We start from the raw sequence: 71618 nt of genomic DNA on the forward strand, positions 1-71618 counted from the left end.
AAATAAGAGGCGATGGTCCACGTTTGATTTTTAAATTTATAAAATTTTGTGTTAAGTCCTTGAATATCTTTAAATTAGTTTTGAAATTATAGAATATGTAGTTGACAAGAAAGAAAACTTCATACCTTAAGTTTTAGGTTTGAGTTTTATTATGCAAAATTGCAATGTGTGAGTTTTCATCTCACTTTGTACATTTGTCATCTATGGATTTTGGTCGATTATTTTCAATTTGATTTGGTTGTTTTCGACTCTCCGTCTACTGTGTTTTGCACTTGTATTACATTGTAATTATTACCAGTGGCGAGTCTAAAAATATGACTTAGAGAGGGTAAACTTATATTAGCATTGTCAACTACATATTTTTTTACTATTAATTTCATGTGTAATTATTCAATAATTAAAATATACATGTATATTTATGATTTGAAATATGAATAAAATTAAAGTTTAACCTTTTAATCTTGATAATTGCATTGTGCTTCCAATTTCTAATAAGTAATACCAACATATCAAAATCCAAAAACTAGTATAATCTTCTACCTTATGCAAACAAAAAAAAAAAACCAAAACCAAAATTAATATATATATATTTAAACTTTTTTTTGGGGTTTGGGGTAGAATTTAAAATTTTGAAGGATTTAATGTAATAAAGTTTATCTTAAAGGGAGTGCTATGTAAATTTCTAAAAAGTTAGGGAACAGTGATCCTTGAACTCATACTTTTATATAATTTTCATATGATTGAAATTTAATTGGATAATATTCATTCTTTAAATCCACTAACTAAAAGGTATTTATTGTCTCAGAGGGGAATCTAGGGGGGCTGGCAATGGCCCCGACTCCCCCTAAAATAGAAAATTACTATTTAAGCTCTTTAAAAAATTTAAAATTTAAAATTAGTAAAGGTAAAATTACACTTTGCCCCACTAAAATTATAAAAATTTGATTTAATCCTTTTAAAAATTATAAAGATATAGACTATAAAAAATTAAAATTTCATTCGGCCCCTCCTAAAAAATTGTTCTAACTTCTCCCCTGTATCGGGTTCCATAAAGCATAAATTCCACTAAGAAGTGGATTAAAACTAATATTTCTCCCCAAAAATTTGATCACCATGCACTTTCTCCATTAAAAATGACAATTAATAATTCCAAGTCTTAGTGTCCACTATTGTTGTTTAACCTAAACTTACAATCTATTATTGTTGTTTCTTTCTAATTGAGAAATTTAGAAGTGGTGTAAGTAGAGGTGATCATGGGTTGGGCGGCCTGGTCCGGCCTGACGGCCCGTCCGAAATATGAGAGGGTTCGGGTAAAAATATAGGCCCGAAATATGAGTTTGGGTAAAAAACGAGGCCCGTTTAAAAAACGGGCCTGGCCTCAGGTAAAATTTTTTGGCCCGGGCCCAGCCCGACCCGGATATAATTAATATATATTTTTTATTTTTAAAATTTATTATTACATTAATACATTTCCCATTTCCCTTCCCCTCCCCATTTCCCATTTCCCCGACCCCGTGCATCTGATAAATCCCTAACCCCTTCCCTCCTTTTTTTCCCCCAAATCGAAAATCCATCTCCACCTCCGCCGATCCACCATTTCACCTCCGGTCCTCCACGACTCCACCTCTGCTCTAACAGTGCTTCTAGCCTTGTACGTCTTCTACCTTTGAATTTCAAAGGTGAGTTTGCTGTTAACCCTATTTCCTGTTAACCCAATTCGAATTAGTTTTTTGCTTTTTGATTTTGATTGTGATTTTGATTTTTGCTGTTATCGGTTTTCTGATTTTGATTTTGAGACACTGAATCTTCGAGGGGGATTTAATTTCTGCTATTTGACTACTACCTTGGTAGTCAAAGCAATGGTTGAAAGATAAACTTCTTAGGCAATTAGTCACTTGCTTCTTTAAGCTATGCCCTTAGCACAAAGACTACTGGCCCTTCCTGCAAGAGCAGAAAGATCCATTATTTACCCCTCCTTCAAGGACAAGAGATGGGGATGAACGCTCGCTTATTCGATTCGTTCTCTATCTAAGTTCATTTGTGATGAAATCTTTTCCTACCTAGAGGTCAGTCTTAAGCTTATTCCCGTCAATTCCCTCACTCTCTTTCAATGGCATCTGCTTTCAATTCATTAAGAATGAGATTGCCTGTTGGATCAGGAAAAAAGAAAAAAAAAGTAGTTTTAGCATATAGGAAATCACTCAGAAAAGAGGAAAAAAATACTTTGCCTCTTTAGCTCTATGTTCTTGGCTGCACTATAGATAGACATCTTCAGTAAAATATTTTAACCTGCCCTGCTGCATATTTATTCTGTTTATAATTCACAAATTATATTTTACAATCTTCATATTCTTTAAATATTATTTTTGCATAATGGAAGAGTTATATGCTCATATCGTACTAGTGTCGAAAGTTTGATACATTTTGACAAACTATACTTCAACACATTCGGTATGGTGTATACATATTATTCTTTGCAACAAAAAGAGTGATTGAGTCCGACTAAAGCGAGTGAGTGAAAGGCATGGTAAGAGAGCGAGTTCGACTCGCGAACGATCAGCAAGTGAAGGACCAATCCTTTAACGTCAGTACTGTTGTGAGACTGTTACTTGGTGGCTCACAAGCAATATATAGACTAAGGTTGCCCATCACTCACTCACTCTTTTTTGAAGGCTCTTTCTATTCTCTTTCTAGTATGGTTCCCCCATAAGAACACTGAACGCCCAGTTTCGCAGAGCAGCTCCCTCTCCAGCCCACAGCATATAGTGTGGAATCTGGATCGTTTCATCGAGCACCATTCCTTTTAGATAGAAAGGTGTTCTGACTCTATTGGATCAAGTCATAACCTACGGCTTCTACTAGTATAGTATTCTTTGCAACATTTTTATTTACTTAAAAACTATACCATTAAGGTTCAATCAAGCTAAAAAATATTGTTCTGTATCTTGATAGAATAATGTATGATCAATTAGGTTGGAAATCCTCATGTTGCTTTTAACCTTTGCAGCTCATCAGATGGTAATGTTCAGTGCTACATGGCCTGCAGCGGTTCATCGGTTAGCTCAGGAGTACATGGACCCTAATCCTGTTAAGGTAATTATCTGGATGCTTGATGGTGTTGTCATAGTTTCCTTTATATTTGAGAAAGTAATAAATTTGTTTTCAGGTTGTGATTGGCTCAGAAGATTTAGCTGCCAACCATGATGTTATGCAGATAGTTGAGGTCTGATTTTATTTAACCGGTTAAACTGTCTTTCATATTAACTTATTTTGTATATATATAAATGCTTTTATTAACAGTTTGTTTTCTTATATAGGTTTTAGATGATCGTGCACATTATGAGCGATTGACTGCATTTAAAATTTCTCTTCATTGGCTAAATAGAATGGGCAGCATTTAAAATTTGTACTCTGTATGTGTGTGTTCTCTAACATTTTAATTGAGCTTCATTTAAATAAATAAGTTTGCAGATCCTTTCATTCCTTAAATTTAAAATGGTTCTTGAATTTTGATGCTATTATAAGTTTCTCTTAGTTGTTGACTTTGAATTAAGCACATGAGCTATTTAAAACATGCGATAATGCTAATCAATCTAATTTGATGATGTTAGTTTAACATGGCATTGAGATGGTCACTTGATATTCATGTTATTGAGAGTTATGCAACTAAATATATCATCTAGAATTGCTTGATGGCTCAAGTTGTTTGAGTTTAAAAGTTCAAAATCAGTTGTGGATACTTAATTGCATTAGAATTTAAGTACTTTTTATTGGTTCAATTTTGAGCTTTTTTTTATGTTCTTTCTTTCATTTAATTTCAGGAGTCAAAACTGTTGTTTAATTGAGTTGATTTTGTTTTGCATGAGTTAATTTACTAAAAAAATGGGCCGAGTCGAGCCGGGCTCAGGCTTAGGGATTTTTTCCCGGGCTGGGCCTGCACAAAATTTTAGGTCCAAATTTCGGGCTGGGTTGGACTCGGGTCTAGGAAGTGGGCTGAAAATTTTCTTGGGCCTGGCCCATGATCACCTCTAGGTGTAAGGGACCACTTTGGAATTTTATTATTTTTAAAAGAGAAAACAAAGAATCAAAATTAAGGCTGTTGGAGTATTTTAAAATGGTTTTAATTAATAGAAAGTAGAAACGGACAAAGGGCATCTAGACATTTCCTTTTTGACTTTTAGGTCCCTTGCTTAGAATATATGCTTAGTTCTTGCATTCTCCAATAACCAATTACTCGTTATTTTATTTTTCTTGTTTTTCATGTTTTTAAGTTTTTCTTTTTCCTGTTTGTTGTCTTATTATGAAGCTGTCTCCTTGTAAATTAGCTTTTTATGTCTGAAAACAAAGTCTAGTCATCGTCAACATTTTGTCTTTTTTCTAGGTTTCATTAGTAAATTTTCACTCATAAATTATTTTTCTATTTTAAATTGGTTTTTAGTTTTTTCCTAGAAGTGATTTATAAACTATTAACGTGCCATGTTCATATTAGTTAATTTCTTAGGGGGCAGACTAGGACAAACTTCAAGGATCAATGTGAAAATTAAGGAATAGTTTAAGGGTAAATTTACTAAAAAAGTATTTTTAAATATTAATAATTATTAGAGACAACATCTTTAATAATGATTAGGGACAGAATCCCTTTAATTAAGATATTGTTTATGTTTTTCTACTTTGATGCTTTTCATGTCTATTTTGTGATTTATGTTTTAAGTTTATGGTTGTCATTCTTAATAATGTCATCTTTAATGTTTAAAATTATGTTCTTTAGGAGAATAATGTGGCTTATTACGGACCCAACACTTGTTAATTAATTGTTGTAAATTTTGTGACAAAAAAATGATTGAATAGTTCTAAAATTTGCATAATAACAAACTTAGTTTTTAACGTTTATATATTATGTCGATTTGTTCATAATTTTAAAAATTAAATTTTAATATTTACACATTATCTCAATTTAATCTTAATATTTTTAAATATTGGGACTTTAAAAAATCTTCAAAAAAAACATTAAATTTATAAATCAAACATTAAAAAACACAAACAATGGAGTAGGGATGTCAATTGGGCGGGGTGGGTGCAGGGGGTGCTCTTACCACACTCATCCACGCCAAGAATTTTCATCCCCATCCCCGCTCTGTGACCCGCTACGGGTACAAAATCCAAAACCATCCTCGCCCCACGACCCGTAAGACTAAAACCATCCCCACCTCACCACCCACATAGGTCCCCAAACCCACCTAATCCCCGCTATACCTGCCCCGCAATCCACTTCATATAATATATTTATAAGTATCAATTAAATAAATATAAACCAAAATTTTTATGAAAAAAGTATGAAATACTTATCCTCCGGACTCCCACAACATATGTGACATTATTCGAGCCGTTACCATTTAAAAAAAAAAGTCATCGCGACCCTTTAATTGGTAAATAAAATATAACTTCAATACGAGTTTAAAAATTCAGAAAATAAAATCCTTACATAATATCCAAATACAAACAATGTCTCAAATACATCATAAATATCTTCAAATGCAACACAAGTGCAATAATTAAATATTATTAAATTAATAAAATACTAAAAGATAATTATTAAATTAAATTTTTATAAATTTTTATTTTTTAAATATGCTTATTATATTATGCAGGGCGGGCGAGGATGGGGATGGGTAGGGTGGGGTGGGGTGGGGCGGGTACAAGGTCATACCCACGCCTATCCCACCACCCACGGTGAGTCTAATTTTTTCCCCATCCCACCCAATTGTATGCGAAGTGGAGCGGGACCCAGCGAAACCCGCCCCACTGACATCCCTACAATGGAGCTTTGAAAATTTTTATTTTTGTTTTTTATTTTGTTAAAAAAACTCATTTTAGTTTAAAAATTGGTTTGCACATTTGACATGATAATAACTTCCCATCTTTTCCGGTGAAAAACTTTGACAAGGGCGGCGAGACCTAAAAAGAGAAATCATCCTTTAAATTTTTTCTATTAACAAAACCATCCAAAATCCAAAACAAATAATATTAATAATTTATTTTAAAAATTAAATTAAATATTAAAATATTAACACTATCATCTTTAAATATCAAAATATATAACTTTTGTCAAAATATAAGTATCAGATTAGACCAAAAAATAACACATGTACTATATTAGAAAAAATCTCAAATTCTGATACTAAATGATACAAATGCAACTTAAGAATTAAAATTAAGAAAATACCCCAAATATAATAGCAACTGGGTTAGTGTACACTTTAGCCCTTGAACTTAGCAACTTGTACCTACTTGGTACTTAAGCTTTTTTTGGACCTAACTGGTATATAAACTTGAAAACCGTAAACCAAAGTGGCACTTTTTTTAAGTACCTAAACTTTTTTTTAGACCTAATTGGTACTTGAACTTGAAAACCTAAATTAAAGAGGTACTTTTTTTTAGATCCAGTCAATGGGTGGTGTCAGATCCATTAGCTTCATGGAGCAAAGAATGGGTGGTGGGCCTTACATCCCATGCAACTTTGCCAAATAAAACGGCTACGTTTGTAGTGACCTCACCGGTGTTAATGGGTTTAAGCATATAGGCCCATTTAAGTTTGCTTATAATTTTAATATCTAATTCAATCGTCAAAAAATCATTATTGTATCAATTAAGAGTATTAGTTAATATAGTCGTTAATTTGAATATTTATAAAATCTTAATTGAGTTGATGTACGAGTTAATAAAAGATCACCTCAATTTGGAAATAACTAAAATATCGTTATTTGTATTATTTTAAAACTATTTTTATCTTTTCTTTTATGTAAAAAATTTGGAAAATGCACATATATAAAGGATTTAAACTCCAAACATTATATTTTCAACATTTCTATTTTACCATTTCAATTAAAGCTCATTGTTGAACGTTTGCTTTTTTCACCTACATTATGGGTGTAGTGTAATCTAGTTAAAAAGTTTAATTCAATTATGACGAACTTATATTGATTACACCAACTTATATCTAACGTGTTGATAAAGCAAATAATATTTATGACACATTATATTTTCAAGGGAAAATATAAATTCGAACCTTAGAATTATTAAGAGTAATAATCACGAACCCCAAATATAGAATGTAAAATAATTATAAAAAATAAAAAAGTTTCTTTTTTAATTCCAATTAACATTAAACAAAGTGAGATAGGTGAAATAGTACATACTATGATTTTATGATAATCAAGAACATAATAAACCACAAAAATAAAAAAGTAAAAATTACAACTTACATTTTCTAATTTATCAACAAATTTTCTTTGAAAAGAAAAAAAAAATCAACAAATTCGTTTTGAACCTAAAACATATTCAACAAATTTTCTTATAAAATAAATAAACGAATAAAAAAATCCAGTAAAATAAATAAAAAAAATTTCCCATTATTTTTATCTTCCTAAAGTACCCGGCACTAGCACTTAAGAAATTACCAATCTACCCTTTCCATTCGTTACAGAGGGAAGTAGGCCTAGTCTTCTGTGTTTCAAACTTCAAAGGGCAGGGCGTCTGTACGGGCGGCACCATGCAGTTATACTGTATACACAGCGAAGTGCTTTGAGGGATCTCAGCCGTTGGATTAATCCCGATCCCGGTCAAAAAATTATGCTGCAAATAAAGTGTTTGTAAGCTGGCCGATAATAAACGGTCCACTAAGCTGTCCGGTACCTGACCCGTGAACCGGTTATGATTCAAGTAAAGATTCTGCACGGTCGAGAACATCGGTGAAATTCGACCCGAAAGCATGTTATGGCTCAGATCAACGGTCGAGATCTTCACTTGATCGCCTGGTTGGACTGGACCGTAAAACGAGTTTCTTTGCAAGTGAAGGTTTGTGAGAGGAAATGAGAAAATCCGGTCGGGGATTGGACCGGTAAAACGGTTAAAACTCAAGTCTAGGAAACTTAACTGGTCGAGCCGGGATAGGACACTGTCCACCGGTCCACTCAGTTGGTTCCATGAGAGAGAGAGGAACTGGAGGGAAGGAGAGAAGGAGTTGGGGAGTGAACTGGTGAGAGCGTTCCGTTTTAGGTCCAACCGGGTTAAGGCTTGGGAGAGAAACGGAGGGACCGAACCGGAGAGGTTATTGTGGCAGAGAAGAACATTGGTAAGCTCCGGTAAGGTCCCGATAGAACGAGGGATTTTACCGGTGAGTCGATTGTAACTGAGATCAAGCGTTTTAAGCCTTCTCAGTCGACCGAGACTCGCCGGTATATCCCCGGAGATAAAATTCCGGGTTATCGCAAGAACCCGAAGGTTCTCTAATCGCGAGATCGACATCGGCAACGACCCGAAGACCCGACCCGGAACCAGAGAGAACTCTGTAAGTGCTGAGAGTTTACCAATAGCCGTGTCTAACCTTCCGGTTAAACCCGGAAAACCAGCACGCGGGTCACCTAGATTAAGAGCTATTACCTTATCGGACTCACAGTAAACTCCGGTGAAGTTACAAGGATCGGAGGTGAAATCCCAGGAAGCAAAAAAACTAGACCCCGGTAAATCATTCATCGACTTCCTAATCAACTGTAAAGCTAAAAAATCAAGTGGGTCTAAAATTGCAAAAGCCAAGAATCTACATTGAAACAGAGCAGCTAAAAACAGAGCATAAGAAACCAATCTCTTTCTTCCTTGTTTCCCCATTGAAAGAGCCGATGGGCTTTTTTGGGTCCACGAAGGTTAGCTTTCTTATTGACAGAATACTATCAACTCAAAGGTGAAAGCTTTTTTAATGGCTTGAAAGAGAATGAAGAAGAAGAAGAAGAAGAAGAAGAAGACTGGAGATTGGGTTGTAAGAGGAAATGCAGAGTATTGATGGCTTATAGATGCTGATTACTGAAAAGGGAGTGAATCAGTGAACGTATATTTTTTGGTTTAGTTTATTATTATTTTTTGGTTTTTGATTTTGTTTCATTATTGGGATAGGTTCGGGAATAAACGGTTGTCCGAACCTGTTCGTAAGGTAGAAATTTAGGTTCGGAGAGTGCGGAAGCTGTATTAGTGCAATTATGTTCTCTTATAGAAAGTAGTGTATAGAAAGTAATGTTACGACAAAAGCAATTATATTTCTCCGGATCGAGGTTTAGGGTTGTGAATTCCATCGCTTGATGTTTTATATACAAGTATCAAACAAGTCTAGTATTCCATTTCGATTTTTTTTATTAAAAAAATGAGTAAATTAATTTTTTTATATTTCTCACCATGTGAATTAGAGTATTTTTTAAAAAATAAATTCATGAATCATACAATTTAGAGAAAAAAATAGCAAACACTCGTCGTAGATGGTGAAAGACAAGCTCCATCAATACAACAAAGGCTTTAGCCTCAGCACCAATAGAACATTATGACACGTTGATAATTGACTTTGTCACAACTCAAGCACGACGTATCTGGAGTGATTGCAAGCACTTAATACGATAAGGAAATTAGCCCCGGATGATCCAAAACGGCGAGCAAAAGTCGACAAAAGAATCGAGCATTCACCAAACTAGAGAGGACGTCAACAAAACCATCCTTAATATCATATGTAAAACTAAGTTTACATGCATAAACAAGACTAAAAAACGTGCTACAAGAGCATACAATACTTATTAAACAATGGAAAAACAAACAAAAAATATATAAAACTTAAGACAACATTGGTCCAGATCGACACGTGAAATCATTTATTATTTTAAAATACTCTCAAAGCATAAACAAATTAAGAAGTTGACGAAGAGCCACCCATTTTTCAAGAAAAACTACTGGTAGTCGATGGAGTTTTAGCGAACGACAAGCACCGTGGAGACAATAAATAGACCCACAAAATAGATTTGCAAACTGAAAAGAGATAAGACATGTGTAGTGAATCAGAAGAAGAAAGAAATAAATGATTAATGGGAGAGGAAAAAGGCGAGTGATAGCTAGCTCAAAAGTTGACACCGCTGTTGAGGAAAACAAAAAATAAAAAACAAATAGCTTGGGGAGAAAAACATTAAAAGTTTTTAGGGTTTTTTAGTTATTAATCTCTGCATTTAAGGAGGATTTTAAAATTATAGGAAAATCACTAAACCCGTATAGAAACCCGACCCATCTTATGCCCGATTGACCCGAGAAAACCCATTCTCGACTGACCCGACACATCACTAATCTAAACAGACAATTAGTAAGGATATTTATCAAATTTTCTTAAGAATATTGACAAAACAAATACCCTACTTTTCACTACATTAATCATGCATTTATTATAAAAAAAAATCATATTACCAATGTAAATGATTACTTTTGTTTCCTTATTAATATTTTCTCTAAACTAAAATAAATCATATAAAATGATCATGGGAATTTTTTATTTAATTATATGATTATATATGTACCTATTATTCGAAAGGGTAATTACACTCACGGTCACTTTTGTTTATCTTAAGTTACATTTTAGTTATTTATCTTATCGTGTTGTAATCTTTTAGTCACTGAACCGTTAATTGCTACTAACGTGACATGTTAAACATCCATATTTTTTTTGTTTTGAGCAATTTAATTTTTATTTTATGTTCTTTAAACTTTCCAATTTTTTCTTTATTTTCTATTTTCTTCTGTTTTAATTAAAACTTAAGTGACTTATTCGAATTTAAAAAGAAAAAACCCAAAAAAAAACCAACTTATTTTTAATTCTTAATAACCAAAATTTATTGTCGACTTACAATTGAATTCTCAAAATTTTAATATTATATCAATTAGGTACATTCATCAATCTATTGCCGACTTAAACACTAAATACCAACTCGTATCTAACCCATAAAATATGTAAGACAAATAAATATCAAGTGGTTGGAGACGATGCTAGTTCCAAAGTGTAGACTGAACCACGACAGAGAGGGCAAACCTCATCCTTAACCAACCATTTATCTATACAAAGTTGATGGTACATATGTTTGCAGTTAGGAAGAACCCTACAAGTATCCCCATCTTTAAACACTTCCAAGCATATAACGCAATCTGCGTGACATGATTCGATTTCTCCCTCAATCTTGTACTTAACAACGGTCCCGACCGTAATCGGCCTCGGAACTTCATCCAGCAACGTTGATCGGCTTCGCATGGCGTGATCAACTGCCGCTACATATCTCGGCAACCTGTTTTCGATGTCCTCGTCGATATCCCGGCAAAAACAATGGAGCAGCATCAAGATAAACACGACCGTGAAGTATAAACAAGACCAGACAAGAAATACCATGAAAATAAGGATTATGATAATAATGGGGATAGCAAGCATGACCCCTACGGGTATTGCAATTATCATGCTGATCGGTGGTTCCATTATTTTGAGAGATTCAAAGAGATTTTTTTTGGTATATTAATCAACTTAAAGGCAAATTCGATTAAGGGCTATATAAAGATAAGATAATAGACTTTTATGATAAGTAGGATTTAACTATAAAAATTAAAATATAATAATAAATCTATTCTAAAACCTTAAATCCCCTAAATATTACTTATAAATTAAAAAAATTCCTAAATTTCAAAAAAAAAATGGTTGCTCTAAGCCCAATCGTAAAATCTTTTAATGACGAAGCTATGAGTTTTGTTAAGATAATTACCATCACCAGTCCAAAACCCAAATGGATTTGGGTTGGGTTGCAATAAGCTCGTAGGATTGGCTTGCAGCTGATCACAGGACAGGTTCGCATAAGATCCTATGGACACGTGTTTAGTCTAGAAGAGGATATATGTCTATATACATGTATATATTGCATTCTAATTGAATATTCAAAATATCACTATCATATCAATCAGTTCATTCTATAATTAGTTTAGGCATTAAATAGTATCTCAAATTTGAGAAAGATCATATATATATTGCATGAAAGGAGTGAATCTAGGGTGTTAAAAATAAATAGATAAATAGTTATCTAGATTTTAATGATATTGTCTATTTTTTCAATATATCAGATTCAAGCTCTTTATATGGTGAATACACATGTATTTACAATTTTGTGCTATAAAATGCTACATGTCTAATTTGAATTGTATTTAACAACTAAATTGATAGAAGAACATGATAATGCAATGTTGATGCTTTGATCATTTATTTAAAACATGCTAAGTTTTAGGGACTAATTTGCAATTTAGACGTCAGTTTTAAAATGTTTTTGTATTATCCCTTGAATTGACTTCATTTTCACCTTACTGAGGTTCTGGAAACAGTCGGAAAATGTTTGCCCTTAGCAAAACATGTGGGAAATTCATTTTCCTAGATGGAAACAAAGCATGCCTCACTATAATAACACGAGTTGTTGAAATTTCAACTAACACCAATATACTTTTTATTTACAAGTGGAAATTTATTTAGTCATCCACTAAAAGGAAAAATAAAAGTCAATATGCTCAATGCAAAATAGTGTAATAAGATGGTTGGATTTTTTAAAATAATATTCCGAGTTTAAGTCCTATTAACATGGGATTGTAGCGTTTGTTACCCTTTTTTTGATAGGCGAAGAGGTTTTAGCGATTAAATATGATCGGAGTTCAATTCTCCATCCATCGAGTGAATTGTCACAAACTGTTACAATCTTAACATTATTCTATCAACAAGTCTCTTGAATGAAAAAAATAATATAAGAATTTTTTTATAGAAATTTAATTTGATTTAGCTTTGGATTTAATCAAAATGTCAATAGAGAGTAAAAGTACCATAAAAGTCTTTGTATTAAAAGTCGGAATGCATTTTGTTCCTTCTACTAAAAAATTGAGTAAATTAGTCCATTAACTTTAGATGAAAGAGCAAAATGGTCATTTTGTTAAAACTTCGTCCATTTTTATTGTTAAAAACTGGACTTTATACATTAATATTGTATACAAATAACACGTTATGTGTCACTGTTTGATTATGTCAATTTTTAACTCTACTTTAAATAAAAAAATCTTTAATTTAATATATAAGAATTAATTGTAACATGAATCATCCATTTGCATCATCTATTACCAATAAAGAAGAACACTGCAATAAGTAAGAATGTGTTTGGTTCCTAAGAAAAAAATGACACCATTTTGAAACCTGGGGAAAAGACGAAAGGTTTTTAGGAACCCAAATTGGACCCGAAACGAAGAAAAACGAAAAACCAATCACATCATCGATAAATAAAAGTAAAAACCACAAAACCAACCTTCCACGAATTTTCCAACTCCGTTTCTCCACCGCCATCTCCGCCGTCTCCGAATCTTTTTCACCCGTAACTGTCTCTAATCTTTCAAAAACATAAAACCCAGAGACGAAACTTAATAATTAATCCCATAATCACCACCACCAATGAATTATTATCTTCCATAATCAAATTTCCACCCAAATGTCCTTTAATTATCTTCTCTTCTTGTTCTTCATCTTAAACCTTTTCCCATTTTGCTTTGCTCAAAACGACACCGTATCATGTCCCTTAAACTTCACCATCCTACGGCCGGCTCTTCCCAACAGACCCCAACACAACACCACCAGCGAGTGCCATTACCTCCTCCAAGGCCTCCGCCTTGTCCTCTCCGACTACCTTAAACGCACCGGTTTGTTCTTCCCTCCTTTAAACACCTCGGAGTCCTGTTGGGAATCTTACCAGTCCCTCCTCCCAAGCTTCAACATCCGTTCTTCATGTGGTCTCGAGACCGACTGGATCTCCCAAGGCTGCAATAACTTAACCACGAAAGCCGAATTCGAAGCTTCGACCCCAAACGCCACTTTAAACGACGTGGTTTTGAATTGTAACCAGTCGTTACATGGTTCAGCTTGTGCTTCATGTGTTCGAAGCTTGGCTAATTTACAAGCTTTACACTCGGTGAACAGTTCGATAGCAAACGTGTCTGATTGTACGGCTTACCCCTTTATTTACGCAGCAGCTGAAGCTAATTACTTGGGACCAACTGATGAAGATACAGCTTCTTGTTTGTTTTCAATTGATTTCAGTAATGGTGAAGGTAAGAAAAAAAATGTGAATTTGGGTGTAATAATCGGTGTTGCGATTGGTTTAGCTGTTTTCATTGTTGGGTTTTGGTTTGTTTATAGAAAACTTAAGGATTCAAAGAAGAAAAGAAGGGATCAAATTGGGAATCTTGAGAACAATTCTGGGTTGGATTCAATTAGTGAAAGTACTAATTTGGTTAAGTTTACATTCAATGAGATTAAGATGGCTACTAGGAATTTCTCAATAGATAACATTATAGGAAGAGGAGGGTATGGAAATGTGTACAAAGGGTACTTACTTGATGGTTCTGAGGTAGCTTTTAAGAGGTTCAAGAACTGTTCCGCCGCCGGCAATGCCAATTTCGTGCACGAAGTCGAGGTTATTGCTAGTGTTAGGCATGTGAATCTTGTTGCTTTGAGGGGATATTGTACAGCTACGACGCCATCGGAGGGTCACCAGAGGATCATAGTGTGTGATTTAATGAAGAATGGGAGTTTGCATGATCATCTCTTTGGTTCCACTAAAAGGAGACTTACTTGGCCTATACGTCAAAAGATTGCCTTAGGGACAGCAAGGGGATTAGCTTACTTGCATTACGGGGCACAATCGACAATCATTCATAGGGATATCAAAGCGAGTAATATACTTTTGAATGATATGTTCGAGGCCAAAGTAGCTGATTTCGGACTTGCTAAGTTCGCGCCGGAAGGGATGACGCATTTGAGCACTAGGGTAACCGGAACAATGGGGTATGTTGCCCCTGAATACGCTTTATATGGCCAATTGACCGATAGGAGCGACGTGTATAGTTTTGGAGTAGTGCTTCTTGAGTTGCTGAGCGGAAAGAAGGCACTCGATATGGGTGATGAGAACCAACCTTTAGTGGCTGATTGGGCATGGTCATTGGTGAAGAACGAGAAAGCTTTAGACGTTATCGAAGATGGCATGCCGGAGTTGGGGTCGCCGGACGTTATGGAGAAATACGTGTTGATAGCGGTTCTTTGTTCTCACCCGGAATTACAATGCAGACCATCTATGGATCAGGTTGTGAAAATGTTGGAAACAGACATTTCAGTTCCTTCGATCCCTGATAGGCCAATTCCTATCGTAGCTCGTATTGATGAGATTGAGAGATCTATAAGAAGTAATGGCTCAGGTCAGTTCATCAGTTCTGGTGGTCATCAGATGTTTGGTTATGAAAACAGTCATCATTCTGATTATAAGATGGGAGGGACAAGTTCAGGGTCTTCAATAGAAGTTCCTCATAAACACAACTCAACATAATAAAGGACCATTGAGTTCTCCAATGGTGTTATAAGGATACAATAGATTTACAATCAAGTAACGTTCATATAAAGTCAATAGATATAAGGCATACAGTGGTCATTTCAATTTATAAGTACTTAAAGGTGTACATATAGCAATTTTTTTTCTCTATCCAACATCAATTGATTTGTTCAAGAAATGGTGTATTGTGTTCTTTTTTTTTTTCTTGGTGTGTGTATGGAAATTCTTCTCTTCTTGGTCCAACTCTTCTATTGAGCCTCAAAGCTGATTTTCTTCATAGAAAGGGGAAGGAAAATTTGATCTTCAAAATAAAATAAAATAAAAGTTATTATATTTATAGCTCTAAATTTAGTCATCGCATGTAATTAATTATTCTAGTTGACGTTGAACTTAAAAATTGTTAATAAATTGTTACGTGTCGTGAAAATTTTTAATTTCTCAATAAATCTTCGAAATATTGATCGTAGATGACGAACAAATTCCTCTTAAAAGGTCTCTTATTGGACTTTATCTTCCTCATCTGTCAAGACTTGTGTCAGGTTCATAAAGAAGAAACACCTTTTATCTATTCAACTTTTATCTATTCAACTCTTATATAGAATAAGAAATGAATTCAATTCCCATCAATTGCAAAATTGTGAATTTGCATGGTGGATGGAGGTGTTCTTCCTTATGAACATGGCGCTATTCACGAAGAAGGTAAGAGACAAAGTTCAAAATTTATTGAAGGGGTTTGTTGGCCCTCAACCAATGACACCTTTCTGTTAAAGAAATTTCTTATCACTTGAAAAAAAGGCTTTGAAGTATGGTTCAACAATGATTGATGGACTCCTCTTATAAAAGGTAAGGTGTTGAGCTTAGGTTCCATACTCAATATCAGCCATGGATTTTGTATTTCGCCTTTACCAAGAGCTGCATCTGGTTCATGAAGGGAAATGCCTTCCATCCTGCAAACAAAGTCACAAATTACATTGGTGGGGATTTAACCCATATTCTATGACATATAGGAGTAGCATAGGTAAAAATGGGGTTGAAAAAAAAAATCACTAAATACTTTTTTAGTTTAGCAGCAATGTTGTAATCATAAAAACTTAAATTCCATCCTAGATTTCTCTTTCCAAATATAAAAGTTGAAAAAAAGTAATAAAATATATTTAAAATATACAACACGTTATCTAATTGGTTTTTTAATATACATGGAACGAGAAGCGAGAAGCTTGTAAGTGAAAGCAAATTTAGGGTTCGTTTGTTTATATGTAAAAGATTTTACGTAAAATATTTTTGCATTTTCCTGTGTTTATTTTACAGAAAACAATTTAATCAACAGAAAATGATTTATAGGTCAATGTAAAATAAGCTCTTTTTTTTCCCTGTTAAATGAAAAAAAAAACTACTCTATAGATAATTTTATTTTTATATAAAAATTAACTTAAATGAAGTCTAATATTATTATATTGATAATAATTTTTATTTTTATTTTTTTAAAATATTTAAAATATTAATATAAAATATTATATTTTTTAATATTATTAAACATACATATTTAATTATTTATATTTAGTCCTATAATAAATTATTAATATAATTTATTATTTTAATAAATTATTTAATATTGCAATTTTATTTTAATAATAAATTTTAAAAATAATAATTTCAAATAATATTATTCACAGGAAAATATCAATATTAATATTTTAATAATAAATATTTATTACAATTATAAATATATTAATAATAAATGTTTTGTAATATAAAGGTTAAAATATGCCATAAGTCTATTTACTTTTCACAAATTTGTAATTTAATCTCTGTACTTTTATTTTTAAAATTTTAGTTCTTTTACTTTTTAGATTTGAAAATCAAGTTTAATTGTTGACATTGATTTTTTTTGTCAATTTTGTGAATGTCACATTTTTAAATAACAAATACTCATTTGGTAGCCATGTAATTAAATATTTTTAACAAAATATTTTTAATATATGTAAAAACAATGTAAAATATAAAATTATAGATATAAAATAAACTCAATTAAACAATAAAAAAATAAAAAATCTCAAATGTATACTTGTTTAATTAAAAATAACTTTTATAAAATAATTTAAAGAAATCTATCAAATAAAATAAAATATTTTACACAAATTCATTCATACATTAAAAAATATTACTTTTTATATAAAAATAAATTATTTTCCAGAAATTATTTGTAGAAAACAATTTTACTATAAACTAAGTAGAAATTGCAGCCTAAAATATGCATTAATTCTATAAAAAACATAAAATAAAAGGAACCAACTTTGAAGGAAATTGCCCAGTGTGTTTCTCCGCCGTTTCTTGCTCTGCGCTATCCCGCTATTGCACATCATCTCATCTTCCAAACTTTTTCTTTTTCCAGTTTCCTTTAAAACTCTCAACGAAACTTCAAAAGTTAAAATCATAATCGCCTCTATGAATTGCTATCTCTCATAATCAAGTTCCACCCCTATGTCCTTTCACTACTGTCTTCTCTTCTTCATAATCTCAACTTTCTTCCCAGTTGGCCTTGCTCAAAATGGCAGCTTACCATGTCCCTTGACCTTCGCCATTCTCCAACCCATCCTTCCCACCACCTGGTCCCAACTCAACAGCACTTTGAGTTGCATGGTCGTCCGCCAAGGTCTCCGCTTCGTTCTCTCCGACTTCTAAGACGCACTGGTTCATTTGTCCCTCCCTTAAACTCCTCCGAATCATGCTGGCAATCTTACCAATCGCTCATCCCAAACTTCAACACCCGTTCCTCGTGTGGTTTCGAAACCGCTTGGATCTCTCAAGGCTGTATGGATTTAACCACGAAGGCTGATTTCGAAGCTTTAATCCCAAACGCTACCTTAACCGACGTGGTTTCCAACTGTAACCAGTCTTTGCGTAGTACCGCTTGTGCTTCGTGTACTAGCAGCTTGGCCAATTTGCTAGCTTTGTACTTGACCAACAGTTCGATTGCAAGCATCTCTGACTGCGTGGCATACCCGTCTATTTATGCAGGAGCTTCTGCTATTTACTTCGGAGCAACTGACACGGCCATTTGTTTATTTTCACTAGATATTCCTGTCCCTGATACCAGCAATGGTGAGGGTGAGAAACAAGGTGTTAGTTTGGGTGTATTAATCAGTGTTGGTGTTGTTGGTCTAGCTGTTTTCATTGGTGGGCCTTGGTTTGTTTATAGAAAATATAGGGATTCAAGGAAGAAAAGGAGGGATCGAATTGGGAATCTTGAGAACCATTCTGGGTTAGATTCCATTAATGAAACTATCGATTTTGTTAGGTTTACATTCGATGAGATTAAGAAATCTACTTAGAATTTCTCTACAGATAGCATTATAGGAAAAGGACGCTATGGCAATGTGTACAAAGGGTACCTACCTGATGGTTCTGAGGTGGCTTTGAAGAGGTTCAAGAGCTGTTCTGCTGCCGGCGATGCTGAATTTGCTCACGAAGTCAAGGTTATTGCTAGTATTAGGCATGTCAACCTTGTTGCTTTGAGGGGGTATTGTACAGCCACGATACCATTAGAGGGTCATCAGAGGATAATTGTATGTGATTTGATGAAGAATGGGAGTTTGCATGATCATTTCTTTGGTTCCACTAAAGGGAGACTTACTTGCCCTGTACGTCAAAAGATTGCACTAGGGACAGCAAGGGGACTGGCTTACTTGCATTACGGGGCACAACCAGCAATCATTCATAGGGATATTAAAGCGAGTAATATACTTTTGGATGACATGTTTGAGGCTAGAGTAGCTGATTTCGGACTTGCCAAGTTTGCACTTGAAGGGATGACACATTTGAGCACTAGGGTTGCCGGAACAATGGGGTACATTGCCCCTGAGTATGCATTGTATGGCCAATTGACCGATAGGAGTGATGTGTATAGCTTTGGGGTAGTGCTTCACGAGTTGTTGAGCAGAAAGAAGGCATTCACTATGAGTGATGAGAACCAACCTTCTGTATTGGCTGATTGGGTGTGGTCGTTGGTGAAGAATGAAAAAGCTTTGGACATTATTGAAGGTGGCATGCCAGAGTTGGGGTCGCCGGAAGTTATGGAGAAATACGTGTTGATAGCGGTTCTTTGTTCTCACCCAGAGTTACAATGCAGGCCATCTATGGATCAGGTTGTGAAAATGTTGGAAACAGATATTTCAGTTCCCTCGATTCCTGATCGGTCAATTCCAACTGTGGCCATTGATGAGATTGACAGATCTATAAGGAATCTTGATTCTGGTTGTCAGAAAGGAAGGACAAGTTCAGGCTCTAAATTAGAAGTTCCTCATAAGCTCAACTCAAAATAATAGGATCATTGAGCTCTCCAATGGTGTTCCCTGTTTGGTTTAGACTTTTGCTTCGTGAGCTCAGAGTTAAATCTGATGGCATAAAGATACAATAGATTTACAATCAAGTTAGGTTAAGTTGAATTCAATGAATATATAGGGCATACAGTAGTCACTTCAATTTGTAATAGCGTCTTGTTTTTTTTCTCTGCTGCATGAATTGATATCTTGAAGAAATGGTGTTTTTTTTCTTTTTGGAAATTTGCTATCAGCCTTGGCATAGGATCTAGTCACAGATCAAGATGAGCAAGAATTCTTGCTTTGACCTATGGTTACTCAAAGAGGTAGATTTTTGCTATGAGCCTCGTGCGTGAGTATAAGATATGGATATGTGTATAATGAGTGCATGCTCAATTATTTTTGCATATATTTAGAGAGTTCTTGAACGGTCATATCTCTATACCCATATCTTGGATACATGGACACAATAACTTCAAGAGATACAAAGATCCAGATCAACATATCAATAAATACATGGAACAAGAGAAAGAAGACACAAATGAAGCAACTATCGCTCTGTTTAGATTATAAATATGATAGTAGTTTACATATGATTCCAGTTATAGCTTGTATGGCATTTCAATGCTCACAAGTATTTAGGAACTGATAAAATAAGACAAATTCTGTTTCTCAAAGCACATTGATAAGTCCATTGAAGACCAACCTTCAATTATTCCTGTAAGTATCAAAGGGCTGCAAGCCATTAAGTATATAGAGATTCTTAAGCTAAGCTTATATAGTCACAATAACATTTTCTTCCAAAACATCAACAATGCTAGGGTTTCTTATAATCTTAGGTGGCTTATATTGACTAGCTGGTGTTCCATTCTCTATTGCTAGTTTTAGTAACCTATCAAAGCTACCACATTTCAAAACTGATAGTGATAAAGGGCTTATCTCACCTTTGTTCCTCTGCACCTTATAAATACTTCCTAAACTGTCTTCGAGATCTGAACAACATTTTCTAAGGTTTGATTCCTGCAACTTGTCCTGCAAAATCATATCACAGTCTTTAACTTCAATAAAGATCTTCAGTCTCTTAGGACTTGAACCGAAGTCAACGGAACTTGTAAACTCCACAATCTCTATTGCCATACCCATAGTATTTCTCAGTACAAGTTGAAAATTTTCCATGGCAGCCATCAGATCTCCCTCAGTCACTATCTCATATGAAGTTTTAGGAGCTCGCATCACAAACTCCAGCAAGGGAGATGAGTTGTAGAAACCAACAACTCTTACAATGTCACCTAGGCGATATCTATAAAACCCTCTATAAGTAGTCACAACTACTTCATACATCTTCCCTACTTCAACACCACAAACATCCACAGTTTCTTCACCAACAACATTGTTCTCAGCTAAATCAAATGGAAGGAACTCAAAATATGCAGCGGTTGGAAGCATAACAAATCTAGTCAAATCAGGTGGTTGCTTGATATCCAAGTTAATGGCCACGCAACACTCTGATGCAAAGTAATCCCCACCTACCAGAGGTACCTCCCCTGCATAGTACTTAAGCTTGGAATGGTACTGCTTCATACTCCCGGTCGTGACACTTCTAATATATCGAACATTTGGCCATAATTTATTCAAAATCCCACCCCAATCCTTCTTTTCAAAAATCAATCTAATTCTATTTGACAAATCTGGTTGTGGTCCACCAAGAACCTCAACAACAGAATCCCTCATTCGAACATCATTAATCACCGAACACAGGAACCCTTTTTCGATATCATCACATAGTTGCTTCCACTTGGATTCTAAGACCCTCATAGCTTTAATCAAACCTATGGCATATGGGACATGAATAGCATCTATAGAATCAGAATTTCTAAGACCACAGAGAAGGTGACAGTACATTTGGTGCTCAACATTTGATCCAAGAATCACTTCCATGGGGCTGCTGAGAGACATAAACAGAGAGCGATTCGGATTACTACTACTATGCAAAGGGAATGAAGAAGCTGCCATTACCTTGAAACCCCCTTTCGTGGTTGTAATGCTATCGGCATATATAAATACTAGCCTCTTATTCACTTCAGGCCTTGGAGGAAAAAACCTAAAAATTGAAAAAAAAAATCATCGAATTAACAAATGTCTTTGAATTGAAACGAAGATCAAATCATAGTTCACTTATTTAAATTTGGAAAAGAAAATTACTTTCGAAGAACAGCGGCGCTTCCTTGATGAGCTATATGCGACGCCCCTTTTGAAAGCGTTGAATCAAAGTAAGGTATCAATTTAGGCTTCATTGAACTCGTTCCAGAACTACTCAAAAACAAAGAAGATTAAAAAGTCAAACATATTGAAATTTTTGTTGACTTCGAAAAGAAATAAGTAGAGTAGAGTAGATCAGTTACCTGTAAAAGAAGCAAACGAGAGGGTCAACGGACAAGAGGTGGCGAGGATCGTGATCATCGTCACTGGTGCACTTGTCTCCGTCGGCTAATTGATTGATGTAATCAACGTAGTCATCGTAGCAAGATAACGGCACGGAGCGTCTAAAAGTGGCGGCGTCGATCGGGAGGTTGTGATCTCCGGCATCGGGGAGGTGGCGTTGGAGATAACGCACGCCGCGTTGGTGTTGGAGGATGGAGCGTAGAGTCTCGGCCTGATGACGAGAGAAATCCTTCGTTGATTCCTCTAGTTGCTTCAACAACGCGTCGTCTGTCATCTTAAAGTGAGGCTAGTGGTACAGTTGATAACCGGGTTCACTTACTGGACAACTTGGTGGTGGATGTGGCGATGGTAGCGGAAGACGATGGCGGTAGAGACAGGCGGGTCGTTTAAAAAAATAAAAAAAAAAAAGAGAGAGGGATTTTCACACGTGTTATGACTTTTGAAATTTTGGTACGAAGAAAATGAAAGAAAGATGCATTTGGATTTTTTCAATTTTGGACAGCTAGATTTTAGCTTTAGTCAAAATGGATTCGGGTATTAAAATAATTAAAAAATACTGTAGAGGAATAAAAAATTATTTTAAGATATTTAATTAATATAATTAAAACATAATCAGATATTTTAAAATTTATCTAAATATATTATTAAAAATAAATTATTTTTCAATTAAACTTTCCATACCTTTAATTTTTTTTTAAATAATAAAATTAATAAACATTTTAAAATAATTAATTTATAATTTAAAAATAATTTTAAATACTGTACTAGATTAATAAAATTAAATAAAATTAAACCTTTACAATTTTAATTATATATTAAAACAAGATATTTTAAATATATATATTACTATAGCAAGTTTTTAAGCAATTATGGTAATTCTCCTAAAAAAAAGTTTAAATTGTTTAAAGATAGAATTCAATCCTTCAAAAAATAGAAAACTATTTTTAATTATTTATTTTAAATACTGTTTACAAAATTGATTTTTCTAACATAATAAAAAATATATTAGATAGATGGCTTTAAGAATATACTGTTTTAAATGAAAAAAATGATTTAATTTCTTTACCATATTATATTTATAATATAAATAAATCGATTTAATATATTTTAATTAATACATATAATTAACATATATAGCATTTTAGACTATTATGATAAAGATACTAGGTCGGTTAGAAAATTTACATATATAATAAGTACAATTATATCGATAAATTCAACGGTTGAATTGTTAAAATATTAATCGTACAAAAAGATGCAAAATATTGTAAGTGAATCCCTTCTCTTATTTTAAATATAACATTATTTTTCAATATTTAACTGACTTCACTGATCAAAAGTCGATTAACATCAAAGTCCATCAATCGATTTTTGAAAAAAAATGGTTAATTAAATTAAATGAAAAGTTAACTTAATCAAGCGAAAAATTTGATTGCAATTAGACCTGATCACAGGCTAGGCCATGCCGATGTCAAATTTTAGACTCGAGCCCAACCTGACCCAAAAAATGGACCTAAAACTTTGCCCAAGTTCGACCTAGATAAAAAATGTTAAATCTAAGCCTAACCTAACATGCATTAAAATTTTTTATATAAAATAAAATTTAAAAATATAATATATCAAATACACTAAAAACATTAAAATAAATATTTCTCAATAAATTGAAAATACATTTAAACAATTTTATAGTTAAATAACACTAAAATAGTTGCAACTTATCAAACAAATGCCTCTAAAATAGTAGCAAAATTAACAATAAAATAAGAGTTATACAATATCCAAATAATAATAATAATATAGTAACAATATAATAGTAAAATGATAGCAAAACAGCAAAAAAATGGCAACAAACAGCAACAGAAAAAATTTAGGCCAATTAAGGTTGGACCGAGCTCGGACCAAAAATATTATCGAGGCCCAGCCCATTTAAAAAACGAGTCTTATTTTTTGTCCAAACTCATTTTTTAAGCTTATAGTTTTGTTCAAGCCCTCTCACTTTTTGAGCAGGCCTTCGGGTCTAGACAAGTGACCCAACCTATGATTATATCTAATTGCAATGACAAAAATATATATTATTAAAATTTAAATTGTTTTCCTTTAAAGAACTATGTACATTACATATAAATCCCAAACCAAATATAACCCGGTAAAAATATCATGGGAGCTCCTGTACTGATAGTCAAATTGCATTTTGTCCCCTTTACTTAAAAAAAAGACAAATTAATCACTATACATATCAAATAGCAAATTGATCATTTCAATTAAAAATTCTATCAATTTTTGCTGTAAAAAACTGGTCTTTGTACATTAGCATGAGGTACACATGACATGTCACATGTCACAGTGTAGTTATTTTGTCAACCAGACCAATTTTTAATAATACAAATTGATGATATTTAACAGAAAGGACCAATTTGCTCTTTAATATAATGTACAGGGATTAGTTTGCCTATTTTCTAAATAGAATGGACAAAATGCAATCTGATTCCTAGTAAAAGAACCTACATGATAGTTTTACCAATATAACCCTATAGTTTCTATTTCAAAATTATTTAAAGCAAAGTATAAATCTCCCGTCATGTATGTGTTTTCCATATGCTTTTTGATGGAGAACTGTCTGCTGTAATCTTCACGACTCTCTGTTTCGGTTGTTGCCGTCGCTTCCGGCTGCCATTTTCTATGAAATTTTCATCTGTTTTTACTACGTCGACTTTCACTATGTGATGATCTGAAGTCCCTTTTGAAGACAATACCGAATACGAACCCGGAACGAATTTGTACGACGAATTCGGAGATGCTAGTATGTAATCAACCCGAGTACCGTACTTGCATGTCCCTTGCACACCTGCAAGCATAGAAAAAAATAAAACCATGCTCGCATGACATTCAGTGAGAATTTTAATCAAACAGTTGGTGGGGTTATTTTTTACTTTGTCCTTTGGCAATCACGACGACGGGCTCACATTCCCCTGAGAAATCCTTGGCATCAGTGTACTGTTTATTCTTCAGGTATTTCATTACTTCAACCTTTGGTGTTGGTTTACCAATTTCTTCATAGTACTGTAAAATATAATGTACATTTATCGATACGTTGCTTTCGGAATTGGGAATTAAAATAGGTAAATTGCACTAGTAGTCACTTAACTATGAAAATTTAACAATATAGCCATCCAATTATGAAAAGTTACAAAAGTTTTAACCAACTATTCAATTTTATCTTTTTTGGTCACCAACGGTGCTAGCTTTTAAATTTGGCATAATAGCAACTTTAACCCTCAACATTCACAAATTATGTCAATTTAGTCATGAATCTAAAATATTTAATCCTCAACATTTACACATTGTGCAATTTGTTATTTTTGTTGCAATTTTGCTTTTCTTTGTGAAATTGAAGTTTAATTTTAAAAGAATTGAGAAAAAAATCAAAATTATTATCTTGGATTTTCGAGTATTTTCATTTTTTTTTATATTTTCAATCAAATTTAGTTGATAAATTTGTTTTTTTAGCTTATTAGGTGAAAGAGAGAAAAAGAAGAAGAAGCAAAACTACAAAAAAGACTGAATTATAAAATGTGTAAATGTTGAGGGTTAGATTTTTTTTAAAATTAAGATTAAATCGACACAATGTATAAACATTGAGGGTTAAAATGGTTATTATATCAATTTTAAAAGCTACCATCAACCGACGATAAAAAAAAGACAGAATTGTAGTGAAGTGATAAAAAAAAATTTCTAATATTTAGGTGACTACTAGTATGGTGTACAGATTAAAGTATAACGGGGCTCCATGAATATTTACCTTAACAATATCAGTCCATCTCTCTGTGGAGTAATCTGTTTCCTCCAAGGAATTGAGGCCTCCAGCTAAAATGTGTGGACCATCGTCGGATTGAATTATTGCGTTTATCTGTTTCATGCGCCAGTTCTCGTCGAGATGATCGAGCTGAGTGCAGTGGAAGTCGATTTCACCTGTTTGGGGCACATCAATGGTTGCTTTTAGGACATTCCTGTCGTCAATTATTCCAAGGGAATCATTAGCACAAGTTTTTAGTTCCTTCACTAATAGATACATCAAGATCCAAACTAGAAACTCATTTGAATCTCCCCAACTAGAAATGATTCAAAAATAATTTGAATTGAGTGTTAAACTTAAATAACTAAATTTGAGATGATCTGAGTGTCAAACTTGAATGATAAAACCAAAATTACTTAGATTCAAAAAATTTGACTGACAAAACCAAATTATCTAAACAAAAAAAAAGTTAAAACCCAAAATAACCAAACTGAAATGTTATGAACTCGAAATTACTCAAAATTTTTAAAATCCAAAATGATTATCCAAATTGACACGATCTAAAACCACTCTATTTCGTTCAATTGACATGTCTAGTTTAATGTCATGCTTTGATATTCTTCCCCAATAATTAGAAAAAGCTGGCCACCCATTAGGTAATAAGTTAATGTAATTTTTGGCCGTTGAATCCGACAAGTAAATCCATACATGGGTCAAAGTTGGATAAATTTTTTTGCACCTAGGATCGATGAATTCAATTTAAATAGTAAAAATATTAGTTAAAATTTAGTTTTAATTATAAAAATATATTTTATTAATTTTTGAACAATAAAACAAGTTTTTTAGAATTTTTTTGGAACTAAACCTTGATTTGTCAACCCGACCCATGTACACCTCTTTTAACAACTAATTGTACCTATTTTTATCCACTTTCATACCTAAACTTGAAACAAATTCAATTTTGGTACTTAAACTTGAATACTTAAATATATGATAACGTGACAATTTTAAATTGTGCCATATTATCAAATTAGACAATTAAAGATGCAATCTAAGATGGACTACAAAGGCATTGCAATAACTATTAGTAAAGAAATTTCATATAAAGTAAAATTTCCATTATGTATTATCTTGCTTGCAAGCTTTTTGAAGAAAGATGGATAAATTGTAGTGTTTCATTAATTCATCTAAATATAGATATGCCAGCAATACATTTTACCTAACTCTTAATTTGATATACATTCAAATCATAATTTCGTTTTCCATTGAAACAAACAGAAAATAGAAGTTGGAAAAAGCTTGTAGCACTATCTTTTTCTCCAGTTTAAGTAATGTTAACAACTATCATTCACTATTCATCATTCTCACAATTCTATAATTTCCCCACACATAGCTAAACTATGTGTTTGGTTAAATGCTATTTTCTTTACTAACTTTACCCACAAAGTCCACATAACCATTGATGTTGAGTGTCTATTTAGTTTTTTTTTTTTAAATATTCATATTGGTATGAGGATATGTCACTCAAAAATAAGTTGACAAAGGGTGAGGTGTGACTAGAGTGAAATCAGAAAATTTTTCTAGTTAAATTAAAATTTTATAAAACTTAAAGGATCAAAAATAAAATTTTACATTTTAAAGGGATCGGCTCTATGATCCCCTCCCTTAGGGGTCGCATTTAGGTGTGATGATTTTTTACTTACACCCAACCGTTAAAAAAGGATAATCCTTGACTCTTATTTTACTCGTCTTAGATTATGACAAACAATATGAATGAAAAAAACTTAGGTAAAAGATATATTTATAAAAAAAAGCTTATATTAAAACATTTTGTTAAAATAATTAAGTTAGAAGTTTTGAAGATGATATATCTTTATGTTCAAATCCCATTACAGTAATATTTTATTAAAAATACCTTTATATTAAAATTTATTACTTTCAATTTGATATATGTTTGACTCGTAACATCAATTTATTAAAACCTTAAATAATAGATATATTACAAAATCTTATAATAAAAAAATCTAATTAAAATATATAAATTAGTTAAAAAGTTATTAAGTCTTATAAAAAGTTTAAAAAAATTCAATTAAAAATATAAAATTAGTTGTAAAGTAAATGAGGGGTATTTTGAGTAGGTAAAATTCAATCTCAACTTAAACCCAAAAAATTTAATTAAAAACAACCCACTAAGTTCACTTTTTTCAAAAGGCTTCCAAATACATATATGCATTCGACGCTCTCGAACCCAACTAACGTAGGGTTACTATTACTTGCAGTGATAAGACTTCAATTATTGGAAGATAGGTAGGAAAGTTAGCCCAAATGAGAAGACAAAGAAAAAAAAAAAGTAGAAAATTCTGGGAAAAGGAAAGGAAAAATAGGTTGGAACTGCAAAACAATGTGGTAATTTTCTTATAAATTTTTTCCCTTTCGGGTAAATGGGAAAATTTCAGAAAAAAAAAATTAGTGTATAAAAGATGAAGAAAGTGGGTGCAAGTCCTTTTATTCTGTCAAAACAATATACAGCTGTTTATGAAAGATAATTGTTTGGAAGTACATGGTTATGCAATGACGATGAAGACGAAAAAGAAAGAGTTGAGGTGTTTACTTTAAAATTATTTGATTCTTGATTTGGCAGAGTTCAAGGTACCATTCTTGACTAAAATGATTTGGATGTCGGTTAGTTTTGTATAAGTCAATTTAAATAGAATTATTTTTTTATTTTAAAATTTCGAGTTTAGGTTAATTTAGACTTTGAATTGTTTCGAGTTTTAATTATTTTTGGGTTAAAGTTGGGTAATATTGTTTATGATTAATTTAGGTTAAGTGAAATTTATATTTCGACTAATCAAACTGAAATTTCAAGTTTGAATCAAGATTCACAATAAATGATATTTTGTTAAAGATTTCGAACTAAAAAAGAAGTCTACAAAGTGTTATTGTCCTCGAGGGTTTGTCTCCCTACTCGATCAAGAACTAGAGTGCTTGAAGAATCGACCTCTTTTAGCCCATGTGGTAGTATACTTGCCCAACAATGCCCCATAGATTATAAAGTATAGGTCTAAATCCAACCAATGGTGAGTGAGACATTCTTATTATGTGAACCCACCACCGATGTTTCTTCAAGCACTCGAGTTTGGGGGACAAACTCTCTCGAATAATACTAAATGTGTTAAGAGTCCGTCGATCCCGAACAAACAACACTTCTTTTAAAAAAATTTAAAATACCTCAACATGCTTAAAATATTAGGCTAAATGCTCAATTTAGGTCCCAAACTTTTAGGAATTTCTCACGTAAAGACTAAATCTTTCAAAATCATCATATAATAACCCAACTTTTACAAAAGTGATCAAATAAAGGTTTTTCACCTAATTCAACTCAATTTATAGTAAAAATTAAGTGAATGTTAGACCTGTCCAAGAGTCGAGTAGTCCGCCCAATCCGATAGGCTTGGGTCAAGTATTTTTAAAATTTAAAATATTAACTTTGAATAGTAAAATGAGTTTTTTTAGCAAGTCGACCTGAAAGCAGAAGTTTGAAATTTTTTTAGAACCGAGTTGATTCGAGACTTTTAAAAAGAATTTGATACTTATTTAATCATTTTGAAATATTTAACTCTCAAGTCTAAAAAGTTCAACCAACTTAAATATTTAACTATTCCTTAAATACTATTCAAAGGGTGAATAAAAAAATAAAATAAAAATTGAAAACATTTAAAGACGGTGAAGTAAAAGAAAAATTACTCACCTGAAATCTGCGTCATCAAAGATTTTCTGCACTTTCCACCGCTTAATCGGCCACTTCGAAAGCACGGCGTTGCCGAACTCCGGCGCCCAACTCTCGGCAAACACGTAGTTCATCCCCAGAGCAGCTGCTAAATCCGACAAAGGTCTCATCCCTTTCTCTTCCTCCGCTTTCACATCTTGCAAACCCAATATATCTGCGTCCAATTCTTTCAACACTTCCAACACCGTTTTCCTACTTCTATAACCTTCCCAATCATCGACCCGGTTCCCCAAATCCGTCGAAAAACTCACCGGAGCTTTACAACGACGGCGACCACCACCCTCCTTTTCATTTTCTGAGAAGCTCAATTGCCGGTTCCTCAGCAACGAAATCTCATTATCCGGTAAATTAATGGACACCCTCAGCTTAGATTTCACGAATTTTTGTTGTTTCGTGAGATTATCGCTTTCGTTCATGGAATTTGGGTGTAAGGGGGATTGTTTTAGTATACCCTTTGGCCGGTGATCGTTTGTAGACTTTGTAAAATCTTCATTATCGTAGTCAAAACTCGAAGATTTATCTGGTTTTGGCATTGCAGGTGCCATTGAAAACAGGGCGGCATTGAAAGTCGCTATACGAATTGGCCTCGCCGACGCCGAGTTTAAAACACCCGATTCGCCATTTTGGTGAATTTGCGAACCCCCATTCACGATCGTATCATCGTGAGGTTTGGTGTAGACTTTAATGACGATTTTGGAATTTGAACGGCAACGAACCGGCCATCGGAGACGAGGGAAAAGGCCTTTGATTCTTTTGTTGAGGATTTTGAGCATAGTGGAGAAATGGGTTTTGAACAAAATGGGTTCTAAAGCTGTTGATGATTGCATGAGCAATTGAAAACAGGGAAAAAATAACGATGATGAAGTGAAATGGAAATTGAAAGCTACTGGTTAGAGGTGTAAGAGAGGAAGGAGTGTTGCTGGAAAGGGTTTGGTGACACTTTGGTAAACACAAAGAAAGGGTTGAATTTTTTGAAGATTCTAACGTTAGTAAGTGATAAAAGATGTTGGATGTTGGGATCTCAAAATCAATTCAACTTCTTAAACTAAGAATTTATGGTCTAACTGATGGGATATAGATACGATTATTTGTGAATCAGTAAAAAATGGATTATAAATCGATAATTGACTCAATCAAACTAGAACCCATTTTAAAAAATTAAATTTTGAAGAATATAAATTTGACGAAAGATGTTGGAAAGGCAATGAAAATTTGTGGGAAAAAGCTAACAACTCCAACTAATATGCATTTAATAATTGATACTAAGTCTTTAATTAAGATTCTTATCCTGCGTACAAACTTCCCATGCAGTTTCCTTAGTGGAGCCTCCTATATTTGAACTCATTCATCAAGTATTGCCAAATGACTTGCTTTCATATCCAAACAAGATTGAGTTGGTGTGGGCTGTGGGGTTAGATTTGTTGATTTCCTCCAAAACTCAATTCCATAAGAAAAAAACCATTGAAATTTAAAGTAATTTAAATTTAAAAACAAACTTAAAATGATTCAAGCCTTAAGTAATGTGCCAATACAGGAGAATGTGGATTCGAGTGCTTTAAAGCACATTTTCCTCTTATTTATGGGTTGAGAGAGCTATGAGTAGTTCTAAGTGGTTAAAATAACTTAAATAAAAACTATTAAATAGTTCAATGTCTCTTTTGTGACTTTTTGAAGTTGAGTGATCAAAACGTAAACATATTGACAGTTTAATTAGTTTACATAAAAAGAAGTTTCCATTTTTGGGTCGAAAGAACAGCTTGTCAAGATCAAAGGAAAATTAAATTTGGCTTAATAGAGAATCTTGGGTTTTAGAGTTTTTTTGGCTTAGAATTTCAACGTGTTCATATTTACAAGCTTAAATTGTGTGTATCTTTAAATGATTTGTTTACAAAGGTAAAATTTTATTATTAGTCCCTATATTATATGCAAGTTTTGAATTTTGTTATTTTATTATAATTTGGTTAATTTTTGTTTTCGAACTTTTTGAATTTTGAAATTTTAAAAAATCTACTATTAATCTTGTACCATGCGTAAGTTGTGGGTTTGGTCCTTACTATTTAGTTTGATTATTTTTAGTCATTATTCAAACAATAGTCATCAATCTCATTAACTAAAATAACATGCTTTTTATGAGTATTAAGCGGAAACAACAAGATAACATGGTATTACACATGTGAGAATATGTTTTATCGTACAAGATTTAGAAATAATAAATTTAATGCCCGTTAAATTCAGATTTAGTGCATGTACCACGCGTAAGTTGTTGATTCAGTCCCTGTATTTTAATTTGATCATTTTTAATCCCTATAATTTTTTATTTTTGGCCAAACAATAGTTGTTACATTCATTAGGTTATGCAATTTCCAAAACTTGACGCAACAAGCATATTATTACATATGTAATGTCATGTTAACTTGTTGTTTCCGTATATTACTCTCAGAAAAGCAAGTTCATGGATTTAACCATTGTCATTTGCATCTAACACTGAAATATTAAGATCGAAAAGTATATAACTAAAAATGATCCAAATGGAGACCATGAACTAAATCTGCAGTTTTACATACATAAAAGGACTAATAGCAAGATTTAACCAATTAGATTTAAAAGACTAAAATTTCAAAATTCTAAAAATGTCAAAAAAAATTTGACATTTAACTATTACTAATTAAGTCATGACTGAAATTTTAAATTTCAAAAAAAAATACATAAAATAAAAATAATGCGCATAGATCTCATTCACCATCGATAAATAATAACACGACACATTTTTATTAAATTAAACAAAAAAAATAAAGAATTTATAAATAAATACTAATAATTTTATTTAAACTTATTTAAAAGATTTATTTATAGTGAATTCAGGTAGCAATAGTAGAATCATGGTAGGTCCCAGGAAAGAGTGGCCTGCATCGCCGAAGTGTGAAGAGGGGACAAAAGGGCATCCACTAAAAGTATGGTCATAAAAAAAGATTGTATTTAAAACAATATTAACAGCGTGTTTGGTTCGCCGTATTACCCAATCCATTACACCCCGATTCGGTGGCCCCACCCAATACGCCGTTTGGTTCACCGTTTACCGAATCGGAGTTTTTGCTATTCCTTACCTATTCCCTCAGCAGCTGTAATAGGGATTCCTGGGTTTTAGTTTGTAATGGCTATTCATCGTTTTCTTCTTTAATTTTGAGACCAAAATAGCCTGCCTTCTTCTCCCAAAAAATTTCCCATCGATTTCATATCCTCAAATCAAGCCAAATCGATTCACCTTCACGTTTTCACATCTTCTTCCAGCCAAATCGATTCGCCTTCATCTTCTTCCGGCCAAAGGTATGCTGACAGCCAAAGGGCTTCACCATTCTTCCAGTTCTTGCAGCGACTGAGAAACAGTAGCGGGAAGGGAGGTAATCTTTTTTTGCCCTCATCAAGCTTCATCCTCTCCGACGTTTCCCTTCCATTGATTGCAGAGGTAATCTTTTTACTTCTCTTCTTCATTGATTTTTCCCTCTTACGTTTGGGAACTTAAAATCGATTTTTGCCCTCAGCTCCATCTTCTCATACGTTTTTGCTCTTCATTTTATCAGGACCCAAAAATTTCATCACTTTCACATATTTGACCTTCCAGCACCGCCGCCTGCGCCTCTACTACCAGTGAGAATACCTTGTCTCCTTTCCTTTAATTTCTACGCTTCAGATGTTTATCTATGTTTCCCGATTATCCTAAATTTTTGTGTTTTTAATTTATTTAGTTTAAAATTTCGATTTAGTGCATTCCATTGTTTGAAATTGAGTTAGAATTGTCTTCTAAAGGCTGAGACTGATCTAATTAGCTTTTCATCACCTGATCAAAAGAGCAAAATTCTCTGAGGGACAAGGTTTTAGTAACATAAAAGGAGAAAGAATGTTAAAAGTCCTGGCATGCATAGTCATATATCATTTAAGTTTCATCTTAGGCCCTAAAGAATGTTAGGTCCTCTGACATGCTAAACTATTTCCATTTGATCAACTAGCATAGATGAATATGCAAAGAAGCTTTCTTCTTTTATGCTAAATTATTTCCATTTGTCACCATGTGCATGGTTTATGCTAATATCTTTTATCTTTTAAGTATAATTTAAATCTAGGGCCTTAACGTAAGGTAAAGTGCCCTATTATTTGAGTAGTTTTGTTGCTGCTTTTGTTGTCATTTAAAAATATGATTTCCAAAGGCAAGTATTAATATGACCATGGTCCTCTCCTGCTATTGAATTGAAGAAATAAAAGAAAAAGGAAAGTTTGACTTATGAGGACAGAGCAAGGCAGATTCTTAGAGTAACCTTTGGGTATATGCTCATGAGGATTTGTGTTGAAATATTGCATTCTTTAAGTTTTTTGTTTTGTTTCTCCCATAGAGCTCTCTAATTGAATGATAGCTTGGCTTTGGCTGCAAAATGAATCAAGCTATGGATAGGCACGTTTAATATTAAAGAGGTTTGCACAAAAAGCAAATCCTATCAAGTCTATTTCATTTACTGTTAAACTAATTAAATACTATATCAAAGGGATCTTAAATTTCACCAATCTTCAGCCTTAGCGCATGAGAGTTTTGTTACTTTAAGTCAATGACAAGGTGTCCCTATATAGACAGATAAACTAATATAGGGCAAAATGTAATTGACTATAAAACCTGTTTAGATCTCCTTGGATGTCTCCTCTTTTTCAAATGCAGCTAAAATTTATTGTCAATATTTACATCATCTTCCTCTTTTATATTTTGCAGATAGAGCCAATCCCAAGAGGAAATCTGCCTCCTGGTTTTGATCCTATTGAAGGTTGCAAGCTTATCAGAAAGGAAAAGGTATTATTTTCAAGATTTTCCCTTTTCTTTTTTTTCCTTTATTAAGCTGAGTGTGCACTACAATTTTAAAGCACAAGTTTGAATGAATTGCTTCTATTTTTCTTGTTTGTATTCATGTTACTTTGGTTATCCTTTGTTTTTCTTATCCTTTGTTATATTGTATCATAATTCAACATTATGTCGTTTACGTCGATTCAATATATGCCTTACATGTTCATTGTAAGACAGAATCTGTTCCCCGTTTACTATTTGGTTTTGTTTGAAACATATTTGTACCATGGGGTTGCGACGAAGATTCTATTTTCGTGTTTAAACCGTTTGCAACAATGTTTTCATTAGAGTAAGTTTTCATGTCTGCTGATAGAGAACAATTTGTAATATTTTCACTTGATGACTTGTTTACACCGTTGCTCGTACAAATCGTATATCGGTTTTATCTTATCATCTAGTATAGGTTTCAGCTTCTTCTATTGCAGCTTTCAGTTGCATGACCTTAGTCTAGGCCTATAGGGTTCTCACTTTTGTGGCATATTAGGCATGTTTTTTTCAATAGGCTGTTAATTTTCGAACTCGGATGAAGTTGGAAGCTATGAAGCTTTCTACATGTTCACTATGACACTGCACTATGGTCAGTTAGAACCCAATTCTGCTTCTTTGCTTGCTTTATATGCAGCTTGAAATCGCAATCAAGTTTGTCGTAAAGTTGCACCATGTTCATTCTTGTAGAATCAAACCTCTGTTCAATAGGCCTAGATAATTATCCTTTGTTGCAATGTTAGTGTCTTAAGGTTTGGGTATATGCTATCTGGTTTGCTTATCCCATGCAAAAACATGGTCTTATTACATTTCGCAGCATGGGATTCACATTCTGTTGCTTGTTCATGGATTATACTACCTATTTTTCAACCCGATTCTTATCATTTTTGTTCTTGCATCAATAATCAAATCAGTCTGTTAACATGCTCAGAACCCTTTCAATGCCACACTATGGGGTTGAAATTAATGCAGATGCAGATGCAGATGCAGATGCAGATGCAGATGCAGTCCTGAAAATCGTGAAGATGCCCGAGTCTGAAAGACTCAAGATAGCTACAGCAGCAAGGAGAAGAGCTAGCAGATTTTCGGAGCAAAGATTTTACGATGATCTCAAAGCCGCAATCCGACCAATTATATGCGGTTCTTCCTAGTTATAGGATTGCATTAGAAGATCACACTGACATAGAAAACAATAGTTATACTTGTTCTTGTTTATTGGGGTTCTTCACCCTTTCGATCCAATCATTAGAAAAAGCTTAGTTTAGATTTGTCAACAAAATAGATATACTCTTAATTTTGATTTGAAAACATACTTGAAGGAATTGAGGATCATGTTTGGTTCATTGGATTGCTCATTCAATTACTGCCCTATTTTAAGATCATCATTTTATAATTTTTTTTAAATAGAGTAATTAAAAAGTAAATTTACTAATAATTTAATAATCTTGACCGTAATTTACTTTATATTTAAAAATATTGTTTATAACATAAAGTATTGTTTAATATTAAAAACAATGGACTAATGTTAGAAAATGGTTTCAAAGGCACAAAATCAATATTATTATCGTACTAATATTGCAAACAATATTTAAATTTCTCTAAATTAAATGAAAAAATTAATATAAGAATATTGATTATTAAAAATTTTATTAAATTATATATTTTAATTAAAATATATTTAATAATAATTATGTTAAAATATGATTAAATTATTTATTATTGATATTAATAATCTTATTAAAATTTAATAACAATAACAATAATCATTTACCTAAACAAATTTCTGCTAAGGGTATTCTAGTCATTTTAGTTTTTTCCATTATGCTATTACACCTCTATTACATTCAACCAAACACAGGATTACTATTACGCCTCTATTCCATTACATTCAACCAAACAGTTGATTTGCTATTACACCTCTATTCCATTACACCTCTATTCCATTACACCTCTAATCCAATACACCTCTAATCCAATACAGCGAACCAAACGTGCTCTAAATATGTGGGTCTACTTCCGATTTGCTTTTTCAAGGAAGATGCCACAAGCTTCAGTTTTGTAATTTTTGTTTCTTTAATTTATAAATTACAGAGAGATAGAAGTAGAGTGATGGTTGGATACTCAAAAGATCCAAGCCTTCAGCCTTGATGATCAACACCACCAAGATTTCTTGCAAATTTCATGGTTTTGGTGTGATATTGTGGCCATTAGAGATGTAAAAAATGTTTTTTTTTCTTTTTCTCCAAAAGTTGATTTCATGAAACGGAAATAAATGTTTTACACATACAAATGCCAGTTACAATGAACAGTTGTACCAGACAAAGCCCCAAAAAGCAAATAACTTAATAAATCTTTATGATAAGAAAAAAAAAACCTTTTGAAAAAGTCTTCCTACCTAAATTAAAAATAAAGAAGAGATCTCAACAAGTTATGACGATTTTCTCAACCAATAACACTTTCAGCCATGAGTTTTTAAATAGTTCTTTACTCTCGTAGCAGTAGAAACATCTTTAACTTGAAATAATAGATGTAATAGAATCCCAAACATAATCAAATTCTTCCAAAAAGACTCAATAAATCATAAATTCACCACAAAACGACAAACTCCACAACACACAATCACCAAGTATTCTCATATAGATTGTACACTACAATTTAATAAAAATAATATGAAACCTCACATATCTTCAATTTACTCCTTTTTTGTGTGTGTGTGTGTGGACATAATATTAAACCTCAAAACTCAATAAATGTTCACACATAGCATGTTCCACATGGGCCATCTTTTAGCTTACTCACCCCTTATTGCAGTAGCATTTTGACAACAATTATTGAGATTTTTATAATTGGGTCAATTCATTGTATATTATATATATGTGCCTCTTAGTCACTTCTTAGTAAGGTCAATTCATATACATACAGACATAGCTCAAAGGATTATTATATATTCAAAAAATATAGTTTAAAGGAAAATGCTATTTGCCAAGGTATCCCCATTCTATCAAGTGGAAATATATATATCATCCTTGTATTAAAAATAGGCAGATGTTACAAAAGAATATACTCCCTTTCAACATATATTTTCCTTTTGCTGTTTTTAAACTGATATGGTACAAATTATGTACACAATCCCTCCCAAGAAACCTTTTCTACTCTTTAATATTAAGCAATGGTGCTTTTCTTTTAGACCAACCGTGAAGGACAAAGTTCAAATATAGCAAGAACCTGAATTGAAGTTCCATTTCATGGCTGTTTTGTTCATGTTTAGAGCAGTGTAGCATTTAGCATTTTCTCCAACATGGTAATCGAAGAGACTATGACCGCCATAAAGCTTCTTGGCCACCGAAGAAGAAGCACAAACCAATTTTCGATTGATTCCGGTATGTCCGTATGTTTTACTCAGCTTGTTTCGTGAATACCTGTGAAAACTCTTGCAACCGAAAGTGCATCAGTGATGGTGACTAGTCAGGTTTAGTGTACTCAAGTAGCATGTGCGGTGATCTGTAAATCTTCACTAGGGTCCAGTAAAGGACCTCTTCGACTCCAAGCTCACCCTCTGCTCTCGCAGCATATATATCCTCACAAATGGCTATCAACCTACATCAAAACCGGATAAACCGGATAAACGGGTGTAGGTGAAATAAGAAATGAAAGTATATGTTCTCCATGCTTTCGTCCTTTAGCCTTCGGCATAAGGAATTCTACCATAAAATTTTCTTATAAGGATGCATATATATATGTACGTGTATATATATATTACCTGTCACAGGAAGGCAGGTTTTCATACTGTATTCTCATTCTTAGGTCGGAGCATTGAAGCCTGATAAACCGGCCAACAGCTAGTACAAAAGTTATGTAGAGACCCCAAATGCTGAATTTGCTTAGTGTGTCTCCAAGAATACCCTCTGTTGCAGTATTGCAATATTAATCACGACGACAAAGAAAATCATAAAAAGTTGCTATCGAAATAAATATACAACAAAAAATAGTTTTCGAGAACTGACGTGGTGGAGTTTCTTCGGATACTACAACGGCCATTGGTCCTGTGAAACCTCCACAGTGAACCATATCAGATGAATTGATAATATGGAAGGACCACCACTCGAAAGTTGCTCGATTGATAACAAGATCTGCACTCACTAAACTAACTGAATTGACCTGTAGAATTTGGTTTCAAGTCAGTGATATATTATCAATGACAATAGTGGAAAACAGTAGTTAACAATGTATCATGGAAACAAAACCCGAATGAAAAGTGCTGTATACCTCTGGCTCAAAAGTTCTGACTTCACCAGAACCGGTAACACGGAAGTATCTTGAATAAAGATTGTATACCCTAAAGCCATTTGCAGAACCATTGAAAACCTTTTGAACATCAGATCGATCGGGAAGATCCTTAGGATCTAGAGGTTTTTCATATTTCGCAACTTCCTTGCCTTTTGGCCGATCCCTTGAAAGCAGCCAAGTAGATGTGATACCCATGTCCATATCCCAATCAAGGGACTGAATAAATCTTCTCTGAACCACATCGGGAACGAGCCACAAAGTACTCGCATCTGCTTGGCAGCATATCAATTGTATATCATTCTTATTGTAAGTGTCCAAATAATTTAGGGGATCTAGATTAGCATCGGAATTGAGCGTATCCCATGGGATCTTTTCACAGAGGGTAGTATGATACAAGGTCAACCTTCCACCAATGGTACTGATGTCTATTTGAAAAGTTGCATCTTTGATGGGGTTTGCAATATTTGTCGGATTGCCACTGCTGTACATCTGCAGAACCAAAGCAAAACAAAGTTATTGATGGATCGAGTTATAGAATGCTCCTTCCACCTAATCACAAGTAACAATATACCTAGACATTCATAGGTGTACATGACTTATGGTAAAAACATTAACGATGCCTGCAGGCCCACAAGTAACGATATACATTTTCCTCAATTTAACAATAGCAATCTACAAATTACAAAACCCCATTTCCCGACAAAAATACATGCACACAAGATATTAGTGGCAAATACATCCAAGAACATGGAGTTGTTTTATAATGCTTCAAGCAGAAAGTTGCCAACTCAAGTGTTTGCTTTACATATTCAGTGGTCCTGGACACCTAGAATATGCATGCACATGACTCACCATCCACATGGAAAATTACAAAGGAAACAGGTCCTAGCATACCAGGAATAAGAAAGAATAAGAAAATGCCAATTATCAAATGGAATTCCTTCTGAGAAAAGTTTCTCAAATGGTTTTTAGGTAATAAGTACTAGACATCGAAAAACATATCGTGCAAATAGTAGATCTGGTTAACGGTTATGAAGTCTCTTACCAGCATAGGAGCCCAGATGACACAAATTAGGATAAAGAACAGACATATCCCATTGCAGCACTTGGTCATTTTTGTTTGCTTTTCTCCTTGTTTGTGCTGAGCTCTATTCAACAAAGCATCGCATTTGACGAGGTACAGGCTTGCATTTATGTCTTCCAGCTAAGGAAAAAAAGTGACATGTCAGTTCTAAAAATCAACAAGAAACAATTCAATCAAAGAATCACTGCTTACTGAAAATCAAAACAACTATTCTTTATAAATAATAATAATAATAATAATAATAATAAAAGAAACTCTGGACTTACTTTGAGCCAGTCATACATGGTCAAAGATGTTGTTGTGCATGACCAATCAAGTACACATCGTAATTCATAAAGAAATGGCAGAGCCCGATAAAGTCTATAGCCTAAGTAATTAATTCGTGAGACCTCACTGGTCAAAAACTGTCGAAACAAGGTGCTTTTATGAGGAATTCCATGTCGGATTTGTACAGCCTGAAGTGCTAGAGAAACTGCTTTAGCAAGAAATATAGCACGCAGTACTAGCCGTGCAGCATGCTGGTCGGAAGGTTCCATTCGCCAAGCATACTGTGTAATCGAATATGTGAAGAGAACAAAATTGAAAAGGTAGAAAACAACTTTTGCCGTTGCGAATGAACAGAGATAAAGTATTCGATCAACAACAATCAAGAAAAAAATGATCTGCAAAAAAGAATATGACCCAGTTAGGATTAGATCACAGCATATCTAGCCTATAGTAGCCCACGTAAGAATGCAAAGAAATGACAACTAAGCCATTAGAAATAGTCGAGCAAAGTTAAGAAGAGAAATAAGAAATAAACTTACAATTAAGATTGTTACATATTCTACAGGAAATTGATCTTCTAGCTGATAAACATCAAGAAATTCACTCTTGTTCTTTATGACAGACTGGTAGAACATTGCAACTAGGAAAAACACAGTCAGATCAGCAACAAATATGTAAGCATACAGATCAAATTCCCTTTTTCCACCACCAATTACAGAGAGTATTTGGTATGGGAATCCCGTTGCTTCAACAAACCCAGCACGCTGTGCCCCAAGAATTTCTTTCGCCACATCAGCTGCTGGAGTTAGTGACTTGTACCAATCTGCTGAGGTACATCCTGTCAAGGGAGATGCATACACCACCTCAAAAACAATCAGAGCCACATTTGGGCTTTCTCGACTTCTTTCAAAGCTTTGAACCTGGACCCTACTAGCAAATGGACAATTACTAGGGATTGTTTGAGTACATCTCTCATCATGAACTAGCCTGAGCAGTTGATTCATTCCAGACTCAACCCTTTCTGGCTGAATCCCATCCTCTGGCCACAAATGAACATCCACCGAAACTTGAATAAAGTAAGGAGGAGTTTCCGCTCCCTGTATCAATGATTTCCAGTACCAGAAGAAGCTTCTAATTACCAGTTTCGCCGTATTTATTACAAATTGGAACAACTCTGATACCCTTTCACTCCAGCTATAGTTCACAAGAACCTCTTTTCTATAAAGAGAACTCCTCCTATGGGAGTTATAGTCAGTAGAGGGCATCCATTCACCATCTTTTGCACTTATAGAGCTTTGTAAGAGGGTAAATAAGTACACAAGAAATAGAGGCAACGAACTCACAACAAATGACGATTTGATTTCACGAGCAGGAAATCCTATTTCACGGAGCAGGTCTGACATGATACTCAATCCACAATGCTGGATTACAATTTGATACAGATACTGAAGCAACATATAAACTTCCGTGTAAATCAGCATGACAACCCAGAAGATATAAGTCGGACCTGTATTCACACATAGAGCATACAAGAAAAGAGCTGCAAGATACACCATAGATAGCAAACTGAAGTTCCAAAGAAAGACGAGGACAAACAAACAGTAGCACACAACATCGATATTAGACCACATCTGGGACCATATATGCCAAAAGATCCGCCCCAGCTGCAAACTCGTAGCATCAGAACTTTTATCAGATTGCAGAGAAGATGAACGGTTCAAATGGATATTCTGCATCTTTTGGCCCTCCATCTCATCAAAGGCCTCATCCTCAACAGATGAATGCTCATTCATATCGGAATCTTCTGGTGCAATGTTTAAGAAATTTACAAGGTTATTAACTGCCTGATTTCCAATAGACTGTACCTGGGAAACGCCATCACCGAGGAGGTGTACTGCAGAAATCAAAGGATGCTCCTTTGCTTGGTTTTTCCTACTTCTCTCTGAATCTAAAAAAGCACTATCAGCATCAGATTCAATTTCAGTGATCTCACAAGGTGCATATTCCATTGAATTCTTTGGAGATTCCACAACTTCAGGATTTTCTGCTTTCATATAAGCAGCATATGTGTGTGTTTCAGGGGGAAACACTGAATCTTGTTTATTAACTTGTTCTTGCTTCCAAAGAGAGCTTTCCTCTTTGTCAAGAGGCCCAACATCCCTATTTGAAGTAAGAGAAGTCCTCCTCCTCCGTAGGCCTTCATCGTCAGGAGAGACATCACCAAAAGTTGCAACAGAATTCATGCTATGGAGCTTTATTTGCAAGTTAAGCATCTCAGATTTCATCTTCTCCACTTGCAAGTTGCGTTGATGTTTCTTCTCCTCAGCTTCACGAATCTGTTGCAACTGTGCAGTTTTCCAAGCAGCTTTTTTCTCTTGCTCATGTACAATGGCACCAATTTGCTCCGCTTCAAGGTATCGTGACACATAATCAGACTCGTGGGAGGAAAACATATATGACTGAAGTGATACCAACATAAATATGACAATCTCAACAAGTGCGGATCTGGCAGTAATTCGAAACCCATAGTCATACTTGTAAAATCCAATGACTTCATATATGTAGCTCACAGTATTGCACTTTCCAGAACTAAACTCCCCCACGAAAGGTGATTGATAAGCAAGAGAAAGAACGATCACCACAAAGTTGTAGATACGCAAGAACTTGAATATTTTATTCTTTTTCTTGAGAATTTCAAGCCTCATCCGGAAAAAAACAAGAGCAAAAGCAAGATAACCCAGGTGAAGAATATCATACTCAAGAGTTCCAGTAATCAAAATCAATACAAGGACCAGGTCCAATAGATGGCAATAACAATAAAGCCTTACATAGTCGAGAAAGGTCCACATGCTTTTGGTTTCAAAAGAGAGATCTCGCCAAACAAATGAATTTTTACGTTGAGACAACATTTGCCGATATGTTGATGAACCTGAGAAATCAGACAAGTGATCTGCACGAAGCTTAAAACATGCCAGCAGAAAGACCAAGAAATAGCTAATAAGCATTCGGGGATCATCAATGATCAGTCCTGCAGGAAAAGGAGAAATTAACAGCAGATTAGTTTGAACCTCCATCATAGGCCAAAATTAAATAATGAATTGATAGATAACTATGAACCACTGACAGGAATAGACAAACTCTTCCAAGCATAAGCTAATTTAAGCTAAGTTAGAAAACAGTCTAAAATTGTTCAAATGCCCGTGTCAAATATACCAGACTTCTTGTAGAAATAAAAAGGATAAAACATGGCAAAGTAACCTAGACGATAATGCTAAAATAAGAATCATTAAGTCAATTTTCTTCTCCCAGTCAAAAGAAAAGTATAATAATTTGTGCAGTGCTCATCTGCCCCATTTAAGCAATAAGCAGATCCAGAGATTAATACCCAGCCAACAGCTCCTGCAATACTGAAAATATGAAGCCGAGCTTTTCCAGCAGTCATGGCAACGGATTTCAGACTGACTTGGCTTATTTTGATTCAGAGGGAACATACTCTTCCAGATGGCGAAATACTCGAGGATGAGAACAGAAGCAAACAAGAAGACAAGAACTGGCCATAATTTACGAATAATCTGCCGATTCAAAAGAATACAAACAGCAAGCACTGCAATATATAGCATAGAGATGGCATTCAACAAAGCAAAACTTGCGAGAAGCAAAGCAATCATGTTAATCTCCAGGCCATAAAGGCTAAACATGTTCTCTATCCAGAATTTCAAATATATTTTTAAGAGAGCCTTCTGTGTTTCAAATCTCTCTTTCCTTAATGCAAGGATTCGCTTCTTGTTCCACTTATGACTCTCCTTGGTGCTTCCCCAGAAATATCCAAATGAAAATTTTCTCACACCATTAACCTCAAAACCTCCTGCTGCTTTGGAGGACCCATGATGAGGTGCTTGAGAAAAAGCACTGCTCAAAGATGACCATGAATTGATTGCTGCTCTGTCTTGTCTTATAGGTTCTGTCCCAACACTAGAAGATGGCTTATCTTCCCCATTAGACATGTAGCCATTGGTGTAGTTATCCTCTGCTGGTAAAAATAAAGGACAGGGCTCTTCCCATTTGCCTTTGTTTGAAATACCACTTGGCATATTATCCATCCAACGGAAAACATTGTACTGAAGGATGCATGCAGAAATTACCAGAACCTTTCCTCTCAAGCCCGATTCTATACCCCAAAATCCTGGCTCATATGTACAAATACCCAAAAAGAGCGACAAATCAGAATGCTTTTGCCCTGGAAACATTTCAGCTTGTTTACCCCACATCTGAAAAAGATACTCTGATGTAACCAGAAATCCTGTATAAACTAAGAATGATTTGGATGGGATTTGAGAAGCTTTAGGTAAAGTTGAACATATGACAAGGCCAAGTAGATACAAGAATCCAAAAGCACAAATTGGAGATAAAGATGCATAGAATAATGAGACAAACAGGACCTTCTGGCTGTGCCAAATCAGAAACCGCTTGGCAAAGCCAAGGATCCCAGAACCTAAAGGATTGGGATGGTAAGTTTGGTTGTACTTGCTCTGCCTCCTTTCATAGCTATAAAGTTGCATCACAATTAGAACAGCTAGAGATTGCCAAATATTATCCAACAATGAAGCTTCAGGATCATAACCCAAATAAAAATAGAGATTTATAAACCCAGAGAGCCAAATCTTAAAGCTGGTAAAACTGCTTAAGCTATAGATAATAATGAACACCATAATTGCATATATTTTTAATGGAAACCATAGGCGCCTTTTAGTTCTCTCAACAAGTTGTCTTCCAATAATCCAAACAAGGAGAAGGAAGATGTATCCAAATGATATATAGTTGGGTGTCACCATGTATACTGTGAGAAGAATAGTCAGCAAAGCAATGTAGGTTCCACATGATCGATATATTGATAAAAACTTCTGCCCAATTTCGCTAAGGAATGATGCTATCCTTCTCTCTGAATAACATTAAAACAAACAAGTAAAAAAATGCTGTCAATAGAAGTTTAGCAGTAGAAGCAGTAATGGAAATATTGATAGACAAATGAGTAACAGAAACAAAATACTATAAGAAACAAAATGGCTTAGATACAGCTATCTTGAACATTCCTAGAAGTCCAAATTCATAAGAAAGCAGACATCTCATTGTGGCCTAAGGTCAGGCTAAGAACCAGCGATAAAATAATCAAAAAGTATTTACAATCATGTCTAGATCCATAAAGCCTGCACATCATAGCAGGATGATACCAACTTGTTCTAGGTTTAGTGTGCTATAATATTTGAATAAAATGTAAGGCATGAAATTTATTAAATGGCTCTCTACCTAGAATGCAAGTACAGACAAAAAAACAGTCGATTTTACTACCAAGTTCCCCATACCTGATGAACATAACATTTCGACATTCATTTAAAATAAGCTAAAATATAGGACTACCTATCAAAATAATTTTAGCATTTGCAACTAATAGTGGAAAACCAAACTTTTTTTATAGGTATTTTCTTTTTCAATTTTAACAGCCAAATTTGGACAGAAATTTTGACATGCATAGAGATTATACCATAAGAAGGATTATCATGGTAGTAGGAGGCGCTTGGAGATGCATAGACTGACAAGAGGACAGACTTGTTCAGACCAGCTCTCAAGATGCTAAATCCAACAGGAGGGCTAGGGGTGTGCTGCACAATTGCTGAGAATGAAAATAGCATCTCAAACCCATGGTTATGGACTGCACAGAAGCAAGCAAGCAAAGCTATTTCCAGAAAGTTCAATGAACTGTTATGTTTATGGAGACCTACATCAATTCAGAGAAGATTTAGTTTCTTTCTCTTTCCAGGGCAAGGGTAGTTCATTAATAGCCATAATCATGACATATAAATGAAATTAGATAACACAAAGCAAATACATACCCAACTGCGACATGATTTCCAAAACAATGGAGCCTTTTTGCTCCAAAGCATTAGAGATCAAATCGATCTGAAGAAGGTACAATAATGCAAAGTGAGCTTCACAAAGAAGAATCAGAGACTGACGAATCTTTCTGCTGATGTTATGGCTCAAAAGATAGATCAAAAAGAAAACCACTGAAGCAGAGGAGAAAGAAACACATAAAGCCAATTAGAAACTGCTATGGATAAACTCACAGTAATAATACAAATTTGCACTTGCTTATGTGAATTGTACAAGAACATTGGACAAAAATCCTTATGCTAAAGGAAAATTTATAATTATACTTAACTAAGAACTAAAGCCGACAAGGTTTAATAGAACATACAATAGACAGCATGGATTAATCCGGGTTTCATTGCTATGATAAATATCAGTGCAAGCATGATAGCTCGAGAACATTTGCGCAGTCCCCATGCAATTGTAGCCACAATGAACACCTTGGTCTCTCCATCCACTGCAAACAAAGGACACGAAGAAGCAATTATATAGATTAAAAAGTAAAATTACCACCCTTTTGTACCCAATATCCGTAAATGATCTTAAAATAGATAAGAGAAGCAGTCTAAAGCAATGCCAGAGTAGTAGATATACGAGAAAATAATGAGTTTTATGTGCTGTCAGAAGACAGAAAATCAAAATTAAATCTTAAAGATATCTTAAAATAAAAAACTAACTCTTCAAGCTCACTGTTGTAAGATAGAAATCTAACTCCCTAAATGCACAATCCTAGAAATATATCCCTTCTCAGGATTTCTAAAGATATATTCCAAATCCGACCTGATGACAGTCCTCAAAACGCAGATGCCAAGAAAGAAGTCTGTAGCACTCAGAATATATAATTCATACCTTCCACAGCAGAGTTGTTCGATGATAGAGCGTCCTCATCAGATAAATAGAGGAAAACAGAATTATTTACAAGATTCCCCAAAGCAACCAAAATTCCAAGACAAAATTGTGCAAGCAAAAAAAATCCAGGTATGGGATAATGCCAAAATCCAACCATCTCCCAAATTTCCATATCCTGCATGAGCCCATATGTTGATGAAAACATAAGAAAAAAGAAATCTGAACCATTTGAATTTATGAAATGATGAATTCGCAAAAGAGAGGAGTACCTTCCCAAAATTCCTATTCAAGAAAGCAAATGCCACATTGAATATATAAGTGCTTACAGCCCACAAAAGAATGAAGACAAGGAGAAGCCCATTTAACCGGTGCAAACGGAACAGGGAAGGAAATGCATACACAATGTAGCCAACATATGCAAGTAGCCCAAAAGCACATATACTTGCAAAATGGAAACTCCAAAAGGAAAGAGCAAACAAGGATACCTGTCAAAATTTCCACAGACAATTTACATATATATCTTAATATTGATAAAATTAGAGAAAGACCCATAAGATTATAGCAACATTTAGTAAAAGGTAGCAATCATACTGGAAAACCGTAAGTGAAAAAGTTGATGGTAAAAGTCCGGAAAGCTGTCCCTCGTAGTAAAACATTGGTATGCCTTACACCAGATCTGGAGAATTAGAATAACTCATTACAGAACTCAAAATAACCTATCAGTTAAAGAATGGACCCTTTTGTTTTCTAAAAAATAAAAGCAGAAGCATAAATGATACATGAACATCATATACAGTGTGCCAGATCCAAAACAAACATTATGGTGAAAAGAAAAAGTTAATTAAAATGAGTGCTCGTAATTAAAATAATTCTTAAAAGGAGCAAATTGAATCAGTAATTTGATCATGTTCGGTATCCTCTCACTACTGCTTTCTTCAGGATAGCTCTATTAAACATAGAAAAGCATGATCAAAATAGTAAAGTGTAGATAAATACACTTAGGTTAAGAATAAGAGAAGTTTCCAGGATATAGCAGTATAAATAGTTATTTGGATAAACTATTTCCAGATTATAGGTGCAAGAAATGAATTAAATCCATGGATAAATCAAGTATCCTAGAGTTTGCAATTTATGGTGTGTATAATATTTTGCCTCTTTTTAAGAATTAAAAGCATATAACAAGGGAAGAATCAGAAATAATATAAATAGGTATGTTACCTTGATTCACGAATGAAGAATGAATGCTTTGAAGGAAGTAGTTGCTCTGTCAAGCTACTTTCCCGCGTGGACATGATAAAATCCATTTCCTCCAAATCACATTTGACGTAGGATAGCTGCAGTACAAGACAGAATATTTAAATAGAAGAAACAGACACCAAGACAAAAGCAGTACAGAAATATTTTAAAAACCAAAAGAACACAACACATAAATAAATAAGATATTTTCAAAATATTGTCATATTATGTCTTACAAGTAATCCAAAACTTCAGGTATTGCTAAACAAAACTTAATGACGACCATAAATAAATTCACAATAGACATGTACTAAGCATATACATAGAGCTGCTCTAATCTTGTTCTCAATTATATTATTTCTTTATAATTAAATTAACTTGTTCAAAACTATTAAGAACATATATTATATAAATATGTGGTTTCCAACTAGGAAGCTCTCAAATTTTCAACTGCAATTTCATTGAGCAAATTGAATAAAAATTGCATCCAGAATGGCAAAAATGTCATCAATCTCCAAAGTCTAGTTTGCAACTAAATACTTCATATCTGTCCGGGAAAATTTTCTTATAGAAAGAAAACACTTCAAACCATCTTAAATTAGTAATATGGGGAAAAGACTATTAGATGGACAAATGTCAGACACAGGAAAGACTCAAATGAAGTCAATTTCATAATATAAGATTCTAGGAAGAGGGAAGAGTGTATTGCATTTCATTTAAAGGTTCAGCTAAAATCTTTAAACAGAATCAGACCTATAGTAATAAAACTAGTACATACCATGATGTAAAAAAGTACAAGAGAAACAGAAGAGAAAATTTCAGTCCACTCAGATGTTGAACATATTTTGAATAGACCAACAAAATCAGCTATCCACTGTAACATACTTGAGAACTCTATAGGGAGTTGATACACATAAAGCATGAAAATGCTGAAGCCTGCATAAAACTGGAGAGCCTTCCACAACCTTGACAAAAAAGAAACAGAACATAAGCTACTAAAAACATTAACCAATGATAAAATCAAATTCATTGACAAAGAAAATGAAATAGAACAATGTACAAAGAGTCAAGAAGCAATCACCTGAATAGTCCTAGAAAATTGCTAGTCAAAGACCAATCCACTAGCCCAATACAGCTTCCAATGAAAAATGGCAGAGAAATCCACGAGGGATGGCTAATTCCCACAACCAGCTGAATAGCAGGTAGAAGCAAACAGGAAGCAACTTTAAGATGGGAACCTTTCATGAAATAAACAATGGAAATAATTTTATATCAGTTTCAATTTAAACATGACTACCTGAGGTAACAAGTAAATTAAAAAACTCAATTAAAATTTTAAGTTCAGAAGCTGAAGCAGAATAAAGATTAAGAAAGAAATGTTTAAGATAGTTTTAACTTTTCTTTCTTTTTCTATAGTGTCCGAGGCCAACAAAAGTACCAACTTATTGTCAACGGCATAGACTTAATGGGAATTGAAATTTATATATAAAAGTTATAAAGCTGACTGCAATGCAGATAAGCAACGCGATCATTTCAGTTGGCTAACCACCGAAATAGCAAACTACCAGGCATACACATTATATGTTATTAATGCAGTCTCTGCATACATTGGATATTACTAAGTTGGCAAGGATACAACTCAATACTGCATGAAACACAAAGCATTTGTTCGCAGAGAAAACTCAACTGTCTGTTCTGTTACCACATGAAAACCCTTGACTAGATTGACAAGAACTATAAATTGAATATGAGGCAAAATAATGCTTTAGAAGTTCTAGTAGCTAACTTATAAGCTTTAAGTAGGCTACAGAGATCAATAATTTCACCTCCAATCCACAAGGCCCCAAAGATCACAAGAGAAATATTCCACTGGTAAAAAATGTGCTATCATTGACACAAAATGAGAAGAGAATAATAAGGCTTCACTGCTGCTTTAGAAGAGGGACAATTGGGGGAAGAGTGTTGAACTTGATTTAATTCATTTAACAAAGTGAATAAAATCAGCTCTAGTTCATATCCTCTGCGTGCAATGAGTTAATCCTAAAACATGCATATAGGATTGCTAAATGGATCCTGTTTTGGGTGGGGAGAGTACATAGTGCAACAATATCACTACATAAAAAACAATTAGAAAAATAAGGAAATACTTACAAACCTAATTGTTCAACAAATGTTAAGAAATGACCCCAACAAGTATACCGCCACGGAACAAGACCGAATCTGTTCCCATGTATATCAAGCAATGCAACTACTAGCACTAGAAGTTGGGTAACCAAAAAATAGATCACAGTGGGAGATCTCCAAGACTGGATTCTGCAAAAGCATGGCCAAAGGGACAAACTGTCAAAATATGCAGAGACTGAAGGAACAGAAGAATTAAAGAAAACAAAATATATCCTCACATCATAAAACCAATTAGCTTGAGCCACCAAGCATCTCCTACACTCTGTTTATAGCCTCCAACAGCCCATATAACAAGATATGCAACTTGTGAAAGAAAAACAAGTAGGGAAAAGATGATAACAGGCCACAGTAACAAATATTTCCTCCTGAAACGAAATCCTACAAGAAAGTAATCCTGTGTTACTTTATAAGAAATGAAAACAACTTCAAATAAAACCATTAACATAACAATAATCAGAAAAAGAAGTTAAACTTATAAAAAATGCAAGAAGTCAAGAAATATCATAAACCCCTCTTCTAATTTTCTTATAGACTCGGGGTTATGTAACATTAACGGCTGCTGAATTCTACAATCAGCAATTAGCAAAGTTCATTAGATTCGTACAGCAAAATCTAAAGCACCAACGAGATAAAAGTCGTAAGAAAAAACAATGAACAACTGAGACCCTGCTGAATTATGGAAAATTAGAACTACAGAACTGCAAAGATAAAGCAAAACTTTACCAGAAAATCTTCATCACTTACCTATTTTAGGTGCAGTATACTGAATGAGAAGGAAAGCGATCAAATCAACAAGAGAGATCAAACTCCAATTGAGCAATGAAGCTTCAAGAAAGACAGAACAGGTAAAAACTATTAATTAATTGATGGCAGAGCATATATGTATTTGTATATGCATACACACGACAAAAAAATGCAGTTTCAAACAGTAACTCATAAAAGAAATAAATGATCTCAACATCAGTAGAGAATTTTTCTTGCTGGGAGTCTTCTATGTAGAGCATTCTGTAAGTTATCCATTTACAGGTCTCTCAACTTATAAATTTTAAAATTAACACTCTATGGCACTCTGCTAAAACCATGCCCCGAAGCTCATTAACAAACCAACCTGTCCCTCACCAAAAAGAATACCAATGAAGTTTTCACTTTTCAAGTGACTTTTAACTGCAAAATCCCTTCTACCCTTCTCACCTTATCAGGTTCCAAAATAACAAAGACTGGATGATGTCCTGTGTCACAAGCTAATTTTAACTAGGTTCAGGTACCCAGGAATTAGATTTTTACAGTCTCAAAAACTTGAAACTTACAATTGATACTGGTCTAGTTCAAGAATGACCCCTTGAAGTGAATTTTCCAAACAATATATGAAAAGAACAGAAGGTTGCATATAAATGCAAAGACTAGTGTTCCCATCATGAACTCATGAGCAGTAAACAAAATCCTTACTCTTAAACAGCAGCTTGGATGATAAAAAAAAAGGGTCATTTAGACTCTCCTCAACTTCCTAAGACACTCCCTTATGGAATTTGGACTTGGTTATTTCTCTATGGGGAGATAGCATAGCTCAAATTATACTGACAAACACGAGCACTCTAAGACATAGCTCAAACAATGCATAGATAAAGCAGATTCCAACAGACAACCAACACCACTAAATGAATTTCTAATTAAAAAAAGGGGGGAAATGAAGCAAAAAAGAAAGAAACCCGGAGTCTTTATATAAGTTTATAAGGGATGAAATTGAAAGTAGAGGGTATTAAGAAACAAAGCATACCTGTGAGAAGCAGCAAAGGCAAAGCAAACCCAATTAGGAAACTCCCCATGAGATTAGCACTTGAATTCCACCAAAAAACCAGATCGATTCACAGCAAAAACACAGAATCCGTTCATGGGTTTTCGTTTTCCATTAAAATCAACGAAAACCCATTTCACATCAAATCAAAAATTTCCTCCTAAGCAAACGAAAAGAGGAAATTTTTGACCCCAAGAATGGAAGTTCGGGTCACGTGTTTTTCAGCAAAAGAGGGAATAAATTAATAAAAATAAGAACGAAATTAGCTATGGGTTTTACTTAAGTACAAAACCAAATTCGTCAAAATCTGATGTCTTGAAGTATGTATTAAGGAATTAAAATAACAGTGAGGTTGATTTTATATTATCAACATAAAAAAATGATTTTTTTATAAAAGGAAAATATGGCTTTACCTTATCTTCTAGAATATTATATAACTCAAGATATTTCTTTTTACCCGCGCAATGTTGCGGACGGAAAATATCTTTCTACCATATTTATTTATTTTGTTACATATAATTAGAGTCAAAAAAAATTAAAATTCGATTAGTTATCGAATCAATCAAATCACTAATTTATTTAATTGAATTAAATAAATTATTAAAAATTTGATTTGCGTTTGAATTAATCGATTTATATTAGTTTCTAAATTTATCTATTCAATTACTTTCTTTGAATTGGTATCCTAATCGATTATCGATTCGATCAGTCAATTTATCTAATTCGATTCAAATAATCTCAATAAGGCTAAATGAATATAAAATTTAGATGATAAATAAAAATGGTAAATATTGTATATGTATAAATGAAGGATTAAAAAAATCAAGCAATGAAATATGAAAATATTTTTTTGAAGAAATAAAAATCAAAGTGTTGGTTTTGATGAAAAGGTTATCAAAATAAAAATGGAGGTTTGAAATTTTATATTTTAGTCACCCTTTCACTAAATCATTAAAAGAATGTTAATGTGACTCTTTTTTTATTGAGATAAGAACAAGTTTAGCATTTATAACTTTAGCTCTATTTTTTTTATCACTTTGGTATTTAGTTAAATTGTTATTTTTACGAAAAAGTTGTATTGTACCATTAAGACTATTATGTTGGCATCGTTAAAGTTCTAATGGTTCAATCAACTTTTTTGTCAGAAAAGAAGAAGTAATTCGATAAATTTTGAAAGATTGAATCAAAATGATTAAAAAATTAAGACCAAAATGACAAAAAGGATAAACACATTGAGCTATTTGTCGTTATACCAAAATTTTATTCAAGGTTAATAAAATTTCATAAATAATTATCGAAAATTAAATAAAAGCTATAAATTATATCAATTGCTATAAAATTACACAAAAAAGTTACCAAATTCAAACAAATGTTATGGATACTAGATTAAGATTATATCATCATGCGAATTTTGCAAAGTATTTCACAAATTGTTCTGGTTCAAACAACCTCAAGGAAGCCCTATAAATGTTGATCATCTTTGGGCACCACATAACCTTTATGTAGTAGTTGATCTTGGAACTAAGTTTTGGGGTCTAAGTAAAATTTTCAAATATTTAGGAGTTTATAATAATATTTTTTTAAAAATTGAGGTTTAATTAAAATTTTTTAGGAGTTTATAATAATATTTTTTTAAAAAATTGAGGTTTAATTAAAATTTTGTGAGATTAATGACAAACTCAAAAAAAATTAGAAGAGCTTAATTAAAAATTTCAAATAAATTAAAATACATAACGAAAATTTCAATACAAAAATGAAAATAGAAATTTTCAAAAAATTTGGAGATCAAAGCTCCCTTAGCCTCCATTACGGTCCGCCATCGCCTTTATGGTTCATCAGTTCACTATTTGGAAGAGTAAGATGTATAACGTGCTTATTAAGTTCATACTGAACACTTATATTAATTATAATCATTTATCAATGGTTACAAATATTGAAAATCAAGACCAATTAACCATATTGAACTAAGATTCTTCGGGCTTCATTAAGTTGACATTTTTTGTCATTCTTTCCTTTGTTTTCTTGATATATTCATCGGATATTTCATTGATATTCAACCCCAAACCTGTAAGCACTAGTCTCGAATCATCAGGTCGGACCGGTGTTGTCGGTTTCGCCGTGGCAAATCCATTGCCTGCCTCTCCACTGGCTACAGGGATGATGATCTTTGGGCTGCCTATACTATTTCGCAATGAATTCTCCTTACCCGAGGGGTCAGGGACCGACAAACCGAACTTGTCAACGGTAGGCCGATCATCCAACTCTTCTGTTTGCTTAAACAAAATCTTAACTGTAGGATCTGAACCATCATCCTTGGCTTGGCTTGCCAGTGGTTCTTGTACTTCATTGCTAGCAAATTCACCTAGTGACCCTTTACCAGTTGAACCCTGAGTCATGGTGTGACCCAAGGTTAACCATTTCAAGCCTTTACGAATGAAGTTGAAGAGCCTATGGCAAATGCCAAATGGCTGATCATCCTTTCCCTTCTCCTCCATTGCCTTGGCTGAAAATAAGTGGAAAAGAATCGCTATTTGAATGATTCTAAACTTGGAGTTCAAACAAATGAAGAAAGAAAGAATGAGATTTTCCATGGAAGGGAGGGAAGTAATTTAATGGATTCTTGGAATAAGGGGGGAAATTGTACTTTCCTTGAAGTCAAGTTTTATTCCAAAACAGCAACAAGAAACATCGAGGGGAATTGGTGATTGGTGAATGTAGTTGATGGAGAGATTAAGATACAAAGTGAAGTGAAGCTTCTTCTTCTTTTTTTTAGCAAATATGCTTTGTGAAATTACTCGGAGATAAGATATTCTTTCTACACTTGATGTAAACACATTTATGGAATAAAGTTGATCAAGACTTTTGATATATGTGCATGAGTCTCGTGCATATTCAATCAACAATGACATGTCACCAGTGAATTTTATTTAAATAAAGTTATTATTATCTCCACTATTTTATTATGCACACCAATAATGTATAAAATCTATACACATTAAATATAATTCATATATATTATTAATGCAATTTAAGAATCTTCCACTGGCACTTCAATTAGAATATGCATATGCATAAATTTTTCTTCACATGCATATATATATATATATATATATCTGTGTGTGAATGGCTATTTATATATAGAAAAAGAAAGAAAGAAAGAAAAAGCATAGATTCCTAAGGGGCAGCATTAAGGAAACTAATGGGTGTCTGTTTCACATGAAAAGAGAATATCAACTTTCATCTACAACTTTGGGAATCCTTTCCTAATGAAAGAAAATCATAACATAAAAATAAGTGAAGGGATCGGATATGGTGAGGTTTTTTGATTTGGTGTTTATTGTCGTATACTCGATTTTAATAGCCCAAACCTAGAAGCATATGATTAAATTTACTAAAATTTAATTACAATTAATTGAACTCTTTTGATTGATTTAGTAGTTAAGGGTTGCTCACTTAGAGAACTCACTCGAGTTTAAACTTGTGGAGGGGTAATGGTAGGCCTTTATATGGCCAGCTCTTTTCTGGATGTTGTGTGTGCGTGTGTAGTGTGACAGCTTCTAAAATTGGCATAATGATAACTTTAATTCTCAACGTTTATATATGTGTCAATTTATTTAGTCTTGATTCTAAAATATCTAACCCTCAACATTTACACATTGTATAATTTGGTTTTTTTTTTTTTGCTTTTTATAATTGGATAACCATTTTGTGATTTTTTATAATTGGGTGACAAAAAAGAAATTTACTAAGTTGGGTGACTACAATATAGTTTACCCTTATAATTTTACATTTGTCTAACCAACAAATTGGGTTACTTAGTTTAGGGTTGAGTAAGAAAATTGAGAAACTCGAAATTTGATTTGAACCAATCCATTTTATTCGGTTCGATTTGGTTTCAGATTGATGTTATCACTCATATCTCACAATTCAACTTGTGTTCAATTTGTCCGCATGAAACCCACTTTGTTCAAATCAAACCAAATGAAAAGAAAACCATATTTAAATGAATAGTAGTGATAGACTAATAGATGGATTATTTCGATATCTATATGGCTAGTTCATTTAACCCAATTATTATTATGTTGTTAAAAAAAACTAAATATAATCATACAAAAAGTTAAAATTGTTTAAATGTTTCAAACAAAAAGTTTATATATTAATGTAAGATCATTTATTGAATATAATAGTTATGATTATAAGCACAACTATAATTTTAGTAAATTAGTTTATAAATTTTTATAATAATTTATTCATAAAAGAAATTATTCACAAATTGTCAACAGAATATATTTGATAGTTATGAATTTAATCGATTATATGACATATTGCAATGACTCAATTATAAATAATCGAAGCTAGCAACTAATGAAATTAATTTTAAAAAAATGATACAATAAACATTAGGTATATGAATGATTTATATGTTAACTTTCTTTTTAACAACTTCAAATGATTATCAACTTAATAGCTTAACTTAAAATGACTTTTTTAAGTGAGTATAAATATAAAAAATAGTACACATGAACTTTCATCCAATGTATAATATGATATATGAATTTAGATTTTGTGCAGTTATACACATGAAACTTTGATCGTGGATCAATTTTATGCATAGAACTTTGATTTTGATTCAATTAGTGAGTATTTAAATAAATATATACAATAATTTATTTATATTAGAAAAGTATAATCATCTCTGCATGCAATGTGTAAACATAAAATGGATTATATCAGTAATGATGTTAATGGTTTGTGAAAATTGAATCAAATCAAAATATCATATGTGAAATTGCACAAAATCAAAGTCCATATATAACATTGCACATAGACTCAGGTTCATGTGCAGTTTTGAGATTCATCCCTTTTAAATGGTCTTTGCAAATGATTATGATGTTAATTTAATTATTTAATTTACTTTATAAATGAATGTAAAGTATGTATTATGATTGTTAAGAAAAAAATTAAGAATTGCAATATTAGGTTTTTTGGGCCCAAAACAATGTGGTTGTTTTTTTTCGCAAGCATTGCCCAAATTTGCCAAAGAATTGCTAAATCAAATCACAATTATCGATTTCAAATATTTCGATTTTTACTCAACAAATTCGATTTTAAAGGTAAAAAATCAAATGAAGTAGATCAGTTCAATTTTTGTCTAATAAATATTGTATCAAACTGAATCAAATACACCCCTAATCTAGTTGATGCCTAGTTTAGGAATAGGTTGTCCTATATGTGATTTTACTAGATAAGGTAATGTAAGAATAACTCACAATGATCCAAACAAGTAAATAAAGATGACTCAAACTTAAAGTTACCAAATCCATAATGACTCGATATGAAAACAAAACTCAAAACCTCAAAACTTGAATGACCTAAGCCCAAAATACTCGAGACGCGAAATCAAATCAAACCTAATACAAACCCAAAATCAACTCAACCCGAAATGTTCTAAAAATTTTAAAATTTTATTTGACCCGATCTAGATGGACTAATTCAAAATCAATACGATCCGTTCAACCAGAAGCTATACTTATCATCTATTGTCGATATAAACATTTATAAGCAGAGTAGAGATCTACTAAAATATTTCTAAAAAATGTAAAATTATAAATTAATATAACGATAACATTACACTGTTACTCTCAAAAAAAAATTTCTAACTTCATACTTAATCATCTCATACCCTTGAAGTTGATATCAAAAGTATTACATAATCAAAGCATTCCACAGCTTGGTGATAAGGGTTTGATTGAAATCAAATTCGGAGAAATTTTTTTGTTACCCTATGTTTTTTTAAAACTTAAACTAAAATCAAATCGAAATTTAAAAATTATTCGATAAACCATAAAACAAAACTCTTTTTGTAAAGGATATAAAAAAATAAAATAGAAAATTAATATAAAAAGTAAAAACTGAATTCAATCGAATCAAATTATTAAGGATAGTTTGAAATTTTTATAATCCAATTAAATTAAAAATCAATGGTGACCAACCAGCTGGAAATTTTTGTATTGGGTTGAGTTGCAAGTAAAAATTTTAAGGTTAAAGTTAAAATTTCGTGTTAAAATTATTTAATTAAATTATTAATTTTTACAAAGGATCGAAAGTACAATTTCTCATTTACTCAAGTGTTTAAAATGGATTATATAACATCCTCAAAACCCCCTTGGTCGTAAATAATATGAGATAAAATCTTACCGAAATAATGTATAAGATCAAAGAAAATGAAGGTTGCAATATGTCAAAAGAGATTTAAATTAAGAAGCATGACATGATGTATTAAGGAAGGGACTAAATCATAAATATGTGAAATTTTTTTGGCTCAAGTGTAAATATTCAAAATTTAGGGGATCGAAATGTAAAAATAAGAAAGTTGAAGGACCAAAATTGAAAATAATCCAATTTACTAAGACATGGAATTGGCATGCAATGACCAAACTGAATAGGTGAAGAGTTGTGAGGGACTAAATCACAATTTTACCAAATTAGAGTGATGATTCAAGGATGGAATTTTGAAAGATCATAAATGGTAAAATGATCAATTAGCAAGAGGGAGGATTATAGAATGTAATGATGATGTTGATGATATTTTGGTGATTTTTTAATTAATTAGTTAAATATTATTTTATTAACATTTTATTTAGATATTTATTATTATTTTATTTAGAAAATGGTAATATAAAAAGAAATGAAGGATGAAGGAAATTTATCATCCTTCCAACGTGAGCGAAAGGGTGAGAAAGGAAGTTTTCTTTTCTTTACAATTTAGTCATTTTCCATGAAAACCTACATTTTTATCCAAAATTTTTGAAAATTTCCTTAGATATTAAAGAGAGAAGATGAAGTAGAGATTCTAAAGAATATGCCCATCAAATTAGAAGCAAGAAAATAGTAGATGAAAGTGGAGAAAATGAGAAGAAAAATGAAGGAAAGTGGTGAAGATGAGAAATGCATGGAAATGAAGAAGAAATGAAGAAATTCTTGACAAATGAGGTAAGTTTCATACTAAACCTATTTGTATTTCAATAGATTGAGTTAAAGATGTTTTGAGTAAGATGTATGAAACATGTATTTAATCTAAATACTAGAAATAGAAAGTATTTGATGAAGAATAGAGACTTTAAACACTAAATTGGTAAGAGAGGATGTGATTTGTATGGTGAAAAGTACTAAGATTAAGAAATGAATATGTAATCTACACATAAACATAAGTGACTAAATTGTATAGTAATCAAAAGTATGGAAATTATGTGTGATTGAATGAAAGATAGTGCAAAGGACCTTGGAAAAGAAATTATTTTCATTAAAACAGTTTGGACAGCAGCAGTGACTTAACTTTGAAAATTCACCTAAAATTATAGTAATTTAGTTAGAGATCGAGTTAAATATGGAATTAAAGCTTATTGAGCCTAGTTTCATATGGAAGAAACAATGAAAGAAACAAGATTTTATAGTTTGAGATATATTAATTTTCGTGAAACAAGGTCGGATTAGATTCGGGTTCCCCTGTTCTGACTTTGGAAAATCATAAAAAATTGTAAAAAAATGATTATGAGTTTAAAATTATGATTTTAAATTATTAATGAGTCTATTTTCAATAGAAATAAATGAAAAAAATCATCCAAACCCCGTACTAAGAGATAATTAATTATTAGCAAAGAAAAGTTAAAGCTGCCAAGCAACAGAACAAGGAAAAATTTGAATAATTTACTGTACTGATTGGCTAAATTATAAATTCTAAAATTTTTATGGTAAAAATATATTTGAGTCTAGTTTCAAAAATATCAAGTGGATCTTAATTTCAAATTCTGTAGCTCAAGATATAAATAATTTAGTGACTATGACTCAAGTGGACAGCTTTGATATAAACATATAAGTAAATAGTGGAATTATAGGCAATGTTACATATAAGCATGTTATATACTAAAAGCTAAAGATTCTAATAAATATATACATAAAGGATGTGGAATGGAGAGGAGGAGGAGAAAAAAAATATGAATATATATATATATAGTAGATTAATTTAAAATGTTTCGAAATGGTTGTAAATGATGGAATGATTAATACATGTGAATATTTTAAACGAATTGATAAAATAATAAGTGAATAATTGTTAATTGATGTGATATTGAATTCTTGTTAAAATTTTATGAAGAATTAAATTGATTGACAAAATTTAGAAATAAATATGAAATATACATAAAGTGGGTAAACTACTTTGAAAGTGCAAGTCCTCCAATGCTCTTATTTGTAAAACTTTAATATTTGTGTTAATTTTATAAACTTTGTTATCTTTGATTGAATATCATGCTTTTATGAGGACTTGAGATTAGAAATAGATATAAGTGGATGATATGTAAAGTGAAGTGGCGGTTATGACATTTGAATATGGTTCAGGTAATGATATAAATAAATAAATAAAATTAAAGCGTGGAACTTGTAGGAAAATGGAGACGACTTCATGATGACAAGTTCGCCATGTCACGACGTGAAAACCCCAACGTCGCGACGATAATTCAAATTTTTTTATGAACTATATAATTTGGCCTTTGATCAATTGTGGATGTTTTAATGAGCTCATTTAACTCATAATTAGTTTATCGTAAATTCAATTATTACTGAAATGAGTTAATGATCTATATTAATTAAATAATATGATACATTGATCTGAAATTTTCAGTAGTTGCTTCGGCAACGAATGTGACATCCTGATGCCTTGACTCGGTGACCGGGTCGGGTATGGGGGTGTTACAGATTAAATTAAAATATTATATTTTAATTTATAACTTACACATAGATCTTTCCGTAGGTTGGTTCACTCAACCCGATAAGTGGGAAGGTTTGGGTAAAAATATAGACTCGAAAAATGGACTTGGACAAAAAAAAGGCATTTTTAAAAAATGGGTAAAGCTTCATGTAATGCTTTTTTTGGCCCGAGCCCAACTGGTCCGACATGAATTAGCAAAAAAGACAAAAACTGCTATTTTGATGCTATTTTTTTATTTTCTTACTGTTTTGCTATCATTTTACTATTATGTTACTACTATTTTATTGTTATTGTTTGAATATTATATAACTCTTATTTTATTATTAATTTTGTTACTATTTTAGAGGCATTTGTTTGTTAAGTTACATCTATCTTAGTGTTATTTAAGTATAAATATTTTTTTAATTTATTGGAAAACATGAATTTTATTTTATTAGTATTTTTTATGTATTATATTTTTATTTTTTTATATAAAATTTTTAATTTGGCCGAGTCGAGCATAGGCTAAATTTTAAGCCTATTTTTTAGGTTGGGCCCAGGCCTAACAAACAGGCCTAAAATTTTGGCAAGGTCCAACCCGACCCATGGACAAATCTACTTATACATAATATATAGACTAAATTCATACCTTACATATAGTATAGGGTCTGATAATAACTTAATTTATAAAAAATAACTTTATAAAGTTATGATAAAAAAAATTATAACATTTTTTAATGAATAAGTATGTTATTTTTATAATGTATAGTATAGACACATAGATAAGTTATGTCTATAATTCTTCGTCATAACTTTTTATAAATATATATATTATCCCTTTCATAACATGTAAATTATTTTTTATAATAAACTTTTGGCCATAATTTTAGAATTTTTTTAGGATTTAAATTTTTTTATAACTTTATAAAATACACAATTTTTTTTACAATATAAAAGGTTTATAATATAAGAAAATTTTGGCCATAACTATTCCAAGTACTCATTCATGTTCATGTTTATAATATAATTTTTATAACTTGTATAAAAATAATTTTTTAAAATTTGATTTAAGTGTAATTAACTACGTAATTATTCCAATTCTCATCATCCCCCTTAACAATTGAAAAGTTTAGTCGGGGTGCTCCAATTTCACCCAATTTGGTGGGAGCCATCAATTACAATAGTTACACAAACACGTCATCCTTGTGTAATTATAAACAATTACATCCAAATCCAATTATTAGATGCCTTTTCAAACACTGCCTAAACCATAGGCAACTTTAAGCAGACTTACTTTAAATATAATATTTATTTGGATTAATATCCTATTTGGTACCTAAGTTTGGCTTCAATGTTCAATTTGATAAATGAGTTTTTTTTCTCAATTTGGTACTTGAGTTTAGCTTTAATATTTACTTTGGTACTCGAGCTTTTTCAATTTGATATTTGAGTTTTTTTTGTTCGATTCAAGTATCTAAATTTGGCTTTAATAATTAGAAAAAGAGTCGATGAAGCTTTAACAAAGTTGGCAAAGACAGAGGCTATAAACCTTGAAGACTCGAGTTTTAGTCCCATTATTTGCAATTACAATGGTTGGGTTCTCTTTTTTACTTTGTGTGGATTTTATCTAGTTTTTTCCAAATTAGTCCGGCTTTTATCCGATTCTTTGTTCATTACTTAACATCATAGTTAATTAAACATACATTTGTGTTTGTCTTATACTTTTCTTGTATTGTATACTAGTGAAACTTCAAAATAAATAAATAAATAAGTAAAAAATTTAAAAAGTTGAACTTAAAATTGAAAATGTATGTTTCGAGATAAATCTTAAAACTTTACATAAATTTAATGTGTAATTTTATATGTGAATTTTAATATGGTACAATTATACATATAGAACTATGATTGTGGTTCAAATGTATACGTGAAACTTTAATTTTGATTCAATCATATATATTCAAAGAAATAGATATATCAATTTATTTTATATTGGATAAATATAATTATTTACGTATATAATATATAAACATATAATTGTGTTATATTAATAATTGTGTTAATGATTTTCGAGCATTAGATCAAATCAAATTTTCATATATAAAATTACACATTACACCAAAGTTCATGTATAATTTTGAGATTTAACTCAGATATTAAATTATAATAAAGAGACTAAATTCATAAAAAAGATAATTTATAGGGACCTTTCATAAAATTTTACCTAATAATTATATTACGTATGCCAATAAAGTCATCATCTTCGATGAAGCTTAGTAAATTCAGTCTCAGATTAACAGAAAAAAGAAAAAAAAAAACCCATAAAATTCCTCAAAGAAAACCCTCTCTTCCCGCGAAAATCCTTCTCAATTTAACAAGAGGAGGAAGTTTTTAAAGCCTTTTGCAATAAAATTTTGTTGGAAAGGGCTCATGGGAAGGGTTCTACGTGAAACACCGAATCCACCATTGTCGTCGTCGGCGGAAGGCGCCACCACGTCGTCGACGTCGGTGATGAAGACGTTGAACGGGTCTCACCACTTCAAGATCACGGGGTACTCGCAATCGAAAGGTACGGGGGTCGGAAAATACATAGCTTCCGATATGTTCATGGTGGGTGGGTATTTGTGGGCGGTCTATTTTTACCCCGACGGTAAGAGCCCCGAAGATAATGCCGCGTATGTTTCGTTGTTCATTGCTTTAGCGAGCGAAGGGACGGACGTTAGGGCGCTTTTTGAGCTCACCCTTTTGGATCAGAGTGGGAAAGAGAGGCATAAGGTGCATAGCCATTTTGGAAGGACGCTTGAAAGCGGTCCTTATACTCTTAAGTATCGTGGCAGCATGTGGTAAGGGTTTTATTTTGCAATTTCAATTGGAATTACAGGGTGGGTTTTTGGGTTTTACGATGAATTTTCTTTAGTTGATTGAAATTTTGGTGGGTTTAATCTTTATTCTTCTTTTGTGATTTTTATCGGGGTTTCAATTATCTTGCAAGATAGTAAGAACTGCATAATGGGTTGTTCTGGCTCTTGTGTTTGTAATCTTCAGGTTCACTTTGTTGTTTAAGGCTAGAGTCTAGATCCTCTTCTCTTTTTTTTTTTTTTACATTTATTGAGCTTTACCCTTTATGTTGGTTCTTAGGTGGCTAGGATGTTTGCATAACAAGTTTGTTGCCTATGAAATAGCAATATAATTGTGGGAAATTTTGGAGGAATAAATTAGCTTCATTCTTGTGACATACTTTTTTTATATATGAAAAGAATTTGGAGCAGTTGGCAAGAATATAACTTCACATGAATTATGCTAAAATTGGCTATTGCACTAGATTTTGTTAGCCACTATGCTGTTTCTCATGTACATTCTTATGCATTGTGTTTTGCTCAGTACTTGTTCTCCACCTCATTTCCTGGCTGACCTTAATTGCTATTATTATTAGTATTACTTTTTTGGTCTTTCTTTCCTTCTCCTAATCTTATTAAGATTCCATGACTTGTGAATTTCGATTTATTTTGAAATACATGTAATATATTGAGTAGAGGTTGTGGGGATTAGTGAGAATAAAGCAAAGTTAATTCAGTCATATGTCTGCTTTTATATATATATATAAACATGTGTTCTTTTCCGTTTTTTGGTTTGATACTAGTCATGTTTGGACCAGGGTGGTATTCAAGTAAAACCTTCCTAATAGTGATGGCTCAAGGATTTGGACTCAGTCCAAATGCTTGGGCAAGAAGTCTACTCCACTTCTTCCAACCATGCTTTTTTTATTTTGAGTTTAGCATGTCTATAAAAATTACTTCTTATTAAAGTGTTCTATTAAATTTGAAGGATTTCAGTTTTTTTTTTTTTAATTTTTTGCATATTGCCTCCTGTTTGACTGTTTGTGTAGACATGTTTTTCTTCAAAGCTACACTTGTATCTGGTTTCTTTTATGCTCCATGTCGATCCATACAGTTCAAACTTACTGCAGCTTGTTTAATTTGGCATCTTCGTAAAGCATTTGGTTGCAATCAATTATACATTGTTGACCAGGACATATGCAACAACATTATTGCTAGCCTAATCGAACAATTCTATAGTATTGATTACTTTACTTTTTTGATTGTTCATGATGTCTGACCTTTACTAACTAGATGATAAATGTTATTAAGACATATGTGGGTTGCGTTATATTCGATTTCGGTCTTAGCCTCTTGGCCCGTAGGTTCTTAGCACCCAATTTCTGTAGGGGGATTTGCCAAGTTCCGGGGTTTGACTCCTCTTGTCTTCCCCCTGAAATGAACAAAAAGAAGAAGCATATTTTATTTGTTTCCCTCATTTCTCTTGGTATATGATAACCTTTGGTGAGTAGTAAAGTAATTAGTTTGATTTGCTGCAGGGGATATAAACGGTTTTTTAGAAGAACTCTTCTCGAGTAGTCAGACTACCTCAAAAACGATTGCCTCTCTGTTCATTGTAGTGTCGGAGTTGTTAAGTCGCATACAGAAGGTCCTAAGTTCTACTCCATAGCTGTTCCGCCTTCAAGAATCGGTCATCATTTTGGACAATTACTAAAAACTGGAAAGGGAACTGATGTTAGCTTTGAAGTTGATGGGGAAGTCTTTTATGCCCACAAGTTGGTACTTGCTGCACGTTCGCCTGTGTTTAGGGCACAACTTTTTGGTCCTATGAAGGAACAGAATACAAAGCAGATAAAAGTTGAAGATATTGAAGCTCCGGTTTTTAAGGTTCAGTCAAATACCCCTCTTCTTATGTTGGACAAGAACTCATGCTACTTCTTGACCAATGATAATGCATTGGTGATGGATGCAAAGCATTAACCTGCTGTGGATAGCATACACTGCCTCGGATGCATCATGTCAACTCCATTGATAGCATGCCTGATGTTAATAATTAGTTCTTGGAAACTTCTCCATGCAAATTATATGCTGGGGTGGCTGATGCTTATGCTTTTGAAGTCAATTTGTGGCATGTACTGTCTTAATCTTTTAGTTAATTGCTTCATATAACGCACATGTAGATCGTCAATGGTTATACACAACAGTACATTCCTGAATGTGCATTTCTTTACCTTTCTAAAAATAATGATATTCGAGCTTTATTTGAAGGCTACAAAATATTTTACTCGTCAAGCTAAAGCAATTTGACTATATAAAGTACGCAATTTATGGTCCGGGTTGCTTATACAGTATTATCTCTATTGACTATTCCTTATTTTACACTTTGCAGGCCCTACTTCACTTTATGTACTGGGATTCTCTACCTGACATGCAAGAGCTCACTGGTCTCGACTCAAAGTGGGTGACTACATTGATGTCTCAGCATCTGCTTGCTGCCGCAGATAGGTATGGACTAGAAAGGTTGCGATTGCTCTGTGAGTCCAATCTTTGTGAGGATGTTGCCATTAACACTGTGGCAACTACATTAGCCTTGGCCGAACAGCACCATTGTTTCCAGTTGAAAGCTGTGTGTCTCAAGTTCGTTGCAGTGCCAGAAAATCTAAGAGGTGAGTGTCTCTTTATGTTTTGATATGTACATCAATGTTGAATCAGGGCTATCCATGCCCAAAAATAATTGCTTTTAGATAGAAGGCATAGCAAGTTATCATATAGCTATTCTTAAGTTTGTCTTCTTGTTATGGGTCATAAATGCCACAGCTGTTCTCACATAGAAGCCCCATATAGCCGGATTGTGTCTTAGCCCTCGGGATATTATGCAATCATTCTTCATGCAATTGAACAAAGCACGACCTTAGGGTTTTCTATCTCGAGCTTTTATCATATATTGTCGAACTTGAAACCCTTCATTCAAGTACAGGTATTCTGAATGTCTCATTTGGGATTTCATCAAGTCATACAACTGCAACTGCACTTTGGTTTATACCATCTTCATGTCAACATCCATAATCTTTACAAGATTCATCCAACTCTTAGGTTTCTCTTGACTGAACCCTCAGCGTTTTTCTTTTGTCTTGGGCAGCTGTAATGCAAACAGATGGTTTCGTGTACTTAAAGGAAAGTTGCCCATCTGTCATGACCGAGCTGTTGGAGTATGTGGCTAGAGTGATTGAGCACTCGGTGTATGTATGCAAACATGGGATTGAACCCGTCTTTGATGGAAGTGATGCAAATGGTAGGAGGGTGAAGCAACGGCTATAGTTACAGCTTGGTACAGTTTCCTTACTAATTAAAAAGAAAATAAGAAAGAAGAAGATATGAATGACCAAAAATAGATGAAAATACAATTGGACTAGAAGAATTCCTTTTTCTTTTTTTAATTTTATTTCAGTGTTGTAAGCTTGGGTATGTGTAAGAGATGTAAATTTAGTTGTTCCTTTGGTTGCTCTGTATTGGGAAATGATATTTCCTCATTACATATTTGCGTTGTAGTTGTGTTTCATCTTTAAAATATTTATATATTACTTTTAATAGGATCTAAATCTGTATGTTCAATAATGCCTTTTAATTGAATTATTAGGTCTACTTCATTCAATATATGTATATCGAAGTACAGAAAAAGGGGGCCAAATGACCCCAGATACAAATCTGACCAAAATGAAGTCATATGGGATGAAAACATGACGCTAGCCTTTGTATTGTAAAACTCGGAGTCTCCGGCGGTCGTATTATTAGTGGCCTGTGGAAAGATAAAGACCAAAAATGTGTGAAGCTAAGAGGTGAAGATGGTGAAATGGTGAAGATGCGTAGTTGACATTGAGGTGATAGAAATCATAAAATTTGGAGAATGAACTATGATCCACGTGTGAGGGCACAGAAAATTAAAAATTGAATTAAATAATGCATTAACGCAACAATTAAATCGTTTTTAACACTCGTAAGATCAAAAATCTTATCTCTACTTACAAGTTAAGCAATTAATTGGTGGGGTCCACCCCCACCGTGTCTTAAAACATTAACGAGCTCCTGCTCCCCGTGCCATTTGTCACCTTCTCATGCTTCTTATATGCTTCCCCATTGAAATCGCCGCCGTCCTCATCCTCCTCTTCCTCCACCTCCTCGCAGTTTTCTTCATCCGACGACAGTGGCACTAGCCAACAAGTCCCATGCAAGTGGCCGTTCACGCAAACGAAATACTCCAATCTCCCGTCACGTGACCCCAGTCGCCGAGCGGCGCTCTTGGGAACGAGCCGAGCCGCTGTCATGCTCCACACTCGGGTCCCGCAGTAAGGACACCTAACCCGGTCGTCGAACGCTACTTGCCGTCCGATCAAGAAGGCTCGTGTGTTGGACCTGAGAAATCCCCGAAATACCCCTCGGTAAATCCCTAAATCGTCTTCTTTATCCCCCACTGGGTGCTCGCACGGGTCACTGACGAACAACAGATCCGCCCGACATTTTTTGGTCAAGAAGCTCCGACCCGAAGTCTTCGAGAACCGAGACGCACCCGCGAAATGACCCGGAGAAGGCCGACTCAGTTTGAAATTGCGAGTCGACTCACAACCACAACAGAAAAACATGAGCTTCGCGAGAGCATCCCATCCACCACCTATTCTCCCATTAGGTGAGCCGTTAACCAATGCCGATACCATGCGAGGCGCTCGATATACACAGAGCTTCCGCCATAATAACCGTTTCGCTATAGCTCGAAGCTTACGGTTGACTGAAGCGGTCAAACAAAGGACCTGCAAATCCCATTTTATTGACTCGAAAACGAGTAACAGTACACACTCGTTGAGTATCCCCGAGTCATCCGACTCGGTTTCTTGACTCAGTGGATTAAGTCTTCGTCTCTGGGCGGCACTCATTTCTTTTAGGGGGCGGAGGAGGTTCGGGGGATAGTGATGGTAATTTAAAAGCGCCCAAATACCAGTGTCTGAAACTCGAGCGAAGGACACGTGTCGAAACGGAAATGGATGATTTATTGCCCTAGATCATGGGACACGTGGTGTGGTACCATTGGGAGCGTGTGACGCGTGGTGGATTTGTATTGCTGCGATGCAGGTGATCGAGGACCGAGAATAACGTCAGCTGGTAAATTGAGATGTCAGGATCAGCCTCCACGTGTCCATATGCTTCCCCCGAAATACGAGATATCTTTTTCATGCCTCGATAATATCTAGATGGCTCAAACTTCAACGTGTTGGATGCAAGTTGAGTGCTCTTTTCTTTCCCTAAATAAAAAATGATTTTTTTTGGTTAATTTATTATTTATGTCAACTTCAAAAAAAAATCTATACTATAAATTAATAAACATAATGTAGCCTCTACTGTTACACATCAATTTTGAAATCCTCGATACCAATGTTTTCTGAAATTTCACTCCTTACGTTAAATCCCTTCTATTATGGATTTCATTAAGCTACTCTCTATTCTTAATTAATCCATCAAAAGAATAATATTAGGTCTTTTTTTAATAAATTATAATAACATGACAAAATTCAAACAAACAAAAAGACTCGAACCTAGGTCACATCTATAACTATGAATTAGGAGTTAACGAAGCTAAACTAACTTTTTGTGTTGGTTGGGATAGGAGCAATTTATTACATTATGAGGTTCGAGGCACCTTTTCAGCATAAATGGGTGCCCACTCGTTTATAGGCATAGCTCATAAATAGATTCTTTACCTTTTTCCGAGCTTTTCAAAATTAAATTGATTCGCGGATAAGTTATGATTTTGATTTTTTTTTTATTACTAGTTGACTAATGTAGAATGAAAATATAAAAAATGATAAAATTAAATAGTTGAGTGATTATTTTTAATTATTTATAATTAAGAGATAAAAAAAATAGTTGAGTAATCTCTACTGTAATTTATTTTTAAAATATAAAAAATAATTTATTTGACAGTTCAATTAGTTTTTAGTCTAGATAAATTAACTTGTACCAATTCTCAATTTAATTGGCCCGAAACAGTTCTCTAAATTAATTTCCAGTCCAACCAGCCAACCTAAAGAAAGGCATTTGATTGACTGAATTTTAATTATTTTCTATAAAATATAATGATTTATTTAATTGAACCAACAGATCGATAACTCAACTGATTCGTTCATGACAAGAAACAAAAATGAATCCAATGCAACAAACCTCTGTTCAATTCTATCCCAACCCTTCGTATGATTGTATTAACAATCTTTTATTTCTAATTTAGCGAAATTATATTGATATAATTAGTGCATATTTTAAATAATCTCAAGTCATCTTTTGAACCAAAAAATAAATAAAATAAATTAATTATGAATACCATCCCTCGATTTTACAAAAAAAAAAAAATAACTTAATAGCAAGATTCAATACTATTATTTAATTAAACTAACATTTCAATTTTGGATTAAATTTTTAGTAAAAACTAAAAAGGATGGATTTCATAATTAGAGCGAAAAACGTGGGATGGCTGCTAAAACCACAAAATCTTTTCATTTCCTATCAATTTTACTAAATATGTGATACATATTTTGATTAATTAATGTAGAAAAGAAAAGAAAAAACAAACAAATATTGTGGCTATTTCGGCCTACAACAATAACATTTATGTTGCCATTTACTTTGCTTTCACACAAATATCTCATCCAACATCAAGTTTGTAATTTTGTGTAAAAAACAAATGAAATAGATAAACTAACATTTAGTCCCTAAAGTTGTAATTTTTTTCTCATCTACATTAATTTCTTTCTTCAATTTGGTTCATGAACTTTGTGACACCCTAAATTGTATCATGCCATCACTTGAATTTTTTTTTTAATATTTTTTTTTTGTATTTTTAGATTTTTTATAATTTTTTTAGAAAAATTCAAGTGATGCTCTAATTTTTTTAAGGATTTAAAGCGACATTTAGTCATTGAATTTGATAATTTTTTCCAATTTTATCCCTGAATAATGTGACAATATTACAGTGTAAGATTGCATCATGTAATCACTTAAAAATTTTAAAAGTTATAAAATTACTTAGATATTAAAAAAAAAAAAGGAGATGACATGTTATCATTATAAGATAAGTTTAGGATGAAAAATCATGCTAAGTTTGAAGACTAATGTAACCAAAAAAATTCAAGGACTAAGGTGAAAACTTTACCAAATTTAGGGACTAAATATAAATAGGTAATTATTTTTAAAAAACCTTTAAATGATGTCTATAAAATTAGTTGAGACAAGCAGTTCCGTTGTCGATAAGATGGAGACAAGACATAGGATTTTTAACTGAAATGATTAGGTGTTAACGCGTACCCACCACAACCTCTAGTCAAATGTCAACACATACCACCTCTCGTTTTCTGACACGTGTCATTGGAAAAGTTCAAATAGGACACGTGTTTGGCACTCATTAGACCATCTTCAAATTCGTTACCCTTTTTCTTTTGTAATGGCCTTTCCACAGTGCTCGGAAAGGACACGTAGTGGGTAGTACGAATTTCCTGTTGGGCACGTGGCGAGACCAGAGTTATTTTAGTCCGGGAAACAGAAAAATGAAGATACGGGGGGCGGGTTTCGTTGTCCGTTTTCGTTTTGCCGCCGGTCGTGCTTGGTTTTGTGTCGTTGTTGATGACATAATCGCTATATGTAATTTACTGTAAATATAAAAATATTTTAATTTTCATCTACTATGTATAAAATTATAGAATTATTCAAAATTCTTTACTTTATTATTTTCAATTTTTATATTTTTTGAAACGCAAACAAAAAATCATTTTTAATAAAAATATATGAAAATAATAAGTTAACATGACATCATCTAATGTTTATACTATAACAATATGTTTGGTTGGCTGTAATAGCCAATCAGTTCCATGTCTATTCTGAGTGTTACAAGACTCAATTAGTTTGGTTGGCTGAATGTTATTCAACAGAAT

The 71618-nt window shown here is 33.1% G+C and overlaps 7 protein-coding genes, 1 long non-coding RNA gene and 2 pseudogenes across 10 annotated transcripts; 4 read left to right on the forward strand and 6 right to left on the reverse strand.

Moving 5' to 3' along the window:
* Positions 1-7177: 7177 nt before the first annotated feature.
* On the reverse strand, positions 7178-8897 carry LOC107934365 (probably inactive leucine-rich repeat receptor-like protein kinase IMK2). The gene has a single exon (XM_016866789.2). It carries the CDS (start codon positions 8662-8664, stop codon positions 7462-7464), a length of 1203 nt encoding a protein of 400 aa, XP_016722278.1. The 5' UTR covers positions 8665-8897; the 3' UTR covers positions 7178-7461.
* A 1925-nt stretch (positions 8898-10822) lies between these two features.
* LOC107934388 (RING-H2 finger protein ATL66) lies at positions 10823-11320 on the reverse strand. Its single transcript, XM_016866811.1, has one exon. The coding sequence runs from the start codon at positions 11318-11320 to the stop codon at positions 10823-10825; it is 498 nt and encodes a 165-aa protein (XP_016722300.1).
* A 1693-nt stretch (positions 11321-13013) lies between these two features.
* LOC107934368 (probable LRR receptor-like serine/threonine-protein kinase RKF3) lies at positions 13014-15414 on the forward strand. Its single transcript, XM_016866792.2, has one exon. The coding sequence runs from the start codon at positions 13347-13349 to the stop codon at positions 15231-15233; it is 1887 nt and encodes a 628-aa protein (XP_016722281.1). The 5' UTR covers positions 13014-13346; the 3' UTR covers positions 15234-15414.
* Positions 15415-17463: 2049 nt separating this feature from the next.
* On the forward strand, positions 17464-20068 carry LOC107934421 (probable LRR receptor-like serine/threonine-protein kinase RKF3; annotated as a pseudogene).
* Positions 20069-20097: 29 nt separating this feature from the next.
* LOC107934422 (probable indole-3-acetic acid-amido synthetase GH3.6) lies at positions 20098-22495 on the reverse strand. Its single transcript, XM_016866849.2, has 3 exons — positions 21958-22495; positions 21758-21865; positions 20098-21656 (listed from the first exon to the last, which is right to left on the reverse strand). The coding sequence occupies exons 1-3, from the start codon at positions 22269-22271 to the stop codon at positions 20330-20332; spliced, it is 1749 nt and encodes a 582-aa protein (XP_016722338.1). The 5' UTR covers positions 22272-22495; the 3' UTR covers positions 20098-20329.
* A 1553-nt stretch (positions 22496-24048) lies between these two features.
* LOC107934360 (uncharacterized) lies at positions 24049-30921 on the reverse strand. The gene is made up of 4 exons (XM_016866785.2): positions 29542-30921; positions 25797-26004; positions 24928-25057; positions 24049-24842 (listed from the first exon to the last, which is right to left on the reverse strand). Exons 1-4 carry the CDS (start codon positions 30405-30407, stop codon positions 24574-24576), a joined length of 1473 nt encoding a protein of 490 aa, XP_016722274.1. The 5' UTR covers positions 30408-30921; the 3' UTR covers positions 24049-24573.
* A 1749-nt stretch (positions 30922-32670) lies between these two features.
* LOC107934369 (uncharacterized) lies at positions 32671-35790 on the forward strand. The gene is made up of 4 exons (XR_005916976.1): positions 32671-33043; positions 33159-33225; positions 34334-34411; positions 35438-35790. It is a non-coding gene; the product is annotated as an uncharacterized lncRNA (long non-coding RNA).
* Positions 35791-37453: 1663 nt separating this feature from the next.
* On the reverse strand, positions 37454-52395 carry LOC107934397 (piezo-type mechanosensitive ion channel homolog). 3 transcript variants are annotated; one of them, XM_016866819.2, is made up of 21 exons: positions 52054-52395; positions 51024-51104; positions 50498-50657; positions 50251-50408; positions 49177-49333; positions 48874-49060; positions 48078-48193; positions 47451-47535; positions 47129-47344; positions 46860-47034; positions 46339-46467; positions 45974-46147; positions 45625-45858; positions 43471-45024; positions 40625-43113; positions 40085-40480; positions 39780-39938; positions 38714-39223; positions 38452-38605; positions 38208-38352; positions 37454-38044 (listed from the first exon to the last, which is right to left on the reverse strand). In XM_016866819.2, exons 1-21 carry the CDS (start codon positions 52100-52102, stop codon positions 37909-37911), a joined length of 7464 nt encoding a protein of 2487 aa, XP_016722308.1. In that variant the 5' UTR covers positions 52103-52395; the 3' UTR covers positions 37454-37908. The 3 variants fall into 3 exon arrangements, with proteins under 3 accessions (XP_016722308.1, XP_040954598.1, XP_016722310.1); XM_041098664.1 differs by lacking the exons at positions 50498-50657; positions 51024-51104; positions 52054-52395 and having other exon boundaries at positions 48981-49060; positions 50247-50408; XM_016866821.2 differs by lacking the exons at positions 50498-50657; positions 51024-51104; positions 52054-52395 and having other exon boundaries at positions 50247-50408.
* Positions 52396-63085: 10690 nt separating this feature from the next.
* On the forward strand, positions 63086-67244 carry LOC107934413 (BTB/POZ and MATH domain-containing protein 2-like; annotated as a pseudogene).
* A 26-nt stretch (positions 67245-67270) lies between these two features.
* On the reverse strand, positions 67271-69076 carry LOC107934414 (EID1-like F-box protein 3). Its single transcript, XM_016866843.2, has 2 exons — positions 67675-69076; positions 67271-67447 (listed from the first exon to the last, which is right to left on the reverse strand). Exon 1 carries the CDS (start codon positions 68574-68576, stop codon positions 67716-67718), a length of 861 nt encoding a protein of 286 aa, XP_016722332.1. The 5' UTR covers positions 68577-69076; the 3' UTR covers positions 67271-67447; positions 67675-67715.
* Positions 69077-71618: the final 2542 nt, after the last annotated feature.

The sequence above is a fragment of the Gossypium hirsutum genome, chromosome D08 (assembly GCF_007990345.1).
Source record: "Gossypium hirsutum isolate 1008001.06 chromosome D08, Gossypium_hirsutum_v2.1, whole genome shotgun sequence".
NCBI classification, from domain to species: domain Eukaryota; kingdom Viridiplantae; phylum Streptophyta; class Magnoliopsida; order Malvales; family Malvaceae; genus Gossypium; species Gossypium hirsutum.

Excerpts from the sequence above, each read along its gene's own strand:
- LOC107934360 (XM_016866785.2), bottom strand. The coding sequence starts at position 30,407 with ATGCAATCATCAACAGCTTTAGAACCCATTTTGTTCAAAACCCATTTC. Across the intron at positions 26,005-29,541 it reads TTTGATGACGCAGATTTCAG|GAATGTCCTAAAAGCAACCA; the intron begins GTGAGTAATTTT and ends AATTGACGACAG. Across the intron at positions 24,843-24,927 it reads CGTGATTGCCAAAGGACAAA|GTGTGCAAGGGACATGCAAG; the intron begins GTAAAAAATAAC and ends CTATGCTTGCAG.
- LOC107934368 (XM_016866792.2), top strand. The coding sequence starts at position 13,347 with ATGTCCTTTAATTATCTTCTCTTCTTGTTCTTCATCTTAAACCTTTTC.
- LOC107934414 (XM_016866843.2), bottom strand. The coding sequence starts at position 68,576 with ATGAGTGCCGCCCAGAGACGAAGACTTAATCCACTGAGTCAAGAAACC.
- LOC107934388 (XM_016866811.1), bottom strand. The coding sequence starts at position 11,320 with ATGGAACCACCGATCAGCATGATAATTGCAATACCCGTAGGGGTCATG.
- LOC107934365 (XM_016866789.2), bottom strand. The coding sequence starts at position 8,664 with ATGGGGAAACAAGGAAGAAAGAGATTGGTTTCTTATGCTCTGTTTTTA.
- LOC107934422 (XM_016866849.2), bottom strand. The coding sequence starts at position 22,271 with ATGACAGACGACGCGTTGTTGAAGCAACTAGAGGAATCAACGAAGGAT. Across the intron at positions 21,866-21,957 it reads CTCGTTTGCTTCTTTTACAG|TTCTGGAACGAGTTCAATGA; the intron begins GTAACTGATCTA and ends GTTTTTGAGTAG. Across the intron at positions 21,657-21,757 it reads AGCGCCGCTGTTCTTCGAAA|GTTTTTTCCTCCAAGGCCTG; the intron begins GTAATTTTCTTT and ends TTCAATTTTTAG.
- LOC107934397 (XM_016866819.2), bottom strand. The coding sequence starts at position 52,102 with ATGGGGAGTTTCCTAATTGGGTTTGCTTTGCCTTTGCTGCTTCTCACA. Across the intron at positions 51,105-52,053 it reads GCCTTTGCTGCTTCTCACAG|CTTCATTGCTCAATTGGAGT; the intron begins GTATGCTTTGTT and ends TCTTTCTTGAAG. Across the intron at positions 40,481-40,624 it reads AATATGTAACAATCTTAATT|ATCATTTTTTTCTTGATTGT; the intron begins GTAAGTTTATTT and ends TCTTTTTTGCAG.